Consider the following 72,089-nt stretch of genomic DNA (forward strand, 5'->3'; position numbering starts at 1 on the left):
GCCCATTTTGCAATAGAAACACTTCTAAAATAAAGCATCTGCTCAGAAGCAGTAACAAAATGTCTTAAGAAAACATAGGAATTAAGTACACATAAGTAGAAACTAGAAATCATTCAGATAGATGTACAAAGAAAAAGTGCAACAAATAAAAAGGATTTATTAGATGTTTATTACTTCTACATAAAAATAATTATTCTTTAAATTCACCAATAAAAAACCCTTTGAGAAAATTTTGTTTTATTTTCTCTTTGATCAGGCCATCGTGTCTGAGAAGTCAAGGTCTGTAGGAGCTGCATTCGTGACCTGGTGCAAAGGTTACACATTTCAAAAACAATCAGCTTCATACTTAGTATGTCCTCTGCCCTAGACAAGAAAGATTCTGCAGAAAATAATAATTAGACCTCTCAGCATCTCTGTGAAATAAATATTACTGTTTCTGGTTTTTAGGCAGTAATCAGACAGTCTTCATGGTCACACCAAATGCTCATTGACATTCAGAGAATAGACCTTACATGCTTTATCTGCAAAACTGTCCTTCCACCGCCTAAAACATTTCTATAGCTTACGAAATTGTTTAGAATTTAGTTAAACATTCACATGCGACATCATACCAGGATTTTCTCCTTGTCACAGTACTCAGTTCAGGAGAAACTTGTTCTGAGTTTTATTGTGAAATACCACACCAATAATTCACTCTCTTTGTGTCTTATTTCCATCCAAAGACATCTGACATCGAAAGACGACTGAAAAGGAGGGAAAATTGATTTTAACTGCAAAACGTTCAGTGATTCATTTGTAGGCTAGTCCCACGAACATGTATTTGTGCATCTGAGCAGACAGAGCACTTTGTGGAGGTGGTGGAAGGGAATCTCAAGAAGGGCAGGTTTCCCAAGCACAACTTATCCCATCATCTCTATGACCACGTCTAGCTTAGCATTCCAGCTTTGGGGTCTACTTTATCCCAGAAGCTTGACATGTGACAGAAGGGTTTCAGCTCACTGTGTGCTAAGCTAAGTTTCCACTCACTAATAGAAAGTTAAGCTACTGGCAATGTCTTAATGTCTCTAATAATTTATATTGCATAAACATTAGAACTTGAAGCTAGTTCAAACTCTCACAATGATTAGAAACATATTTTCACTAGTCATGAGTTCTCTACATCAGCTACAAATTGGTTATCTACTATGGAGGCATCAGTGAAAGCTAATGTTTCAAATGAACACGCACTTCCTTAGATTAAATGTTAAACTGATGTTGGTTTACCATATATTCAAATTCTGTTTGCAAAGCAAACAAACAAACAACAACAAACAAGCAGCAGATTCACTTTAAAAAAGGTCATAACTATGTAAGAGAACCATGAAGTAAATGACCATATCCCACCGATGGTTTTGAGGCATTAGAGTGAACTACAGCATTGTGGATGGAAAATTCTATCATACATTAACATTGTGTAGTGCTCCCTGACTGCAAGAAATCATAAAATATTCTATCCCATAAAATTTGTTGCTGCCATTAAAAATGCTATAAACTGTGCTTTAAGAATAAAATGCATGATTTCAGCTTCAGTGCCCTGCAACATTGATGCTCATTCTAAACCTTTTATCTAGGAAAGAAACATTCCCTGGAGAAAGGAAATGGCACTCAAGATGGGACATGTGAAGGGTTTGGAGTAATCTCAGAGTAAAGAGACCAGCCCAAATTTTCCAACCCAGAGTAAACTGAGAGTCCTAAAATATGATCACAGGGAAGCAAAAACCGTACAAACCCCTCTTTGAGCAGGCCATACTCAAGCCAGTGTAAATGATACACTCTGCCTTCACTAACATACTTTGACTCTCTGCAGAGCTTACAAGTCTCCTAAACCAAGAGAACCAAGTGGCCTTTGGACTGATTTCTGTTTTTTTCTCTGCTTGTTTGTGTAGACCTGGTGCCATTCCTGTCTCAGTTGTGCACACGTGTTCTTTGATTTTCAAATCACAACAACTCGAAAGGGACCCAGTTAACTTGTGTCACACAGCATTTCACTGCAGACTAAACACTCACTGTTCCCTCTCCTATGAACGTAGGAGGAAGAACTGTATACATTCTTGCAGAGAGGTGCTAAGATGCATGACATGGAAAAGTCCCAACCCCGTCCCCATTCTCCCTCACCTATGCAGATGCTCACAAACAGAAGACAAATAAATAAGTAAATAAATAAATGTATCAAAGCAATATCTACACAGAGAGACTGATTCGCACGAGATTTTCTGTGAAATTCGTTTGATGAAGCTTGTAATACCCTTTACAGGACTAGGAGCAGATTTATTTATCTGTTGTATTCTCACAGCTTACAGAGTATTAATAGAACTGCCATTGCTAGGAATGGGGAGAAAACAAGCAGGAGAACGTATGCCAGGTTAAACCAAAAGTCTCGCTAGCCCAGTGTCCTTTCTCCAAAGCATCTTTACATTGATGTGAATATAGGATTATTTTTTCTCCACTCTGTGCATCACTATTTCCACCCACATCAAAGTTAATCTGCCATTTTAACTGACCAGTCACTTAGTCTTGCCTGATCTGTCTGCAATTCTGCCAACAGCCTTTCACTGAAAACTGGATATTTTTAGCACTGTTATCAGACTATCACCTCCCTGCTTGCCCCCTTTTTTCAGATTAGTTCATGTTACCCTGTCAACCTGTCCATGCAAGGAAACTTTCATCAAAAATCGCCAAAGCATGAGGAGCAAACCACCCAAATCATTGCACAGACCTAACCTAACTTGTGGCAGTAGCAACAGAGTATCAAAAAGTTCAAAATAAAACACTGAAGCCTTTATCCAGCAGTCTGGCCATCCAATTGTATTGCTACGGCACTCAGTGAGCCATACTTCCCCCCTTACAAGCAGTAAGTCAAACAAATGGCTTTAAATAAAGGAAAGTGTACTGGAAGAGAAGAAAAACATTTTGGAAACGGATTAGGAAAACCTAAACAATCCCATAGGCAATACTATCTTTTCCCCAGAGCCTGCCAGCAACAGCCTCTGTCCTAAAATTGCTGAAATAGCTCCTTGTCCAGCTGCAGCTCGCACTGTTTCACATCCAAGACTTCAACGAATGGACAGATTCATCTGCTGCCCCTAACAGCACATCCTCTTTTCCCAGGTGCAATGCCCTATCATGCATTTACAGAGAGTTCTTTGCTCCTAATGCTCTTCCAGGGTAATCTGTCAGAGAAGCCTTCCACAGCTGTGAATTTTTGCCACACTCTCTGTCGAACAGTCCCAAGAGTCCCTCCCCATTAGCACCCACTAGCCAGGCTGACCATTAGCTTGCTGCCAGTAACAGTGCTGGCCCCTGGTCATCCCTACTATCTGGACACATTAATTGCTCCACCTAATTGCTGCCTGCCTCTGCCACTTACTGTGCTTCTCGGCCCTCTAGGTCTACAAGTTTGCAGGCTGCAAGTTTACACTTCCCCACCTACAGTGTTGTCAGCCCTTTCTGAGAGGCTGTAAAGACATGCACCTTCTGTATACTGATCTGGCAACAGCAGAGATTTCCTAAACACAGCTTTTCTCTCTTCCAGAAATCTCTCCCAACTACCTTTCCTTGCCAAAGAATCCTCTGCCCCAGGCTGGGTGCCATCATGAATAGCTTGACTGACCCCAGTCCATTAGGGACAGGTGGGCTGCCCACACGTTGTGCCAGAAGAGCAAAATTATATATGTGACAAATAAAACTTGACTGACACTGTAGAAACACTTCAAAAATTAACGTGCATAGGAATGATGTTCCTTTAGAGCTGGTCAACTCTCGCTGACTCTCTAGAAAATTCTGATAGCGAACTCCTGCTACAAGGGTCTATAGGAGCCCACAAGCCAATACCATATAATGCTGTAAGGGAGACCTCAAGTAAGTCTCTCCTGTTCTCAGGCTTCATGCTTGTAGCTATAAGAAGGTTTTCTGGCATAGAAAAGACACTTAGGTATCTAACAGTGAATTCCGGAGAAGGATCCCTTTTCATTTCTTCATTAGAGAAATAATCTCTCAGGATCCAAGACAATTTAGATAATAATCATTAAATGCATGTAGCATTCATCTTTATTACAAATGACCCTAGATCCTTATTTGATACATGAAGGTGCTGTAATGCAGCAGTTTCATTCAGGTTTGCTTGGTTATAGAAAGCACCAGCCTAAAAATAAAAGAAATCAGCGTCATTGGTGGGAATTACAAGAGTTCTAAAGACAGAGATGTTGCCTAGACACATCAAAAAAATGTATACAATGGCATACATATTAGTGGAGGGAAATGCATTGCAAAAAGCACTGACTGTATGTATAAACACAGCCTGATACAACTCTTGTGCATGGAATCACAAGATGGAGATCTGCAATAAGGTGATTCCCTTTGGTCTGCAAGAACATCTTGTCATGGCACACAGAAGCACAGAATTACAGAATCATTTGAGATGGAAAGGACCCTTAAAGGTCACCTAATCCAACTCCCCTGCAATGACCAGCATTCATCTGCAGTGAATAGCTGTGTTGATGTCGATGTGTGGAACAGTTGAAAACTTTCTAAATGACTATTCACTACATCTGTATACCTTTTAACCTTAATTAATTACATAGCCATACAATATAAATAGCATAAGACAATATTATAAATAAATTAAGATCACAGTATAGGTAGTATAGCAGGACTAGATATAGCAAGCTGCTTTCACCAACCTTAATTAGTCTAACGTCCACTAACCTGGGCACTGTTGGAAAGGGCACTATAAAGACCAGCACTGAAATTGAGTTACCACTAAGGAGAGAAGGCATGTCAGTGACAGCTGACAAGACCAAATCACTCAACATTTATAAGCTGATCTTGCAGTTTTAACACAAAGCTGTGAAAATTACCAGTGGCTTGTACTATCCCAAGTCATGCCTCCTATCTGCTCTGTTGTAGCAGATGGTGGGGAAGCTTTATGTGAATGCTCAGAGGTTGGATACTCTCAAAAGAAGGCCCTGACCAGAAGAGTCCACTCCATCTGGGAATCAGGCAGACACAGCTTCTAAACATGACAGAAGTTACTTGTCCTTAGGCAGGCCCTCCTGCTCCTAATAAATGAATGATTCTTTAGCTAGGTTGTCCCAAAAGCCCAGTGGGGATTTTATCCTTCTTAGGGAAACAGCTGCCACATGAGAAAGGAAGAAAATATTTATCCTTTTTAATTAAGAAAGATAACTATTTCCATTATGTTATGTGGACCTCCCACATAACACAGTGATGGGTGCACTTTTAATAATCTTGGTTAGATAATAGCCAAAAACCAGCAGCAATGTATACTAAAAGATCAAAACATAAAGAGTAAACTATCTTCTTTTGCAACATTAGCCTTTGAATATGAGAAAGAACAAATCTTAGCAATTAATGACTCAGTATTTAAAATTAAAAGGAAAGAAAAGGAGCCATTGCCCAATTTGTTGGCAAACAGCAAAGACTAAGTGAATACCATTTGCTACTGTTTACCGCAATAGGTGGAGTTACTGTGTTGTCTGATTATTTCCTCCTTTTTTTCAGTTTAATTCTGTAAAATCTTTATAATTTCTTTGTTTAATTCTTATTTGAGTTAGTCACTTGAGCAAAGGTTGGAGATTGTTGCAGTATGTCGAATGGTTCCAATTAAAGAACATACTATGGAGGTTTCAAAATCAGAGGCAAATGTCAACTGGAAAATTCTTTTTTCCTCCCTGAAATTTAGAATTTAATATTATTTCAAGATCTGGGAAATCTCTTTTCTGGTTTTCCATTAGAAAAATAGTCCAAAGGGCAATGAATGGAATCAGAAATAAGAAGGGTAAAGAAAAAGAGAATTATATTTGCCGGGATCACTAGAAGTCTGTTTTAAAGCTAAGTTGCAACAGGAAGGAAGCTTTGATTTCAAACAGCGCTTTAAAGTGAAGGATCCTTTCCAAATGCTATTACCAAGCAGATCCTATTGTGATGGTAATGACATGTTGCGTGGGAAGTAGTGGTTTTACTTGGACGCAAAGGGAAAGAACATTGCCATGATTGATGTACCATATGAGGGTCAAACCACATAATCACAAACTCTCACACTGCCCAATTCAGTGCAATTGGGTTACTTAAGAATCTAAGATTTCTAGAGTTTATTATTATTGTTATTATCTATGTTTCACAAATTAAGTGTATTGCCTATTAAGAGGATATCACTAATATTTGATTTGCTTTTCACTGGTGTGCAACAGGCTCACCTAACTTCTCATTTCAGCTACCATTCTCAGAGGTACTCTGGGTAAATAAGACCACCCACAAGCTATTTAGTAGTTCAAAACGTTCTCAAAATGTTGGACAAAAATAACTGTAAAACACCTGATGGTGAAACTTAAATTTATCAGCCATTAATGCTCATGTTTCAGAGTTTGTATGTTGACGGTTAACCAGTGCTTTAAGCTCATGTATAAAAAATACCAACAGCTGCTTGGAAAAACACTTTGCAGGAGTAGCGCGAAGAAAAAAACCACACAAACAAAACTGCTTTCCTATTGTTGGTTTTTTGTTTTTTGTTGGTTTTTTTTTTTGTTGTTTTGTTTTTTTCTCCTTAAATAAAGACTATAAATGAAGTCAGGTCCTCGTTAATACGTGTTTCAGAAGTAGTTCCTGCATTAATGAATTCAGGACAACTGGTGATGATTTCAGTGAATCAGCTCCTTCAGTTCTTCTTCAGTCTGCATCTACTTGGCAAAAAATAAACCAATTGCTAACATAAAGTTAATGACAACTGAATACAAGATAAGAATGCTTTTCTGAATAGACAGGTCTAGAATTGTCATCAAACATTAAATTGTAAAACTGGGAGCATTGTGCATAAGAGATTGACTCTGCTATTTAAGTCTGCATCACTTTTCAACTTCAAACAAACAGCATCAAGAAGTAGTTGAAACTCTATCATGAATACACACTGAAGCCAGGGACAGCACAGACGCTTAAAATGCCAGAAAACCTTCCACTCTTCTCATTTGTTAAAGAGATCATAAAAAATTTGCATGGCTATAGTTGCAGTTCTGAATTTAATAATGCAAAATCACCTGATTTTTCGGTCATCTACCATTTTACTTGGATTTGACAGCCTGAAAAATGACTAGATGTGTTTCTGTTGGTTTGTTTCACTTCTTCCATGCCACTTCCTATTTGAAATGAAACATGCGGTAATAATCAATGGCAGGCTTATTACTGTTAACATGTTCAATGTTATTTTTTCCTAATGTAATTCCATTCACATTCGGTAGAAAAATTCTCCCACAGCTAGATCATATGGTGCCTAAAATCCATTCAACTTTTACAGCTAGTGTTTTCCACAATCAATATATTGTATATGTATTGGTCCCATGAAGAGATCTTCTTTACCTTGAAAGAACTTACATGGGTCTGTAAAAGTGAGCAAACCAGATTTTAAATCCTGTATATGAAACTAATTACCCTTTACATTTCACTTTATGAGACTCAATTGACAACAACTTCTGTAGTTTGCCAACACCACTGATTGAATGAATCCAGACCAAACTCATGCCAGACTCTTTACTACACAGCACAAAATCAGGCCTTAGCCCTCCTCAAATAATACCACACAAGGGTATTTTTTCAGTAGGAATAATGGTTCGTTGGTCTCCACACTTGGTTCTCTGCCATTGTGGAATTGAATTAAATCAGTCCCAGGTCACAAATAATTGAGTTAGACAGTGTCTGCTCTCATAGGCTGTTAAAGGACAGCAGGCCAAAGAAGGAAACTTTGGCTCTACTCACTCCCAGCAGCCTTCACTCATGGGAAGCCTAGTTTTGGCCAAGCCAGGACAAGATGGATCAGAGCAACTGGGATGTGGCGCTGTCTTGGAAGATGTCTGAATTCAGCACTTTCAGCTTCTCTGTTATTAATCATGATTAACAGAGCTTTCCAGTGAGCATCGGAACAGTTCCTACTCTACAGGGGCTGTTATTTCAATGCCTATCCTAAAAAATCAGTTACAGTTTATTTCATCTGTACTCTACGGCTTTGAATGTACTGCAGAAAGTGCTTGGAGTCCAGTTGCGTGTACAGTATCAAGTTGAAATAACATTTTTACCCACATTTTCAAAGCACTGGAAGGTCTCACACTAATAATACCCTGTTCTTTTCTCTGAAAATTAATTCCCAGGGTTATTTAATTTAGATCAATGAAAACTTTCTTTCTGAATCAAACAGAACTTAAACCACTAAAGCCAAGAAATCCAGATTTAATGCTGAATTGATTTTCTTAATCGTAACCTTATGTTGTTGATAATATTGCTGAAATTTCCAGTAAAAAGAGACATTACATCCCAGCTCTACTACAAATGATGAAATTTAAAGAAATAGATGTTAAATTCAGGTAAGCACCAAAATATTTGAATGAGAATAGGAATATGATTCAAATTTTTTAAATCTTCTAAACCTCAAATGAGGAGAGAAGAAACAGTTTTCTCTGACACTTCTAAAGTAGTATCATTTGGAATAAAGCTAGCAATCTTTGAGCTAGTCTTCACTTTCAGATCTATAAATCTGAATCCTGGCATGGAGAGCAGTTACTAGAAAGTTGAGAACTGAATTTAGTCCTGGTACTTTTGATTAGTATTTTATAACAGAACAAGCTCATATATGGAGCTACTTACAGAGTAAGTACTTATGAAAAGATTCTTCTCACATTTCTGCTATTTCTGGCCTGCCGTTAAAGTGCCAGGAAAACAGACCACATAAGATGACTTTCATTACTTCTGGTTCAGAAGAGAGTTGGAAAAAGTTAAAAGAAAACAGATTTTATTCTAATTTGTAAGCAAGGTTCAGACAGCCTTATGACAATTAAGAAGTTGTATTGGAGTGTTTCAGAAAAGAAGGAAGTGGCATTTCTAAATGAAAGTGAGTTGTCAGGCTAAGCAAACAAGAAAAATATAACAGCTAAATCCCCACCTTTAAGGTACTAGCTGTATTTCTTTTGACATCAGGCTTGACAATACCTGTATAAGTGGTTAGTTATACCACAATTTTACTGCTCACTTCCTCATTTGCCTTTCTTCTCCTTACCTTTACCCTGCTTACACAGGTCTTCTATACAGCTAGTTAATTCACTGGGTCATGGATCTGTTCCAGCCAATGTCCCTATGTGAACCCATGCCCTTATGTGACCTGAGCAGAATTACAAGAGAGAGCAGAAGAAATTTCACACTTGATCAGACCTTTCATTTCAGAGTAGAAGGGTGGAACAGAGTGAAGGAAATTCCCTGTTTCAAGGCAGGCTGAGTGACCTGGGGTTGTTCGGGCTGGAGAAGACTGAGAGGGGATCTTATCAACACTTATAAATATCTAAAGAGTGGATGCAAAGAGGATGGGGCAAGGGTCTTTCCAGTGGTATCCAGCAACAGGACAAGGGGCAACAAGTACAACCTGGAATAAATTGAACATGAGAAAAAGCTTCTTTGCTTAAAGGGTGACAGAGCACTGGAACAAGCTGCCCTTAGAGCTTGTGGAGTCTCCTTCTCTGGAGATATTCAAAACCCATCTAGACACTTCCCTGTGCAAACTTCTGTGCAACCTTCTGTAAGGAATCTGGAGGACAGGAGTAACAAAAAGAGGACTAGGGTCTGCTGCTGAACAGGGAAGGGCCCCTGGTTGCACAGGTCTTGGAAAATGTTGAGTTACTGGATTATTTCTTTGCCTAAATCTTCAGTAAAGACTTTACAGTCAGGAATACCAGGTCCCAGAGAAAAATTCTGGAACAAGGAAGACATACCAATGATGTAAGAGGACCAGGTCAAAGAATACTCAAGCAAGTTGTATGTACTTAAGCTCATGAGCCATGATAGATTGCACACAAGAGTGCTGAAGGAGCTGGCAGATGTCATTCTAAGGAAAATCTCAGTTATCATTGAACAGTGATTGACACTGAGACAAATACAGGGAGAAGGCAAGTATCACTCCTGTCTAAGAAAGGGCATGATGGACTCAAGGAACTACGGCCTCACCTTGGTGCATGAGATGGTAATGGAATAATAATTGCTGGAAACTAGTTTCAGGAACTTGAAGAACTTGAAGTGAAGATAATCAGGAGTAGTTGGCATAGATACACCAAGCTGAAGTTGTAGACCAACATAATTTTCTACAGTGAAATGACTAGATTTGTAGTTGAAGGGATATTGTCTATCTCAGCTTCAGGAAGGTTCTTGACACTCTCTCCCATGTGATTCTTATAGAAAACCTAAAGAAGTATGGGCTGGATGAGCAGACAGATTGACTGGGAGAGTGTTGAGTGGTACAAATTGTAGCTGGAGGTCAGTCATTAGCGGTGTGCTCTAGATGAAAGAACCAAGCTTCTTCAGTAGTGCCCAGTGCTAAAGGCAGTAGGGACAAACTGAAACACAGGAGGCTCCTTTCGATATGAGGAAATACTTTTCTATTGTGCAAGCAACTAACCTTTGATGTAGGTTGCCCAGAGAAGCTATGGAGTCTCCCCCCTTGATGATCTTCAAAAGCTGACTGAACACAGGTCTGTCCAGCCTGCTCTGGGTGTGCCTGCTTGGGCAGGTGCTGGACCAGATGGCCTCCAGAGGTCCCTTCCAATCTCACTCATGGTGTGAACAGATTATGTCAAGTGTAGGTCTGCTATGGGTAAAGTAGCCTCTGGGAAGCCTTTTGCCATAGAGAATCATGTCCAAAATGTGTCCATTAGGTACAGGTTTGACAATCATTTTGGGTATGATCTACTTCATTTCACATGTTTTGTAGCTAGATAGCTACTGAGAATTGAAATATTAGTTTGATATCAAAATAAAACAAAAGAAAAACGTTAAGGGCTACTAGAAGCATGGCTCACCTAAATCCTCTATTTAGGTGAAGAATAACAGTGTCTCTGAAATGGTAGGCTAATATGAATAAAACTTGATCTGAACCTAAATTTTTGCTGGCTATACTACTCCAAGCCCTAAAAAATGCAAGAACTGGAAGTTGGCCATGGTACCGAACTGGAAGTTGGCCATGGTATCCTAGGACCAATGTATCTCAAGAAGGTTGAGGAAGTGGGAACTATCATCAAATCTGTCTATAACCACTGCTTGGTAAGAAAGGATTACCATCATAAACGTAAAACAGCCGTATCAGAAAACACACCAAGCAAGATATTCTAATAATCACACTACTTCATTTTCCTATCACTATTACCAATGATATAATTCAGATTTTAAAATTAAGCACAAATGCTTGGGTCAGCAAAAATTTCCTCCAATAAATCCCAGAAAAATGTTAAGAATCTTCTTTCCTGTATGCAGTCTTTACTTCCTTGCTCAGCTGATCTTTACGCAGTACGAAATAGGAACTTTGTCTACCTTGTCAGTCATTTCTACACTCCCCAGAACAATTCAAGGGATATTCTGCAGTAGCTTTTCCCACTGTAACAACAATATCACAACATATTACTTGTTACTGCCAAGTTACATACAGATAGACTGCCATAATGGCATTATCTGCCCATCAGTTTACTTTTCCTCGTACTCACACACAATAGACAAAAAACAAAACAAAACAAAAAAGCAACCAAAAAACCACAACTATTTGCACTGCCTGTGTTACAATGACAAATCTAAGTGGTCTATCTTTGTGCTTGTATCTAGAAACAGTGGCACAAGCTGAACATCAAAACTGAAACATCACAATGTCTGTAGCAAACACTATGCCCAGTAAAACGCACGATATCCAATACCTCCTTACCCCCTTTATTTTTTATTTTTTTTTACTTTTACAGCAGTTGCAAATGCTAATGACAACCGTGGTAAGAAAGGGAGGATATTAATTGTTTGGACTCTGCAAGAAAGATATCTTCTTTCTACATTCTGTTGTACGATATGGGTTTCCAAAGAAGAAAAAGTGACATGCATGAGAAAAAGCAGCGAGATGGCAGAGCAATGAAGACTCTGTACTCATCATTGCCATAGCATCCATGAAAGAAGGGAGAGCTAAGGAGAACAGTCACTGAGCTAGGGATAAACTGAATATGAAATAAGAAGTAAGGAAAAGTTTTCATTATAATTTAAGAGAAGACAACAACTTTTTTCCATCATAGTTCAAAAGAAATCAACAATCATAAATCCTAAGTCAAGTCTTTTTTTTTTTTTTTTTTTTTTTTAAATACAAGCAAAAGCAAACAGAGGCATACAATACATTGAGTCATTGATCACAATCCCAGTAAGAAAAGAGGTAACCTGAATTGTAAGTTAAACCCTCTGTACAATTTGGGGTACTTAAGGGAGTATCAAAACTGCATAAAGTAAGCAAGGACTGTGAGCAAGAGCTCCTTATGCATTCCACTAAGAAAATACTTTCCATAATAAAGTATTTACTAAAGATGTAAATAAAGATGTAGTACCTAAATCTGGGAGATAGAACAGAGACGGGTAGCAGGGATAGTATCTCAATTCTGTGCTGTGGCATCAGTCCATCAACACAGTGCTCAGGAAATGAAGCTTTTCTTCACTCACCAGAGGACAACAGCAGTTCAGTAGAGAGGACAGTGGACTGTGTAGAGTCTCGATGTGACAGACAGGACATTGGAACAAATAAGGAGGAGAGAAAGACCACAGAGGAAAAAAATGTGACTTCAAAAACTGAACAACACAGAGGGAACAGAAGAGGGATCCAGAAGTCAGCTAGAAAAAGCCAGATGGGGTAAAGAGATAGGAATGCAAGACAAAGGGTCACTGCAAAGAGGGTGTTCATGCATCCCAGGAAGTTTGGATTACTGTAGTTGCCTCCAGCTGAGTTGGGGAACTGACTAAATTGTTTGTGCTCTGCCAACCCCTGCACCTCGCTGCCAGAATGGGCTATTTTTCTTTTCCTCTACAAATGCAGGAATTCAGTTATGTCTCCTTTCAATCTGAAGAGTGCTATCTTCCAGCTCCACAAAATTGTCTGATGAGCAAAAGACAAGGGGTAGAACAATACAACTGAAGTTCCAGGAGAAAGAACACAGCTGGAAGGGGCTTACAACAAACCCAAAAATTGAACTTTCTTTTTTGGAAATGCTTACTGTTAAGTCACAGTAAATCCTTTGCTCTGTCGCTGTACAGAAGACCAATGAGTATCAACTGAGTTCAGCTGGTGACAGCTCCCTCAACTCCCTGCTGTAAGCATGAGAGTAACAGGCAGGGCCTTATCAATATACAGAATATAGACAGCAGGGTTCTCCCTTTGGCTGTTGTCCAGTCTGTATCAGCAAGTCTGTGAAAGCAGAGGGAAAAGACACAACCTCCTTACAGAGCAAAAACAAAAATATGTCTTTGATGGGAACAAAAGGCCATGAACTATATGTCACCAACTCTGGTGGTAGATGATATGGACGTTCATGGCTGGATAACATCAGATGAACATAAGTATATTTCTTGCTTCAGACTGCAGTCGAATGGAAGTGAAATCTGCAAGAAATCAGGAACAGTTGTGCTCAAATTTCCATTTCTTCATGAAATAACTGCGCACAAATCCTTACATGTTCATACCTTATCTGTCCAATTTCCTTTCAGCAACTTTCAGAAAAGAACCTTCCTGATCCTTAAGATCATCTAGGGTGATGATTCAGAAAAGTAGGAGAAAGTCCAAAAAGTCTATCTTTGGGCAGGCAAGATGAGCAAGAAAGGCCTATTTGTATATAGACAGTATATTTTGTTCCTGAAACAATAACTACATATCTATTAACAAGCTCCAAGCCCTCAAAGGCCAGAAATAATTTTGAAGTCATCCGACAAGGCATGCTAGAAGGTGAAAGAATTTTTTCAAGAAAGACTGGGAAGAAACAGTTGCTTTCTTAGTGTTGAGATAGGGCACATAGGATATGGAATCACAATAATCAAAATACCTCTCTGATTTCCAAAAGAACAATAAACTAGTATCCAGAATCAATAAGATATTTTTGCTTCCAGAACTGCTTTATGATTTGCTGCACTTTAAAGAGCATGACCCATATTGAGAAAGGGACCAAGCTGGCAGCATAAACTTGCTGAGACATATGAAGAGAAGGCAGAATGAGCTGGCAACACTAATCATTTTTCAGGAGCAGGCATAAGCCACACTGTGAATGAGGGCATACCCCAAAGTAGGAGGAGTTGTTTCCCAGTGCTAGTGGAGCTGGAGTAAAATAAACCACAGTATCAAACAGCAGGGAGGATGACACTACTTGCCAATGACATAGCAGGCAGGGGGGATGCAGAGGAAACAGTTCTGAGTTTCTTCTGGTAAATCCATGCTTGCCTTTCACATAAAGGTCAAGAAAACCCAGTCTCTGTACTGTCAGAGAGCTATGAAGCTAACCTAAAGGAATGCTGGAAAGGAGGTGAGTGACTATTTTTAACTTTGGTTTCATAGAGAAACTCCCTGGGGCCTTACTCATCATGACAGTGCTAGCTGCAATGCTGTAATTAAAATGGAGTTCCTTCTTCTGTTTAAAAGAAGGATCCTTGTTGTTTGCTTGGAAGTTAGAGAAGACACAGCACAATTCATTTTGTGATCAAAGAATATCAGTGAAAACATAGCTTTAAGAAAACTGATGACTTAACCTTATATCATTTAATACCAAAATAATGCAAACATTTGACACTTCAGTGTACATCAGTGTAAATATCACCAGATGAGAGGATTAATCATGGCATCAGCAGCATGATACAGGGCATGTGATAACTGATGCTGTGAGATACAGATTCTGCTTACTGGTTTCATTTTGGTATTAAAAAGAAACAGCCTTCCTCATTTTTTCAAGAGAAAAAAAAAGGGGCCCCACAAAATCTTACTTAATAATAAAAGATGTTTTCTCCAGCTACAAAAAATACATTTATTAATTTAATTGAGACCTCTATCCAAAAGCTTAGCTTCTCTTAGGCTTTTCTAGATTTCTCCTAAGTATTCTTTTATTCCTATTACCATCTTACATACAAAGAAAATTTAAAACAAACTAACAAAACAAAACAACAAACAAAAAGAAACAGATACACTCACCTTGCTTATCTGTTCATTTAAAAAAAAAATAAATAAAAATCTTAATATCTTCCTAGAGCATGCTTCCAAACAGTGGCACAAATAAGGAAAACTTTTTATGAGCAGTAGAGCTTCTCTGACCAGTCCGTTCATTTCTATACAGACTAATTTCTTATTATCATCACCCTTATCATCACAAAGATATTCCCATACCACTGCAGGGACTTGGGGGCCCCACCTTATACAATCCACAGCTTGAAATAACACGACATAGCAGGAATATAGTTATAATAAGCTTATGATGAGAATCATCACCTGCATGACTACGGCCAGACAGTTCTAAACTACACCTGTGTTTGTGTCAGAGGGGAGTTCTGCCATGATGGGTGCAGCCATTTGCAACTGCTTTCCTGCCCCTTTCTTTCTCCAGGTGCAACAGAAGGCCCAGATCTGCTCTGGGACTTCAGCCTGGTGGGTGAGATTTCTAAATGACCACTGTACATTCTTCAGATCAGGAACAACCTGCTCCCATACTTCTGAGCTTTATCCAAGCTCCCTTTATTTAAATTCTCTCCAAGGGAACAACTTCTTTCATTGTCTTAGTCTGATTTCATCACTGGGGGAGTCATTTAATTTTTGCGTAGGTTGATTTTTGACTCTTACTGAACATTTTGTTCATTTTACTGATCATAAAATTATAGAATTGCTCAGAATTGGAAAAGACCTTAAAGACCATCAAGTCCAACCACAACCCAACCATGCTACCCTAACTCTAACAACCCTCTGCTAAATCATGTCCCTGAGCACCACATCCAAGCGGTTTTTAAACACATCCAGGGATGGTGACTCAAACACCGCCCTGGGGAGCCTATTCCAGTGCTTAACAGCCCTTTCTGTAAAGAAGTTTTTCCTGAGATCCAACCTAAACCTCCCCTGGTGCAACTTGAGGCCATTTCCCCTCATCCTGTCACCAGTGAGAAGAGACCAGCCCCACGCTGCTGCAATCACCTTCCAGGTATTTGAAGAGAGCAATAAGGTCTCCCCTCAGCCTTCTCTTCTCCAGACTGAACAGCCCCAGTTCCTTCAGTCTCTCCTCACAGGCCATATTCTCCAAGCCCTTCCCCAGCCTTGCTGCCCTTCTTTGCACCTACTCCAGCACTTCCATGTCCTTTTTGTACTGAGGTGCCCAAAACTGAACATAGCACTCAAGGTAGGCCTCACCAGTGCTGAGTACAGGGGTAGGAAAATATGCCTGTAGCTTAAGACTCAGAAAGTCTTAAGCCAATTAATAACCCAAGTTAAAAAACAAATAACAACAACAACAAAAAACAACAAACAAACAAAAGCACAGCAGCGCCTCACAACAGCCTGAACTGGTTGGACAAGACAGAACAGAAAGCAGAACAAATGGCCTTTGACACCTTACGTGCAAAGGCATTTCCACTTGTTTCAGGGCAGGGGAAGAAAAACTCTGTGGACAGGATAGAAGAAGGGCTGGACTCAAGTAGCATCTCTGCTGTCCTACCTGGACATCTGCTGGGTGCTCCATAGAAACCCAGTGACCTCCCCTAGTCAGTCTCCCTGTGGCTCCCAGGTTAGCTCTCACACTTCTGGTGTTTTCCTGTGTGGTTCTGCAAACAGTGATTTTTTTGCTTTGGCGTATGACCAGCATGTTGCATAACTGAGAAGAAATCTAGCATGCATCTCTGCACTGTGATGATCATTTTCAAGCAGTGTGGGCTGTCTTCCAGAACAGTAACGTCAATCAAGCGGCAAAAGGATGCTTCCTTTCCATAAGGAGGGAAGAAAGAGGAAAGAAAGAGGAAAACAGAAAAAGAAAAAAAAGGAGAAGGTGCTTTAATAAAGCTTATTATTATTATTATTATTATTATTATTATTATTATGGCTATGGCTATGGCTATGGCTATGGCTATGGCTATAGATACAGAGCCAGAAATTTCACTGATATTTTAAACAAAACAACAATAAGGACAGCAAAAAGAGTGTTACCATTGTGATCACCAGGACAGGTATTAAGGACTTGGCACAAGAGACATTCTTGCTAAAGCATAGAGAGAAAGAAATATTTCCAGAAGTTTGAATGGCCTCAGATTGAGCTTAATGAAAGTGCTGTGACATCCTTCTGATGGACCTGCCCCCGATTTCTTGATTTAGTGTTATGGAGCAGAACATCCACAGCTCAGAAATCCCACAGATTTCAGTATTTTAAAAGGATACCATCAAGGGAAGCTCAGGTCCAAAATCCTGCAATGTACCAACAGTATGGGTGGAACAAGTATCCCATGTTAACTGCTACGTAGAGCAGAGCAGTTACAGGTATATCTCCTCTACACAGAAAACCACCCACGATCACCTTTGACAATCCATCTTCAGTTTCTCTATTTCAGAGCATGGCAGAGTTCTTCAGATTTTCAGAGGTAGATGAGCCAAAGTCTGAACAGTACTCCATTGATCACAGCTAGATTCTTCTGTTTTGGAACATTGATTTTTACATTTCCCAGACTCAGATGATCAGGTGTCCAAGACTGCGGTTAGCTTGCTTGAATTGTACTCAACTTCTCTTTGTGGAGCAAGTCACTGTGGTTTGCTGACAAAGCTGTTCACTGTTTTTAATCTGCTTTTGTAAAGGAAAGTTCAGCTCCATAGCTGATTGCCATGGATGTCAATGGCACAGAAGGAAAAGTCTTCTGCTAACAATCCTTCCTGGAAGCCAAGTAAACAGACAACCTGTAGCCTTGTCACTATAAGAAACCACAATTATAAACAGAATTGGGTTTGAAAGGCCACATCTTCACACATCACTCTCATATAGCCTCTCCTCTCCCCCTTGATGTATATGTAAGTATTAAAAAATACTTATATATACATCAGTACTTATATATACTTATATATACAGTACTTATATATACGGGTCCAGTACTTAGCTAACAAAGGCAGAAAGAGGCTGGAGGCAGCTGCCTTCTGCATAACCCATGTGCTGGCTCACTGCTGCCCTGTTGCTCTGCAAGGAGACACAGCACCTCATGTCTGGAAAGGGACCGTGGTACTCACCCACAACAGTTACAAGAAGGGCCAGGTTGATAATGCCAGTTTTATTCTAGAGTGCATTGTTCTTGGGGTAAAAAATGTGGCATTATGTCTCAAGAGAAGTAACTCTGCTGCACAGAGGCAGAGCTTTCCGAATAGGCAGTGCTTTACAGTATTTTTCAGCTTAATTTCAAAACTCTGATTTTAAATTGTGGAGTACCTACAATTGTTACTACAGGAAAATACAGGCTCCTGCATCAAGGTCCCACCTTTCAATTTTCAGCAAAAACCTAGCTCCTTGACAGGGACTTATGAAGTAACATCAGGGACTTGAAACTGAACTTCTTGACCCAGACACTCGAACAAGATTGTAAGTCCTCAAAAATCATTTCCAGTTGTGAAATCATCCAGTAGTGATAACAGCCCCCAGACTAGAAGATCCCTTGCACCTTGTCCCATCATGATAATGGTTAGCTTAGATTGCTGATGTAGGGTAAACATGGCATAAGTCACCGTAAGGACCAATTCCTCCTTTCATGACTTGGATTTACTACTCATTCTTCTACTTGTGGAAGAATACATAGCTGAAACCACACAAATGCCCACCTACTTATCTCATTTAGCTTTTAATTCACAAATCTACAGAAAAAAAGCTAGTGAAGCATGCCTTCTTTGTGACATCTTTCTTAATCATACGCTCTGTCTGTTCCTTTCTTGTCCTTCTCAGAGATGTACTAAGGACTTGGTTTAGTCCTTTGCTCCAGCTATGAGTCTTTTGTCACATTAGAAATGAGAAACAATAAAGGAGTGGAACATTACTATTATTATGGTTCTAAGCTTGCATAAAGGGATATGTTCAATCTGCTCTGGAAAACTGGCAGCCATTTATAAATAAAGTGTATCTCAGTTCAATTTTGGTTATATACCTTTACTTAGGGCATGCATATTAGCTTAATTTTTGCTGGAGAAAGTTTTCGTTTGTTTGTTTGTTTTTGTTTTTTTTTTAGTGTTTTTGCTGTTGTTTGTTTGTTTGTTTTTAAAGCTAGGCAATCTATTTCTCTGAGAAACTCAAGTTTTAATTTCCTTGAACATCACTTCCTTGGAGCACAAAAGTAATTATCCTTAAATAAATATACCCAGACAAGCTTTTAGAAATATATTAACTGCCTTGAGTTAATTTGGTACTCAGGTAATTGTAGGCAATTAGTGAATAAAACAAAAATAGACCAGTGTAGACAAACCATTGTTGCCCAGACAAGTGAAAAATGTAATCACTTGGCATGGTTTGGGCTGCTAAGAATTGTTACTACTACAACTTACACAGCCTTTCACTCATCATTCATTTTGCTTACTTCAATGTAGAGGGCAAGTCAACCTCTTAACTACTTCCTCTGTAGAGGCCCCCTGTAGAGGAGTAGGTAAGCCCCTTAGAAGAAGAAATTGATTTGGAATGTAGGACACTCCAACATTTGAATGTTGGAAACTTGGCTTGCAATTTAATTTGGAAAAATATGCACAAAACAGAAGTGAAAGGAATGAGAAGGACTAATCGAAGATCTTAAGGTAGAGCTCAAGTTGTAAACTGCTAGGTGAATCGTGACATGAAGAATAAAGCTTACCTGAAGCTAGGACTTATGTCAAAGACAAACTGAAGAGGCCTTCACCTATCACTACAGTTCTCATAACACAAATGGTGCAAAGCCTGGAAATACAGATCGTACTTGGTAGATCAGGGAATCAGTACTGCCTGCAGTGAAACTCACTCATTCTTAGTAAAAAATACTGGCTAACAAGTGTCAAACCTCCGTCAGAGTTTCTGTTAAGTGTGGTGAAATGTTCCAGCTAAACCCTTGAGCAAAACTACTGAAATGGTGCCAATGATGTCTGTGTTAGCAAGAAGTAGGTAGATCATTCAGAGCAAGCTGTGGCTAGTTTCAATGATTCATAGAATGAAAATCTGAAGGAGAAACTTGTATCCCAGCAGGAATACATGTTCAACCTAAGAAAAGTTTTACTCGTGAAATATCGAGATGGCGTGTTCACAATACAACCTCAATATTATAATCAAGTTATTCAAGAGTCGCAGTGCAAAATGCAAATACTCCCTGAAATGTTAACAATGACCCATTCAGCAACACTGGAAAAATCTTGCTACTGCGTCAGTGGAGCATTACGTAAGATTTAGCAATCTGCACTTGACCAGAAGAATTATTTTTAAAAACATTGAACTATGAGTTATGATAGAATATGAACGGAAACTAAATAATATCTTACAGAGTCTAAAAGTGTGGATGGTGAAACACTAGGAAAGAGTTTAAAAATCCACGCACTGTTTCATGTAAACAGTGGTCTAAGAGTGTCTGAATATAGGGCCTTAGGAGAAGCAGGAAATTCTTTTTTCCTTATCCCTATTGTGAAGATTTTTTTTCCCTAGGTCTTGATACAGCCCTTCACTAAGACAGCAATCTTTCACTTATGACTTTAATTAGAAAGTTTGAGATATTTTTGCCATTATTAACCAGGTCCATCCTGAAATAGCAGGGAACAAGCTGAAGCACCTTTGCAAATTTGGGGGGTTTGGAAATAGATGATCCCTACAGTCCCTTCCAACCTCAACCATTCTGTGTAATGTGCCCTTACACCAGTGGCAGGCTCTGAAGTCTCCATTGAAGTCATCTTTTTCACACAGAGTCACACGTTAGTCAGTCACACAATACAAGGAACTACAGTTTGAAGAGTACTCTATAAGAGTAAGCACATTTTTTATCTAATATACCCAGCAACATCCCATTCCAAAAGCAAAATCATTTCAAAGAGAAAACAACTTCTTCATTTTTCCTCTTCTATGTAACTACTTTATCTGAGGCAGTTCAGCTCAGGTTCAGCATTTGAATATTGTGCAGGAGATGACATGATTTCCAGAAAGTCACACAGCCCATTGACTACCACGGGAGATGGACCTACTGGCTCTTCTTTTCTTCTCTAACCCCAAATGACCCCCTGGTCTGGGGTGACCATTGTAGGATTGTGAGTCATGCTCCAATCTCCCACCACAGAGCGAATCACAACACAGTCCCGCTTTACAAGCAATCTTGTTCAGAGATGGGGTTAGGGCTGAAAGGGGCAATTCTGCCCTTAGCAAAGGCATGAGAGCATGGACTGACTGACGAGCAGCTGATGTGCTGCTGTCAGTGCCCCCCAGATACTGGATTTGCAAGAAGAGCAAAGGTACCAAGCTGAATACTAATGCAAATCAGTGTCCTATCATCCTCAACAGCTTTGCTTACACCATTAAATAAGAACACTGAATACAGTACATTAGCAGGAGAAGGTCTGTATGGATAAGATTCTGATGTTTGTTATAGTGTGTATTAAAAAATTCTACAGCTGAATATAGCTAATGAAAATTATCATATGCAAGCATGCATTTGGAAGCATCCAGAGTTAAGGTCGACTATGCATTTTAAATCTAAACCTTTGTGATGAAGCTTTCAGTTAAAGTGTATATTCTGTGGGTTTTTCCTCTACATTTGACTTCTTATGTCGTGTGCCACAGTTTACAACAGCTTTATAAAGTCCACAGAAGATAGCCATCCATGAGGGTGTTAGCTGCAATTGACATTGCACCCACTTGCCCTTCTTCATTTTTATTTTTAAAGTTTTAATCACCTTTATCATGACCATAGGAAACCCAACACCTGTCAGAAATCTACTGAAAACATGTACAGTCAGGCATTTCGAGTTCTAGATGTTATAGACTGAGTAGAATAAAGTGGGTTTTATTTGTTTATTGCTCATGCATTCCTTAATGATTATACTTAATGGTTAGAATTTTGGAATTATATTAATTCTTGTGAAAAGCTTCTCGTTAAATTGCTGTATTTGTGCCATATGAAGGAAATATACACTTAATTAAAAAAAAAAAAAAAAAAAAAAAAAAAAAAGTTGTCTTAGGTTCTGTTCCAAATTGAGACATTCCAAAGTGAGAGTCTTGTTCAGTGTATGTTGTGCATCTTTCCTAAGTGGGTGAACTTCAAACGTGCCCAAGGTGCAGGAGGCTGAACACACTTGAGCTCAGGAAAAACTTAAAAGTCTCTATTGAAACCAAGACCTAAACTGCTTTGAAAGAGATAACAATAATACTGGTCTGCTTTGAGATGGAGTATGATAGCTGCTGTTGAGAAGCTCCAGGTAGACAACACAGCTTCAGGTACTCATAAGCCTAGAAATATCCAGAGATTTAAACAGCGTCTGCATTTGCTGAAGGGCACTAGCAAGATGACATCTAGCACCACAGTGCCAAAATGCATATGGTAACACTAAGAAAAAAACACCTCAGTAGCTATTTGCTGTAGAAAATACATCTTCCAGCAGATCCTGTAGTAAAACAACTTTCAGCTGCACTGTTTGATTGCCACTGTATAACAATATGGTGCTACTTAATGAGCTACCTGTAGGAAAGAGGCTTACTGCGCTGCCTTTCTTCAATTCTTTGAGTAGGACAATACTGTTACAATAAATACTTTTTTTTTTCTTTTTTTTTTTCTTTTTTTAAATAGGGAGCTAAAGACTTCAAGGAATTCCAAGAATGATGGCATTTCTTGAGCTTTCACAAAAGCTGAAGTCCTTTCATACTTCCTAAGCAACAGTAAAATCATGCTAGCCTCAGATTTCATGCTGATTTAAAACTGAATAAACAGAAGAGTAAGCGATACACACACCCACACATTTTAAACAGGACTCACTTTCTTTTGTGTTCTTTTATCCTAATGAGCTTATCTTAATTTGTAAGATGTAATTAAAACCTTTACACTACGTGTTGACATCCTTCATAATTTTAAATGTTTTCAGGCTTTGGACCTCAGATGACAAGAACAATCTAGCTTCAAGCTAATTGCTTTCAGTGAAAACTTTTATGATTTTAAGATCTCTCCCCAGCAAGCAAAGACTCAGTATTTTTTTTTTAAATGACTGTTTTTTAATTATTTCACTAGAAGCTTATGCTTGATTAGAAGCATTTTTGATGCTGCTGTTCTCAAATCCCAGACTTCTAGAATTCTAAAAAAGCATTTTCCACTAAAATAAAAAACAACAAATCTTTTTTCTAAAACTGACTTTCCTTTAGAAATTCACTGTTCCGTGTTAAACCACTGTTGACAGTGAGCTTTCAGCTAAATTGTAACTGAACGTACCAAGAGACATGGAGAACATTGCTGAAGCAGGCAGGGTTCTGTTCTTGCTCGGTTGTGTGGCTGCCAGGGATTATGTTTGTGTGTGTGGGGAGAGAAACCAGCAAATTTAATCAGCTGATGTCCCTATTGGAACATCAGGAGACAGGAATGATGACACGAACCCCTCCATTTTGCTACCACACTCAATGAAATTATTTAAAACCAAGAATGAGATTGACACCTTCCTCATCAGGTTCCCTTCACCGATGAGCTTCAGGTCTGCAGATGATAAATAAGCCTGAGTTCACACTGCTTTTGCCTCTAGGAAATTCCAAGCAGGAAAAAGAGGACGTACTGGAAGTGAGCCCTCCTGCTCACAGCTGGATTTGCTTGCTACACCACTTCCATTTGTGCAACCCCTTGAGCATAGGACCTGTGCATGTGCTGGTGCTGGGACCCCTTAGCCTACCAAGTGCAACAGGAAAAGAATCCAGTTCTATTGTGGGGCTGGTATTTTTTTTCCTTATTTGCCAACCCTAACAGCTCAATGCAAAAAAATCCAGCGTAGTTGTATCTGGGAGTGTGGACTATGTGGAGTAAAATTAACAGAGAGCAATAAATGAGGTATTTTCCCACGTCATTTTTCTCCTAGGAAACTTCCCAGGCCCGAAGAAAACATTCTTCTTTGGTAGCACTCAAAAATCATCTTGCTGACCTCCCATATCAAAAGGCCCTGTGCATAATGCTATAATCCCTGTGAGCAGATCAATTATCAGCTGGCAGAGAATTGTTCTGCAGGCCCACGTAAAATCACAGGAACTGGCTCAGTTGTTGGTTGACTCCATCTTGTCTGAACACAGGGAAGATCCTGTTTGCAGGCAGCAGCAACCTCTCTTCTCACTCACAGTACAATCTGCTGATCTTAATATTTGCTCAGTGCAACCTTCTATGTATGTCTATTATCCTTTATTTCTGGCCTTGACAAGTTGCAGACGTTTGAACTGTTTAATACATTCTTTTGTGAGCTGAATTATATACTATTTTTTTATTTGAGTACAAAGAGTTTGGCTATCTCAAAGAGTGCAATTTTTGGGGAGGAGCAGAAAAAATTGTTTAGGTCACATTTGACAAGATAGGAGTTTAGTAAGCCTTCTTTATATGATCCCACTAAAAACTGTAGCCCTTTGGAATATCAGGTAAGCCAATTCTACGTAGCTTGTTAGGGATACTTACAACTTCTGTTTAACTCATTTTCTGGATGCCTGACTTGAATGCTGATTTTTGAATTATGTAACTTCTGGTCACATATGATTGCAACTATCCCACATCACATAGATCAAGGTAAATCACAGTGCTTGGAAAAGAAATCAGGACCTGTATGTCTCAGGTTTCCCTAAAATGAATGGATACATTTAGCTTCAACTCTCTGCACATCAGTTTCCAGGATGTAAACCTGAGATAACACTTCCTTCTTTTCACTTCTGGGAGAGAAAAGAGGCCCTGAAACACTCAGAAAACACACTGATAAGATTAAACAACAACAGCAAAGAAACACACTTTTGAGGAAATTAGCAATTCAATATTGGAAGTAGAGTATGAATGCAGTAAAAGAGCTTTGATTCACGTTGAACAATAAAAATGGATTGGTGACTCCAAGAATGTTATCCATTCTCTTGCTTGCAAGTATTCTGAAGAAACAGAGAAGCATGTGATTGTGTGATGAAATAAGTCTTTAGCAAAATAGATTCATAAGGGACAGACCTAAGATTCATGCAAACACCCTCACGTAACGGCACTTCCTACCGTCTGACTACTTGACCATAAAAACTGATTGGTTACCTTTGGAAGCAAAGGAAAGCTTTCTGTACAAACTTGACATTGTTGAAATTGGAAGAGTCCAATTTTGGATATAATAACCAAAATCTCTGTGCTAATACGACAGCATATGGCTAAGCGTTGTTACAAGCAAAATGATGTTAAGATCACAAACTAATACAGATTTCTGCACATTTCTTCATCCCTTTTGATTTTATTTATTTTTTTTAACATTAAGTTTTAAGAAATGAGAAAAATTCTCACCACTATGGGGAAGAGCAGACCCTCAATCAACTCTTTCCAGCGTCTGAAGTTAAAGATAGTTTGGAGTGTTTTCGTTAAGCATTCAAACACGCCATCTCAACATCTTCATAAAAAAATGATGCAGGAGAAAGCATCTACTACATAATACACACATGTTTATGTAAAGTGAAAATTTTCCTCAGTATTCAAGTTGTCACCATTGTGTTGCTGAATGAAAGCCACATCAGCCCATTTTTACTTCTGTAACACTACTGCTGCGTTGTGCTAACAACCAGGCTTAGGCAGGCTGTCTTTCTGTTTCCTATGGACAAGCCTGAAAAAGTGTTTCTCTACTGCTTTTTGTATCCAGAGCAATCATGTAAAAGATAAGCCAATATATCATCTGGAAATCCTATTGTCTTCATCACAGTAACCTTTGTCTTCACAATGCTTAATGTCCTACTAAAAACTGGGGGAGAAATAAGATTAGCATTTTTCTAACCTTCAAACTGATGTGATTTATGGCTTTCACATGTAATAAAGCTATGATTTAATGAACTATGCTTAGTTACAAACACATATTTTACATAGGTACAGTGGCAAAACACTAAGAATGGTTGAAATCCCATTTGCCAAGGATTCTGCATCAGACTGTTTTCATATCGTCCATATCATCATCAGAGCTACAAAATTCGAGGGAAATAGACAAAGACAACTCCATCTGGATATTCTGAAAACTTAAAAAAAGAAAAAAGAAAGAAAGAAGAGAAACAAGAAAAACCCTCATGCTTCTTGGTAACACAGAGCGTGGTGTTCTTACTGTTCGTGGTAGTGAGCAGATAGCACAGAGGAGTGTACAGGCAATGCTTATTCCTTGGAGTAGCAACTGTCGGAAAAAAAGAAAAATCAAATTATGAGAGAAAAGAGTAACAAAAGGAAAAGATGACAAAACAAAGAACATTTCAGAATAATAGGACTCCCTAGTAAAACCTTGACTGACAGATCTAAGCAGACAAGAAGGCAAACACAGTCAGAATACAATCAGGAAATAAAAGTAGGAGGGAAAGGGGATTTGGAAGTCTTGGTGAATGTTAGAGAAGAACTGCAACCAAAACACTTGATCCAAATATCTGTAAATTTCGAGAGCATTTGATAGCTTGAACTGGATTTGAGTTTTATGATTTTATTATTATTATTATTTTAAAATTGACTTGTAGCCAAACTCCACTTCCAAACTCTTGGACGGTTTGAGAAGGTCTTTGGATTCACATCATGAATCTTCCATCTACATCAGCTAAAAAAATCTGACACTAGTGCAATTGTTTAGAATTAGACTGCTAGCCAGGTCCCTATTTGCTGCAGCTCAACCCCCATAGTTGTCCTGGGCCACTTTCTTCTACTGTAAGTAGCGTGTCAAGCAGGAGCTGGGCAGCTCAAATGCCTTTATGCACTGCACAGAGGGAGGTTTTATTGTAAGCCTCCATTTCCAGCACTTCAGTGCCTCCTCCACAGCTCAGTAAGTAGATAATTTATATACCCTGCCAGCAGAACTCTCTCCAGCTTCCTAGCACAGTATCTTGAAGAAAACACATCTAGAAGCTGATATATACAGCATCCCTGCTCCTGTAAGGTCCTGCTGGAAAATTCTTCCTTGGAAAACAGTTTGCTTGCAAAGAGGTTTAAAAAAGGAGGCTAAGGGAGAGGGGGAAAAAAAAGGGAAAAACTGAAGCAGTTTGTGAGCACTAGCGCTAGTGAAACCTCATCTCCTACACATTTATTTCTTGCGGAGAAGTTTGAATAGCTGCTCCAGAAGATGTAAATGCCAATTAATTTCTCCCTCCTCCAGTTGTACTATGTTTGATGGTCTCTGTGCCCTGCGAATTTTATGATGTGTACTATGGAAAGCTCATACTGTTGTCCTTTTCCTTTTGAGGATACTGGCAGGGACCCAACAGCTCAGCTCCTCTGTCAAATTAGTCTGAAGAAAGCAGGGGGATCCAAAAGTTCTGCTTCGAGGAACACAGTAGGAGATACGTTCACAGAGAGCGCAAGAAAAATCAAAAAGCTGAGAAGCAATACATTGATTGTTCACCTCTCTTCAAAAGCAAAACAAATCTAAAGGACCTCTGAGCACTGTCAGGAACTGTATAATGTCCTCCATATAGAGCACCCCTATAGAAAGGTGAACCATGGGGACTGCCATATAAGTTGGCTAACCAAAATGTTTACTAAAAGGACAGTAGCTTTTGATTAGGTCCTGGCTCTCAGATCCTTGCTAAACAGTAACTACTCTGCCTAGTTTCAGATACTTATTTGTACCTAACGGGTAAAACAATACCATATTGGTTCAGTGCCCAGTTCCAATAAATAATGTCTTGTAAGGCCACAGGTTTGTGCTCTGCATGCAGGAGTGGAAAACAGATTTCCTGTGTTTCTACAATGTTTATGATCTCAATAAGTTGTACTGAAAAACTGTACAATCAGAGCTTTTCTAAAAGAAAAACAAACAAACAAAAAACATCCAAGTGTATTCCAGTAGTCACTATTGACGTGTGACAAATAAATAAATCAATGCTTTGCTGTTGGTTTTCTTTTAATACATGATTTGTCCAAAGCTGCCTAACGGAGAGTTGCTTTAAATTTACCAGAATGTTTTTACAGACAAGTTGAATATTTCAAACTTTTTTTTACCCCTTATATTCAGCTGGAAGGTCTGTCAAAACATAAGCTAAGATCCTAGCGTAATTCCAAATGCCACAAAGAACTGAGGTCGACATTTCTCTCACTTCAAAATAACCACCCAGCTCATAATAGCCACAAACTTTCTAATCTCTATTTTTATGTTGCACCATCTCTGTAGCAGCAATTATTTCATATTTTGCAGTCAGGTTACTTCGAAACTGATGTATCTTTCCTCATGTTGGAAGGATGAAGAAGAGGAAAAATATATTTCTTTTTCTCAGAAAAATGTCCAAGTTCCTTTTTGGCACAGCTCAGGTTTAGCAAGAATCCCGTCTTGGACATGCACAGGCTCTTCTGAACTATTTTCCTGTCAGCACAGGGGAGACTCATTAATCCTGTGACTCTTTTGCCATCCTGGTGAGAGTGATCTAGGGTTTCCCACAGTAGAAAGTAGAAAGGCAAAACAGGTTTGTTTCCAGGGACCGTGGTAAGACTAGTCCATGTCACGGGAAAAGTAAATACATTTTCTCCCCTCCTCCTCCCCTCCCCCCTTTTTTTAAAAGTATATTTTCCTTGCAACAGAATTGAAATTAACATAATGCAAAAGCCAGTTGCAACTACAGGGTTTAGTTGCCTTTTGGTTTCTATTATTATTATCATTATTTTATCATTACCTTCTGATTAATTCATTTTCAGATAAAAAAATGTTTTATGAAAACACTGTGGCGGGAATGCCAGAATGTTTCTTAGATCACTAATGAGATTTTGTCTCATGATTCATCCTGCATAATCCAATTCCAAACTATTGCTTTTTATGTTCAAATATTTTCTTATGTAAGCAGGAATTCATATACTCATGGCATGGGAAAAAATGAGGTTCCAATTCCAATGCAATTCTTTTTATGTACAACCTGTTATGTTTAGCTCCAAAGGACTTTAAAACAGCCCAGAGAAAAAAAAAAACAACAACAAATAAAATAAAATAGAAATAAAGCAAATTCTAAAAGAGAAGAGGAAAATACAATCATCTGCCACATATCAAATTAAGGTTTATTCAGTACTTAATACTTAGGTACAGGCATTCATTTTAGTGATAATTATGGTTGATAATTCATTTTAAAACTCCAAAGTTAATTCATCAATCTTCAAAATCCTTCTCCTGCAAGCAAATAAATATTATTTTAGAAAGAAAATAAAAAGAAGCAGGCAAGAATTTCCCACAGCTGAACTTTGAATCAACAAGAATGAGGTCCAAAACTAAATATTAGAGTGTTATTTGGCTCAAAATAGTGAGCTATTTAAATTGGATACCATCCCACCGTAAGGCATGCTTGTACCACAAGGCCCTACCAAAGGCCAATCAGTAGTGTTCAGCCAAGAAGAGATACACTGGGTGATGAGCTATTCTATAAATGGGCTCATCTTCCCACTATCCATTTCTACCTGTTTGTTTCATCCACATGTCATTGCTTGTCATTCATTTAGATTTTAAAGTTCTGGAGGCACAATCAGCTCTTTACTGCATCTTGGTTTATTCTCTGGAGTCCAAACTCCAGAAACGCTCAAGTGTGATCCTGCAAAACTCTTTAATTTTTCTCTGCCCAAACTATTTGCTTTTTATATTGTAATGCAAGGTCTGATGCTATTACAACTAAATCTCAGTCTCTTATTTTTGGATCCTTTAACTGTGCATCTTTCTGGACTGCCTATCTCATCGATTTTTTTGTTTTGTTTTGTTTCTGAGAAAGAAGTAGTTTTTCTCCCCAAAATCTTAATGTTGGGAGGGACACCAAGAGCTCATGGATCCAGTCCACACTAGACCCATGAATACAGAATAGCTAAAGTAGAATAGAATAGAATAGAATAGAATAGAATAGAATAGAATAGAATAGAATAGAATAGAATAGAATAGAATAGAATAGAATAGAATAGAATAGAATAGAATAGAATAGAATAGAATAGAATAGAATAGAATAGAATGACTGCAGTAGATTTCAAATATTTGAAGACTCATCACATTGTTCCTTAGCCTTCTGCACTTTAGGTTAAGAAAGCTCCAAATGAACATAAATGGAAGGCACTCATAATGATGGGCTTTTATCTGTTACATGCTGACTCTTCTCCAGTTCAGTCATTCTGGGAAAGTAGACTCCAAATCTCAGTCCTGCAACTTGGTTCTTGCCATGGCATGTGTATCACAATACAAGATTTCTTCAAACCTCTTCCAAGATACATTTCCTCCAAAGTACCCCCCTGCTCACAGAAATGCCGTCTTGGCTTATCTTCAGTTTGTAAGCTATAACAACTATAGCAATCTTTTATAAAATTGCTACCTAGACAGTTCTTCTCCATCATGTTTCTGTAGATGATCAGACGGTTCCTCCCTTTGGGGATGAGAGCTGGAGTTGTCTTCACTGACCTAACTTCTGATTTTTTGAGAAGGTACTACCAGCCCATCAATGCAATGTTGAAATCTCATCAAGTACTCCAACATATGCTCTCTGCTCTTCCCAGATTAGTGCCACCTGCAAACTGATGAGGTACATGCTCTTTTCTCCTCCCGATCACTGACAAAAATGCCAAGTTTGACAGAGAACCTTGGTGATTTCTTTCAATATAGGGCTTTCCAGTCAGTCTTTCCTTTAGAGTGTGAACCCAATCACATTACTTTCATCTCTTACCCTGTCCCTTCACGCTTAAAGCCTCACTGAATGAGGTTGGCCTGATTTTCACAGCACAGGGAAATGCTGTTGTCACTGTCTCTTCTTTGTTGCTGCAGTTATTACGGTGCATGACTCACATTCTTCAAAAGCAACTATTGTTTTTCAGTGCTCATTTAAGCAAACAGAGTTTAATGGAGAGGAATTCTCAGCCACTGAAAAACTTCTTTTCTTTGTGTTTTATTGTCAGTGTTTTCTCTTCCCTGTTGTTTAGATATTCTTTCAGGTAGGACTAATTTTGGGAAAATTTGCTCAAAAATAAATAATAAAAAAACAAAACCAGGCAAACCACCTTTTTTCTACTGTGCCCTTTAAACTGAAGGCAAAAATGAGAAAGACTGAGATTAATCAAAAAATATATTCAAGCTCTTGAAATGCAATTGTTGCAAGCATTGTGAGAGTGTTTGGATAATAGGAGATTAATTGCAGAAGGTTCCAATATCCACACACCTTCTAGAAATGCAGGAGGTAAACCACTGAGGATTTAAGGCAAAGAGATATGTACATACCTGTTGTTACTTTTCAAAGATTTTTTGTGAAGTAACAAGTTACCTCTACAATGTAATGAATGATATTCTTCCGAGTGTGTAAAACAAAAAACCAAACAACCACCTTACAGCTTGGAAGCTGAAACTTCAGTTTGTTTTCTAGGCATTTACACATTTGACTTCACACTAGCGCAGTTTGATGGAGGAGTAATCACATTTTGCAAAAAATCAGGGTTAAACTGGAAAGGTCTTATAATCTGTACACAAATATGTCTGAATAAGCTCAACACTCCCATAATGTTTTTAAGGAGTCTTAAAATGAGAATTGGAAGATCATATAACTTTGCCCCTTCTCAGTGGCAATGAGGAGGTAAAATTCCCCAAACATTGAATATTTAGGTAGAGATTTTAAAGTGAAAACAAGTGGGAGAACAAGGTATGGCCATTTGGCTCATCATTTCCTTAACGAGAAACTGGACTCCTCACTTCAGCATAAGAATAGCAAATAAATTAGCAGAATTACATTTTGGTTAATAGAAATTAAATACATATTTTAGAATCTCTAGAAAACTTAGTGAAAATGAGAGCCCACTTCTAATGCTCCAGAATCAGACTTTGTTTGTTCTTTTTTAATCTTTTTTCCCTATCTTTCCTGAAAATAAGAAACTGTGGAAATACAGGTATTGTATCTTTGTAGAACACAAGATGACAGAATTGTCTGTGAACTCCCTGGAAATTGTTATCTTTACTCGGTGGAATCCTTTTCCACTCCTAAATCTGAGCACTGTAACGTCTCTCCTATCGCCCTGGGGCCAACGATATTCATTCCAATTTCAGCCTGACTTTGCCTGCAGGTTAAATGGCAACAATTGTTATTGCTGGCTGTAATGTCACTGCACCTCTAAGTCATCATCCCATTTATTACATGAACAAGATAGGTGAAGACAGATGAGAAATACACACATGGCTACCCTTCATTTCAGTCTTCAGGAATGAAATCACTCTCTCTCATGGCTATTTTTAGTGATGGTTCTTTCCACTCAAAGGCAAGAAGTATTATCAAGAAAACAGCTTATTCCAGTATCATGTTACTAGTCATTTCTAGACAAACTTCTGTGGGTTCACAAACTAACAGTATCAGATAGTCAGCAGTCCCAAGGTCTTGTCATTTGCTTGCTGGCCTTTTCCCTCTCTGGGAGAGAAGACAAGGATCTTTCAGAGAGGTATTTTCTTCTAAACTTGTCTTCTTGAATTTAGGCAGTTTAGGGAAACAATGACTGCTGACAAGTTCCTTATTACCAGCAATTAATGGCTAGTTTGTTAATTAGTGTCCTGAGGCAAAGTTAATGTAGCATTTCCAGCAAAACCAAAAACAAATACGTAGCCCATATCCAAAAATATTCTAATAGCTCTGTGTTATTCAGTGTTTTTCTTAACAAGGACAGATTTTCCTGTCCAAATCAGTGGACTGCAAAGTACATACTCTGGGAAAAGAGATCAGCTTCATTAAAATGAAAAAAGAAATAAAAATAAAATTGTTTATGGTCTTTTTCCTGACCCAAAACACAGAAAGTTCCCAGCGCATTCAGGGGAGGGAGGGGAAGAAAAAAAAGTTGATGCTTTCTCTGCATTTTAAAAAAACTCCAATCACTTCTAGAGGCTTTTCTCATTCCAATTAATCATCAACTACAGTCTAAGCCTTAGATGAGCTCACACCTCAACAAAGAGAGTAATACTTGGTTCTAAAAAATGCTGCGTGCCTTAAGGCCATCTCTACTTACTCTTTATGAAATGATGAGCTCCCTTAATCTTTATGAAGGCAAACTGCAAAGCTGGAAAATACCCTTTGTGCCATCACCTCACTGTCTCTGCCACTCAGAGATGTAGTGAAATTTCCTATTTTCTTCAGCTAGCTAGAAAGAAAGAAGATACCTTCTCTCACAAATAACAGCATTCCTGGAGTGGCTGGGCACTACACTGCATATAGGTACCATTTTTTAGGATTCCCTATTGCTGTGCCAACAGAGCGGTGCTCTTGGAGATCTCCAGAGCAGGAAAAGAAACAAATCAAACTGACCTTAAAATCACTGCCAGTTGCAAAGGCAACAAAACCCCTCCAGTGAACACATTTGGATCACAAAGCTTTTCAGAAGTGACATCCATTGCCACAATTTCTACATCCTCTAGACTGCTCCTAGCATGTCACCACAGTTAAATCAAGGGAAACTAATGCTAGACTCTGCTGTTCACAAGAGACACATTAAAGACGATGGATTTTCTCTTAACTTTCCTTAGGGTTAATAGCCCAAACTGAAAGCCTGCCCATCTGGTTCCTCCACAATCCACACAGATGAGAGAATAGTGCCAAGGCAGTCATGCCAGCAAGAGCGACTGAGCAGCTCATGGGAGGCTTCTTCAGCAGTAGGGCTGAACTCTCATGCTGCAATAACTCATTTCATGACTCTCCAGGAAGAGATGGGCTACAGCTGGCAGCGCTAGTTGAGGCACTGCCGGAACACATTCCCTATCACAGTGTGATAAAGCCTTATACAAAAACTCAGAGTGCTGTAAGCATGAAATTTTCTTCACTAATAAGGCACAACCAGGCTGGTTTATTTCCAGATCTCACATCAGCCATACACAAAAAGCTGCAAAACATTTATGAATGTCTGCATTTAATAAAACTGTAAAATTTCTTAAAATAATTTTCTCAAATATGTTAAACCACATAAAAATGCAGTCAAAGCTGCACCACGTTTTAGAAATTTTACAAGGTTTTTATTGTATAAACAATGTTAAATTTTAATACCGGCAATGATGTACTTAGAACAAAAACAAAACAAAGCACACACACACACACACACACACACACACACAAAGAAATTAAAAGCTGTTTTAGCAATATCTCCTTACATAAAAAAACCTTGCCACTGGCTAGGGGTTGAACAACCACTTCCCCCACAAAGGAATTCATGAAGTATGCTGTCAAAATACTTCAGAGAGTAATCAAGGATTCGTTTGTTTGGTTAATATGTTAATTACTGCTTGCAACAGCACTGTATGTAAAAAGAGAATAATCAAAAATCCATCAGTTGCATGCTTTTCTCTCTGCTCCCATCTCTTAGCGAATTGCAAATAATTTTGAAGTTATAAATAATGACATCATTATTAATGCAAAATAGTTTATATAAGGGCTGTGAAGATGAGAAAGGGTCCAGAGGGCAAAGTGAATGAGGAGCAGCTGAAATCCCTTGGTTTGCTCAGCCCAGAGCTCAGCTGAGGGGAGGCCTCATGGCGGCTGCAGCTCCTCACAGGGCCTGAGGGAACAGCATGGAGCTGTGTTAGGGTTGGGGTCAGGGAAAGGTTCTTCACTGATAGGGTGATCGGGCACTGAACAGGCTCTTATGGCAGCAATCATGGCACCAATCTTCTCAGACATAGGATTTACGTTTTGGTTGGTCCCCTGTGAAACCAGGCGTTGGACTAGATGATCCCTGTGGGTTTCTTTTCACCTCAGGATATTCTATGATTCTTTGAAGGGCTTTCAAGAATTAACAAAATCAGGATTACAGGACAGCTTTGCTATTTTGCCTTTTGGGATAGTCATCTATATTAATTTGGTAAGAAAGCAGTATCTTCCATTAATATGTCAGGATCTGGTATGGGCGTCACTTCCAATGCAATAATTCAACACACTGCTGATACTGGAGTCCAGTTATATAGACTCATCAACATTTATAAAGGTAAACAGGAATAACATGACAGCTTCCATGGGATATTTTCACTCAGAGGGTGGTGAGGCACTGGAACAGGTTGCCCAAGGAGGCTGTGGATTCCCCATCCCTGCAGGTGTTCAAGGCCAGGTTGGATGTGGCTCTGGGCAGCCTGGGCTGCTGGTTGGCGACCTGCACACAGCAGGGGGTTGGAACTGGATGAGCATTGTGCTCCTTTGCAACCCAGGCCATTCTAGGATTGTGATATGGTTCTATGTTATACTTAAAATTTACTCACCATGACTATAACCTTAAGAAATCAGGGTCCTCACTGTCACCCCATTCATTAACTGAAGAATTTTATGAACTTCAGCCAGACTATGTCTATAAATCATAACTGCCTGGATTAAGTTGTTATATGTAAACTGATGCAAGTACAGCAGGTCAGGCTTACTGCTAGTGTCATATATGCAAGGTTAGGTCTCAACTGAAGCCTGAAGCTCAAAAAGTAATGTTGGCTGTAGGTTGTAATATGGTTTGGCCAGATCGTCTGAATAGTTTGGAGCAAAAAAAATAATGAAGTGATCTACGCATCCATTGTAACAAGCAGCCGCCAAGGAGCTCTTCAGTACTTCTTTGCCAGAAGTAATAAGTAGTACTTATATTAAATGCTGCACATCTTGCTTAAAAGCACATGAACACTCTTTAAAAAAATAAATTAATTGGAAGAGGAAAATATTTGCTACAGTAGAAATTAGGGACGAGCCAGTGCAGAGGTGACACTAACATAACCAAACTGTACAAGAAAACCTAGGCACATGCACACTATATAGTAAGCAACCTTCTTCCCCACTCTGCCACCACTTCAGGTGTGTAGATGAGACTGATCAAGCCAACTTTATAGTCCTGACATCTAGAAGGATGTCTGAAGCCAGAGCACGAACACAAGTTTTTGATGTTTTTAAAAGGCTGAACAAATTCCTTTTATTTCAGCCTAACCAAGCTGAACATGCTGAATTCTCCCTAAACATAGCTACTAAAGCAAGAGTTTAAAGGAATTCTCTCTTCACCAAACGTTCCAGCATTACAATAGAGCAATATAGCTCAAAGCCACACAAAACAGAAGTGGCAGGGAAATGATGAAAAGGATTTAAGCAGAGAAGAGAATTTGATTAAAAAAGCCTACACCAAAGAATTGAGTTTGTTGAAAATAACTTTTGCTTAAAGTTAAAGGAAGAGACAGACAATATGAAAAGGGATTGGTGGCAGGCCAGGGCTTTAAGAGAGCTGTATTGAAAGCAAACAGTGACTTTGCTGTCTGGGTTCCTTGTGCAGATATTATATATTTCCTACTTTGACACTTCACAGCTCTGAGCTACAGCACATTTTTACTGTTGTTTGCTAAAACAAGCATGGCTGTGCTTTGGCTTTTGGACTGAAGAGAAACACCTTTTCACTTTCTGGTGCTCTTATCCTATTATGTGGGAGGTGAGCAATGCACAGTCACGCAGGCCTGTGCCCAGACGAGTCATCCATCCAAAAGGCATATTGCTCTATGAGAAACAAGCTTTCTGCTCTGATTGGAATTATATTTTGAGTCATGTGTTGGATGCCTGTGTAACGATTCCACCCCAGGCCACATGTGCTTCATCTGTTCAGGGGTTAGAAGGAAAACTCTAGTCAGCTAGGAGGAAAGACTGAAAAATACAGCCATGCCTACACTCTATCCAACCTCACCTGTCCACCCACGCAGCTAAGTGTGTCAGGAAAGGAGATGAGTAATATTTGCTCCCTCCTGCAGATTTGTTTAACTTATTGCGTGATTCATAGAAAGAGAAACATGGAATAAATTTTAAGGTCAAATGAAAAACAAAAAAAAATTCAATTGCTATACAGTCTTAGGTATAAAATAGACCTGAGATGTTGGCCACATTCTTCCCTTTTCTTTAAAGATTGTTTCACTCCCAGAACCCTTCACATAATTTCACAGGCCTGCTTGGCACTGCTGCAGCACCATTTTTAAAACTATAACCATTCAAGAGAAGCATAAATTCTGCATTTGCAATTAAGAGTTTTCCGTAAACACAACTTAAATGCTACAAGAAAACTCTTTTTCTCTTGTAATGCTGCAATGGGAAAGAATCATGTACACATCTTTGAAAAAATAGCGCCAGGCCAAAATCTTTTGGCTCTGCTGTTCCTCACATGTACCCCTCAAAGGGAAAAATAAAAACAAATATTGTTCCTCCAAAAATTTGAACGTGAAGAAATCAGTACTGAAGAACACCTTTCCCATTCTTTATGTGGAACACAGAGTGGTGACAGAGTTATACTCCTGGACACTACAAGTTACAAGAGGAGGGCTTGATATTCGACATCTAATGGAAATTTTAAGATAGTTTAAATAAGCATCACGTGAAGGAAGTGGTTAATACAGGGTTAATATTTATTTAAAAACAAACAAACAACACAATAAACCTCAACAGTAAAAAAAAAAAGTAAACAACCATGGCAATTGTGAAACTACTTTACCATAAGCTCTTAGATATTGATGTATTCTCTATCAGGTCAGTGTCATATTAATTAATGTCATATTCCTTAGTTTCCATGAAAAAAAAAAAAAAAAGGATCATTTTCTTGCAATGTGCTGCTATACTGAAACAGAAGAATCTGGATATAAGATTAAAATAAGTAGAATTTTTCTCATGTTTTATTTACCTAAGCTATTTTTGCAGGCCTGAGTCCAGGACAGGATACCTACCCAGGAGAGGTGCCCGTATAAATATTTGCTTATGATGGTCATGTACTACAGCACTTACCTGAATTAAGGTGTTGTTAAGATTGAGGTGCTATGTTATATTCTTCACTTCCGTGAAGATGATGAACTCGCCAGAACAAACACTGTATATATAAATGAAGTTTTTAAAAAGTTCCTACTATTTTGTGGCTAAGCATTCAGTTTTCGTGTCTGGCAGACCTATATCTAATCTCAAGAACTTGAAAAAGGACCTTCTGTAGTAAAATAAGAGCATGTAACCTCCAGTAACACCAGCGGTCAAGTCACTGGATGGTTCAGACTGTTTGTTTGATTTTTTGTTTTTTTTTTTTTAATTAAAAAAAGATTTAACATCTCTAAACTTAGATGTAGAAGCCGAAATTTAGTCATTAAAATTAGAAAACTTACCTATGTGCTGTAAAAGAACAGGAATCTGACATCATGCTCTAAATCACTTCCTCTTAAATAATACTGTACGTTAATGTTGACTTTCCTTAGACATGAAATTAGGTGACATTAAATCAACAAGCAGCCTTTTCACCAAAAATTACTTTGCACAACTGGAAAAGCCAGCTATTACTAAACAACCTAAAAAATGAGCATACTTCTTCCTTTCCACTCCTCTTTATTTTTAAGCACTTTAATACTTTCAAAAAGATAGTGAAAGGGCAAGGTACACAGTTACCCTTATCTTTTGTATGAAAGAATGTCATTCACTATGCCTAAACGAACACAGCTGTTGCATCAAGTAAGTTTGTGGGCATGCTCCAGCGTGTTCAACGTCTGACAAGTTGTAATGCCCATTTTAAACATAGCAAACACTAAATAGAAACTGTGGAGTCCAAGTCCTTCAGGAATGTAAAATTACATAAGAGAGAAGTGCATTCTTGTATCTCTTTCTGAAATACAGCACATCCTTCTGTTTCACTCGACTTCAGAAAGACCTAAGTAGATGTGAGTCATAATTTCCTCAGTTGAACATTACTTTCTGTTTAATTGCCTAATTACCTCCATAATTAAAAGACATTTTTAATTGTCCTCCCTATCAGCTTGAGCCTGTACAGAATTGAGACCATTATAGTACTCAAAGAAACCATTATTGGTTCAACAGTTTTGATTTGTAAGAATAATTGTGCTGCTCTGCACAGTTCTCATGAGACTTCAAATGTAGCATTGAGTCAAGTTTTCAGCACCATACTGTAAGAGCAATCAAGACAAATTTGTGAGACCAGAAGAAGCACTAGCATGAGAATAGGATGAGGGAACTGATCTTGTTTATTCTGGAGGAGACTACAGAGAGGAAAGAGGAGCAGAGACATGATGACAGCATTTAAATATATAAGCAGCAGCTAGAGAGACGATGGTGATCAATGTTTTCCATATGCACATAGAGCAGCTCAGGGAGAATTTTGCTTAATTTGCAGGAAAATTTTCTGTAAATATCTATTCATAATAGTTGTGGAGCACTGGAAGAGTTACCTAGAGAGGCTGCAGAATATTCCTTATGGGGAATTTTTATGAACTGTCAGACAAAATTCCCTGGGTCATGATCTAGATATGTTGGTACTGATTTCAAGCAACAGACAGCTTTCTGTTGTTATTGTTTGTATTGTAAAATGTGAGACACGTTCTGTGCCACGTCACAAGAACTGCAGAGATCACCCCAGGTCTAATTGCCATACTCCCAGTTCAAAGAGTAAAAGGGAAAAAAGTTCTAAGGTTTCAGACAGGTACCGTCTTAGATCCCACTGTTCCAGTGAGTTTCACTTTGGAGAGAGAAAAATCATCTGGGGTGGGATTAGAAAAGGCCTCGCCATGCAAACTCACTAACCAAAGATATTACACTAGAAAAAGAAAACAAAACTGTTAAGGTTACTTCCCCAAGAGCAGCATCTCCTAACATCTTACAAGGGAGATCACCAGGGGAAAAACAGAGCATTCGAACAGGGGGTCCCGAACTCCTGAAGTCATTGGTCTACATACAATTATTATGTGATCAGCCATCAGTTGCTACATGGTATTACAAATATTACCTGAAGGATTTTAATCCACCCCAAAAGAACAAAAGGGGTTCATACTTGCATCTTTTTAGCAGAGTCATGCTCTTCCTACAGCCTTGCCTTTAAAACAATTTTAATTTCACCTACTAATATCAGTGGCATAACATTCACAAGGGTCCCAAGATAACATAGTCACTCTGAATTGGAAAAACAGACCACAACAACTCCTAGAACAAGTCAGAAATGTCAATTGAATTCTCTGCTGGTACTTTGGTGGAGAAGTGAGACCTAGTTGCTGGGGGAAAACTGCAGTACCAAAGCATTTCCAAGTCCTTGATAGTGGGGGTCCTCTCTCAGCAAGTATCTTTGCCTAAGTTCTTCAGAAGAAGAAATAAAACTCTAGTAGTATATCAAGCTGTGATAGACTTTGCCACTGTGACAAAGATTTTCCTGTAGCTTATGGTCATCTTACGTCTTTGGACCCAAATACTGATTATTATATTCTTGTATGGGCCATATCCTTCCCTTACTTTACCTTTGGTAGCTATTTAACATCTCTGTTATAAATATCAGAGTTACTATAATTCAAAAGCAGAAGGAAGTAGATCTGTAAAGCCATCTTTCAATGAAATTCAAAACATGGGAATATTTCTTCATACAAACCTTTATATTTTTTAAGGAAATAAACTACTTCTATGTAAACATCCAGGAACTGCTCCACAGACCAACAGGCACCACTTCACAAAAAGTCATGTTTCACCCCTAAATAAATTTATAACATAAGTACTATTCACTGAAGGAGAAATGAAATTGCCATCAGAAAAGCCAGTAATACAATAGTTGGCAAAAATATCTCATGGAACAGTAAAAGCTGACTGGATTTGGCCCCAAAGCTTTTGCATCGCTATCTGTGGAACTTGTTGCCTAATCACACTAATTACACGTGCAGTGAAAAAGACATTATTTTTATTTGAATGAGTTCTTCTTGTGACATTGTGAGAAATGAAATACAGGACCACCTATTTATGTTTCTTCTTTGGCTACTGTAATGTCAGGTTGCAACTTGGGGAAATATGCATAAAAACTGAAGTGGATCCCACCCACCCTCTGATAAAAGTAGATGTTCCAGGTCCTGAACACAACTGTAGTATGGGAAAAGAAGAACAGCTATTAATTTCATAGCAACTTTTATGAAAGCGTCAAAGCAATTAGCAAGCATTGTTAGTTTCACAGCAGCTCTATGAGACAGTTCATTTACAACACCATTTGAATGGAAAGACTTCTATGTTACAGCAACTAGGCCAACATGCAGATTTTGTATTGCATAAAAGAAAATATTTTTTACAGGTAACCTGCTTTCAATTGTCTCTTTTCCACTGCTGCCCCTTCTTCCCCACTCCTGTCTTTTTTTTTTTAATTTAAATAAACAATCACCTATAGAAAGTTCATGTACTTCAGCATGAAGTTCTTAGAGTTAACACAAAGCTATACAAGTGGTTAGGCATTTGGATCAAAGTAGATGGACTACACTGAAACAAATTCTGCATGAAGTAGCAGCCTTTCCAACTTCCCTGGAGCACAGCAGGTGCTAAATGCCACACTGCAGCAGAATTAGCACTTCTCCCCTTCCCACCTGACCTCACCACAGGGGCAACAGAGTGGAGGAGAAAGTCATCTGAGGTTACAGGAGAGGAATGCAGTCAGGAATCCCAGCACCAGCAGAGGATTCCTCTGGTTCTGGAATACAAAGAGGAAGTATGTCAGACAGAGAAGGCCTGTCTAGCTCAACTTGATAACATCAGCATGGGCCATCTCACAGCTGGCTAAATCCTACTCTACACAGCTAGTGAATGGATTAAACTTAGCCTTAGAATATCTGGAAAAAGCTGTAAAGAAGGCACCTTGTCATGCACTAGACAAAACTTCATCAAACCTTGCATAAGAGGATGTACACATATAAGCAAGTCTGAAGTAAAGTTACAGAGGCACATTTTAGGAACTACGTATTTGCAACTTGTCCTCAGCCAAACACATTAAGTGTGGGGAATACATTCAAGTTTTCACAACCACTGAGCTTACTACCACAAAACAAACAAACAAACAACCAAACCTTCATATAAAAGGAGCAATAAATCTTATTTGCTCTTAGTTTGTTTTCAAATGATATCATTTTCTTTATTTTGATGGAGAGATAAAAAGTGTCATTGTTTATATAGATTATCTTACAGTAAAATGCTACAAGCTGTCCTCACATGTCAGATATTCATTCTATAAATACCACACAGGCAAGTTTGCAGTCATAGTAGTTCAAGTACTTCATACATTGACAGTTCCAAGCCACAATGCTTTTGTTATAATGGGCCTTTCTGATCAGTTCTGCAAGAACTTTGACTTCCTACTGAAAAAGAGGAGCTGGAAGACAAGCAGGCAAAAGCATCATCCTGAAGATTAGGCCAAAGGTCTGGTGGGCCATTTCTGGTTTCATTGGTTGTCAGCATCTCTTATTCTTGCAGGGAATATGAACCTGCTGCTGACCACGTTGCTCTTGCTCAGCCACAAAGGCACAGTACCTCCTAGAACTGCACCACAGTGCGCAGCAAAGTCCTTGTAAATCTATTCTTTCCCACGGCAGCTCTCACTGAGTCTACAGATTCACAGCCCAGATCCTCTCAGCTCAATTTCATTACCGAGTTTCCACCTCACTTTAAGTATTAAGCAACAGGCACAGCCACAGCACTGCACTGCCTATACATACGCTATCAGGAGCTCTCAGTTTCAAATGCTGGTTTGGATGGGTGCCACACACCCCCTGGAAGCATCTGCATTTGAATTTAAAGGGGTGGGTGAGTGACAGCAAAACTAGCTTCTTCTTCTGACAAGGTTTTGGCAGATCATTGGCTGTCATCAAACCTATTGCATTCTTGCTCCCTGCCAAAAATTCCACCTACATTCCTGATGGCAATTATTCCTTTGTAGGTGCTAATAAATAAAAGCAGCATGAACGTTTTACAGATTTAAAAAGAATATCCCAATCAGTATATTAATTCCATATATCAACTCACATGCACACACAATCTCTCCTTCCCTTTTCCACATGCCATTGTGCACCCACACCCAAACTCGTGCTTAAAAAAATAGCAAACAGCAGTAAGATGATCATCCAACTGCATGCAAGTTAGATTTTTTCATGAATCATTATCAGTTTTTCCATAAGTCATCCAGTGCAAAAAATATTGCTTTATGAATGCAGAAGGCAGCCTACGTTCTGGATAACGAGGCACATTCATTGCATGCCTGAACCTTTCAGAGGCACAGACATTTCACACACTCCCTCTAACCATGATTTTTCTGGGACATCCAAAATAATCCAGGACACGACAGTGTGACATAGCCACACTTTGGGCAAATACACGAACAGTTTCCATAGAAGGCAAAATGGATAAAATAGGGCCACCACAAGACTTCTACAGTACTTTGAATCAACAAATTGAACGTTGCTTTCATGTTTGCATAATTACGGGTTTTCTGTTTTACATCAATTATAGAAGACAAGGCAGTAAAACGGTACAAAGAAACATGCTAAATAAAGCTGTTTGAGTCCTTATTAACATCTACTACGAGGGAAATTTAGTTATGTCAAGATCAAGCCTGCTTATGGATTTACATTAATTTCAAAACCAAAAATTTAAGGTCCTTAACAAAGTCCCACCAAACCAGCCATCTTATCTGTGGGGTCATCTTACTTTTCATACAACTTCTGTATAGGTAGAAAAGTCAAGCAAAACTCTGAAGTATTCCCAACACAGATGAGTACAGCAATCACAACGTGGCATTTCAATTATTTCTTTATTGCTACATACACAAACAAAACTGGATTTAGAGTCAAAACACAGCGAGTTGAATGACACAAAAGCATTTAACTCAATCTTACAAGCGGTAGTGTATGTTTTCCTGCATCACAGGCTGATATTCTAAGAGGAAGTTTTAGTCCACCATTCAATAAAACATTCTTTTTTTAAAATATGGGAGTTTTCCAACCATTGTCATGGTACTCATGAATTACTCTGATAGAGAGTACTCTGTATCTTCCCATAAAAATTCCAGAGCGAGTTTCACAGACTATAAAATGCTCCAAAAGCTTAGCTTTGAATTAGCACATTGTAGAAGGTACTTGTCTTCAGCCTAACTGGATCACAGTAGGTTTTACTCTTCTCCTCAGGCTGATATGCAGTCAAACAGCAGTAGGAAAGAGCAGCCAGCAGCTCCAGAGTTTAGGTAAAGCAGGCCTGAACCAAACAGCACTATTAATTACCAGCCAAACAGGCAGCATATGTTACTGCGTTGGCTTTGTCAGCATTTAAAATGCCTGAACACGGAAGGACCTTCCCTCTTTCTACTTGGTGCTCCCTCTGTTGCATACAGTAGCATCAGCATCGTACTTACACTAGCCTTTTTAATAGAGTTCCATTACACCAGTCACTAAAACCAACTTTTCTGTAGGAGTCATTTTATCTGTCATACCACTTCTGTAGTGGTAGGCAGAAGGGTCAGACAAAAAGCCTTGAGTATTCCCAACACAGGTGACTACAGCAATCAGAAACAGCTGCAGCACAAAGGACTCCCCTGCATTGCCTCTGTGTCACTGCAGCACCTGAACACATGAGCACAACTCTTGCTTTATAATTTATTTTTTTATTTTTGGTCATTGCAAGCGCAGGGATGGAGAGCACAAATGTCATTTTTGTGTAAGGTCTTAGTTGTGGCATTATATTATGTTAGTTTCCAGAATAGGTCTTCAAGTTTTAAGCCAAAAAAGTAGTTTTTAGAATTCATCTGAACTGGACAAGGTTCGTTTGCATTTTATTTTCTTTCAGCCTGGGAAAAGATTGCTGCCCCAGCCCATTCTGAACCATAGCATGTCCACAAGTGGAGCAGGGATCAACAACCGACCCTTTCCTTATTCCATTTTTTCCCCTGTTTACAAGCTTCTCCACTGACTTTCACTTGCAGCTGAGTAGTTCAGGTCAAAAATCTGGCATCTTCTGCATACTCTATCATATCAACATTCATCCCACCAACAAATTTACAAAACACAGGTGTACACATGCTTAACAGCATCAGCACAATGTCAATGCTAAATATCTGAATGCTCTGAGATATCCTAGCACTAGTACCTCATACAGCTCACATTTCACTGGCAAGACTTTGCTACCAGAGAAAGCAATCGGATAATTTCTGGGGACAAAACCATTCTTCAAAGGATTTTTTCTATCATGGATGTTGAAATAAAGTTTATCTGAAGAAAATGTAACTAATTCCCATTGTTGAAAACTCTAAGCTCGTAGAGCGGTTGTGTCTGGATCCCACCTCCAGGATATCTCTAGGAGGGGCTTGACCTAAGTGCCTGCCTACTTGCAGCCTAAAAGGGCTGAAGCATCTGCTTGTCTTTGCTCCAGTCTTCAAACCATAGTGGGCAGACTCTGAGAAGATCTTTTCCCACTGGCATACTCACACTCATGGTCAGAAGGTGGACCATAGTGAGAACAAGGAGGCAATACTACCCTAGCAGCAGTGGGATGAAGGTTTTGCAGCCTGATGGGCAGAACACACCTGTAGGAGGAAGAAAACTGCTTCCTGAAATTATCCTAGGATAATTTTCTTTCTGCTCTGTTCAATGTAAAATGCATTAAAAACCTGGGAGCAAAAGTGTGAAAACATATGGACTGAAGATGTTCAGGCAAATTGACAAATACAGCCCTACCTCCTTGGAAAGCTTAACAAATGTCTTAGAAACTACTTGGACTTAAATATCCCCACAGCTTCCATTGTCCCCTCTTTTCTGCTAGTCAGCTTTTGGGAATATCACTATTTGGAATACTCTGTTTTATAAGGTTTTGAATATTCCCTGAGTTCTACTTATTTTAAGAATTGTCAAATTATCATGGTCATAGATATAATCCTGGTGTTTACAGAAAACCTAAGCTTTTTACTGGCATATCTTACCACTCTGAAGGGAGTTGAGTTATGGCTGCTGTTTCATCTGTACTCTCCATTCAGAATCCCCCAACAACATGACTATGTTTTTAAACTCTTGATAGTTCTGAGTTGTAAAAGTTTTCTATTTTCTCCCTTGCTGGTTAAGTGAAAAGATAAAAATACAACAAAGGCAAAAAAAAACACTGCTGTAATATTTCAGGAAAGTGATTTCTTTCAAAGTATTTTTAATTTTTACATGACTCAAAATAACTTCACATACAGTAACCACTCAAACCAACTGACTCATCTTCATGTCCACATCCTTTCTTTAAAAACAGAATACTCTTCTCTCTTTTTAAATGTTCAAAACACAGTATTTTGCTGGAACAGATGCCTTATTTGAGCAAAGTGCCACATTTCTGTAATATTTAAAATAATGTTTCGATTTAACCAAGATGTGACTAATAATCAGAGTGGAGGAAAAGGTACCATGCCTGTGTTTTTGTCCAGCACTAGTGACGTTACTGTGAAACATTCTGATAAGTGGTAACAACGCGCATCTGAACAGCGTTTCTGCTTTCTTAGTTATTATCTTTGGTCAAAGGAGCTGACCTTTTTTCCTGTTCTATTTTTTCCAGCAGTAGCACATCTGTCTCTGAAAGGTTTTAAGTGTCTATGTAACTAACACAAGAACTTTGAAGAGTGTTATTTGCTTTGGCTCAGCTAAAGATTTTGGTTTCTAGCTGCTTGTTTAATCATCCTGAAATTGCAAAAATTGAATTGGAATCTCAGGATGTTCCACTGTGTTTCTGTCACCTCCCTGTATCCAGTCTGAAATTCACAAGAGCCTTCTTTAGAGTAAACTAACATTTCTGTTAATGGAGCTACATTTTAGCTGTAGGCTTACACTGGCCAATTTCAGTGCAAGAACCTTAATATTGATACAGGCTACAAGTGAAATCAAATCTTTCTCCAAAATGCCTGTGGCCTCTGATAGCAGTATGTTATTTTATAACAGTAAACAGATGAAGTTCTTGAAAGAGGTCAACACACAAATCATATACATCCAACCACATAATTTTCTTATCAGATGTTTATTTTTGTCATTGACAGAAGTATCCACAAAAAGTCTTAAATCACCAGGTGAGTCACCGGCAGGGAGCCATGACAGCGTAGGAAAAGCGGGGTTTCTCCTTGTTTGGATAAATTACCTAATCGTCTGTGCTAGGAGGGTCAGAAAAAGATCTTCCTAGAGGGCAGGAAAGCCCCAGGATGATGAAGAAAGGAAAGTACGTCTTGTGTCATCAGAGCAGGCAGCCACTAAAGTGTGTTCTGTGAAATGACACAAAGGGGTTTCTCTGTACTGAAGCACGCTGTCATTGCAAGCGGTGATTAACGCTGTCTCACAGACAGGAAGCAAGAATCACTCCGCCCTTTAAAGCACGCAGATTATTTTAAGTGTATTGGGTCCTCCTTCCTGTTTACCTCCAGAGCAGCAGGAGTAGTCACAGCAGACAGCTACTACCCTTATTATGCTGAATTTTTCCCTTAATTCAAGTAGTAAGAAATTTCCTAGATTTTGCTAACAGCTTTTTGTTAGTGTTACAAATGGCACTTTCGGATACACGAAAAAGGAATGATTTCCGTGCCGGGTTTACCATATTTGGGCACTGCTTTGAAATCTCTGGGATTTAATTTCAATTGAGAAATTGCAAAGACTGTTGCTTAGGGACACACACATGTGCCAGCCCTGGTTCTACTGAAGTCAGCATGACTCCTCTGAGCAGACCTCATTTCAGGACTTAAAAGCATAATTCAAGACCTGGGCTCCGATTTCCATTTGGCACTGTCAGAATGAAATGCTTTCTGATCTTATTTCTCTTGTTACCCTAAAATCAGGGAAAGGATTCATCCTCAAAGAAATCTCTTCATCATAGTTTGCATAGCAGCAGACTTCATTGTAGAAATTTCCATTTCTAAAGGAAGGAGGAGAAGGTGTCCCATCCAAAAGTGGAAGATGAAGTTAGACAAATTTAGACTGGAAATATGAACAAAAATGTACCAAGAAGGGCAAGCGAACACCTGAGCAACTGATCCTTCACCATTTTCTGTCTTTAAATGTGGATCAGACATCTTTCTATCATAGTTGTTTCCAAGCTCCTAAGCTGACAGGTGTCACTCGAAAGCAAGAAACTGCTATTACTGGTAGTGGTATTCATCAGCACAGTCATATGTACATCTGTGTACATTTCTACATCTATGGGATGTAGAAATTAAACAACAACGCCAACGACAAAAACATACAAGAACAACAATGTAACACACAAGTAGTGGAAAAGTTAGCTGAATGTCCCCAGGAGACACTGTTACTGTCTGGAATGGGGCACTCAAGGTAAGCCATGCATCTCAAATTTTTTTTTCAAGGATCAAGTCTAACACGTGAGCTCCAAAATTCCTTGAGAAAGTCTATCAGCAGAGTATTGAGCAAGTCTTACTCAGTACAAAGTCAGAATTAACTCCCATTGAGGTGGATGCTAAATTTGCTCCATAAGAAATGACTCAGATGCAGAATAAGCTCTCAGGTCTCTCTCCAGCAGCACCCACTACAATTTATGGCAAATTAACTGTATACCGTGGAATTCAATTTCCTCTTCTTTCCATGGGTGATGGTGACTCTCTGGAGTGGAAGCTGAGACGTCATCCCTAGCTACAGAGTCTGGCAACGAGGCTTCTGAAATCTATTAATTGGCTTGTACTTTCTCTAGGCCTTAAAAATTTGTCAGGGAATGGGCAATAGGATTGTGCCAGAACTTCTACTATCTCCAGCTGACACCAGTAAAAAGCTAATTTTGGTATTTCTAACATTTGTCTTGTCCAGAAGTCACGGTAGAAAAAGGCTAAAACCTTCATTAACCATTCTAATTTTAAAAATCTGACCCTATATCAAGATCTATCTTTCAGTGTCAGGCCAAAACCTTTTCACTGACTGTCATGACCTTGATATTATCAGGATCAAAGGCCACTACATGGCTCAATCTCAGCATATTCCAGAAATAAATTGAAGGTCTGTATTTCAGAAGGAAACAAGCCCTCAGAATAGCAAGTTAAAAAAAAAAAAAAAAAAAAAAAAAAAAAAAAAGGAAAAAAAAGTGGGAAATTGCCCCTTTTTGTTATCTCTTTGTATGTTTAACATAAATATTAATTTGATGTTACATCAGCAATGTGTTTAGGCCTCCCACATAATTATTTGAGCAAGATTTCATTTTGGTTTTCACAGGAGGCAGTGTTCTGAAACCAAGAACTCAGAGATAGCCTAAAGTTGTATTTCCCCTATCTAAGTGAATTTATCTATGTATTAGCTTCCAAACGTGGCAAATAGAACTCTGAATTTCCCACTTTTCATGTGATTTTATATACGGATACTTATTAATGCTTTTAATTCCTTGCTTTCTAATATCCTCAATAAAAGAATAAATAAATAAAATTGCCTTATATTTTCCTCAAACAAAAAAGAAAGGAAGCTTTGGTCTGGGAAGAATAACGTTTTTTGTTCAAAGTTCAACATCTTAAATATAGTGTTACATGATGATTTAAGTTGCAGAACAAAGAGTACTGTAACTTTTCATTCCAGAGATGTATTGTTAAAAAAAATTGTACTTCTCCCTCTAGCAAGGAAGTAATCACAAAATATCTTCTTTTTTTTTTTTTCACCAGAATGCAGTGTTTTCTTTTTTTTTTTATGATAGACAAAGTGCTGTCATACTGAGAACAGAAAGAAAATTTAACATTCAGAAACTAAAAACATAAAAGTGTAAATATTACAACGCTGAAAGATTTATTTTCCTTATCTCCCTTTATAGTTGTGTAGCTGGAAAAAGATCACACCTTGTCTAGAACACAGACCTCAGCTCCTTTCAGCTAATAGAAAACTTCTCCAAAACAATTGTTCTAGGCTCCAAAAGAACACAGACTGAATGCTTCCCACTCAGTGAGCACCCCCCAGAACTCTCACCTACTGATATGGATAGAATGCAAAAATGCTATTTGCTAACTAGGTTCCAGTTGCTAACACAAATACTTCCATGGAAGGGGGAATTTTATTCTGCAAACTGCTGGAAAGAAAAAAAAAAAAAGAGGTGCCCTAATGAAACAGCATAGTTCTACCAGGGCACTGAGTGCCCAAAGATCCACATGTGAACGACAGTGCGCGGCCACTGCGGGAAGCCATCGCAGAGGAGGGCTGGGGGGACACGCAGCCTTCAGCCCTGGCCTTTTGTAGAAGAAACGCTCTCACACGTGTTTGAATACTGCTTCGTTTCAGCAGAGGAGGAAAGGCTTCCAAGCTGCACAATTATGCCATTGTAGTCACACGACACAGGCCAAATTAGACAGAGTAGCACTGTTTTCCTGAATCCGGTTTTATAAGCTACATTCTAGCAGAGCTCCGTTATGCTGCTACGCAGAAGTGTCTGGCATTGTTTCCATCACAAACAAATCTTTATGTCCTAAATTCATATTGGACGGAAACTTGGCTTCCAAGGCCTGAACCTAAGAATTACATTTGTTTGTTTAAACAAATTTGAGGGAAAACATACTTGGCCATCTTTGAGTTATATGATGACAAGATGATTTAGATTTCCCATAAAAGATATAATTCTTTTTCCCTCCTCATGCCAAACAACGATGCTTTCTTATAGCTGGACAGTTGCTGGCTAAAAGAACAAACCTATCAAGAAAAGCCAACTCATGGCTACACTGATTAGGGCAGCAGATGCTGAGCACCTCACAGGATGTGGTTCTTTATTGAACACAAAAGATTATCTCCTACATTTACAAGGCTTACATTTCTCTCATGCTGCTCCGTGTAAAGCTAAATTGAAAGTGATGTATTTTGACTCTATTGTGTACTACTGGAATGATTTTATCTTCTCTAGACAGAGCATATTTACAAACGTCTACTATAATAAGCCATCCTTGAGAGGAAGCATCCTAAGAAAGATGCAATTGAAATATACAAGAAATACAACCAAAACTCCATTTTCTACTTCCTCACAACAAATTAACCTTTACCCTTATCCGAGTACTATCACAAGAAAATGATACATTTTGCAGCCAACAAACACACACATAAAAATCAGATATTTGAGTTAATTCCTTAAAATGATATGTCTGATTTCATTATTCTAATGTTTTTGTAGAATAATTGAAAGTGATATGTATATTACTCCAGGAGGAAACTTATCCTGGAGAGAAAATATTGTAGTCTTAATATATGCAAAATTTTCCCTTTATATTGTAGAAATAGTGTCATTTTGGGGCCATCTACATGACTGCATATATTAATCTAATCCACTAATCCCACTGTAATCTGGCACTGAAGTAGCACAAAGGAAAAGACTAGTAAAGCTTTCTCTAAAAGAAGATTTTAAAGGATCTCTAGCAAATAGTATATTATCAATCTGTCTGTTCTCCACGCTTTATTTTCCTATCACATTTCATTCAGTGGTGATCTAGGCTCTATGAAGCTGTATCAAAGAGGAGAATAAACAGTTACCTCATAGAAAAACTAAATGCACACTGAATAATGTTAAGTATGGCTCCCTTTGCAGATGTTTTTGACATTTCTGAATATCTAAAACCCATTCATACATTTGAAATCTGCTGTGTTAAAAGACAATAGAAGTATGTGCGAATGTTTAAAATTTACAAAATTTTAATTAATTCTGTAAAGAGCTTCACATCAAAAGCCAGAGCTCTTCTGATTTACTGGAATCCAGCATATAGTGTATAAACACAAGACTCCGGACTTCTTTGTAGGCCTTGGCCTTGACTGAGTATTTTCTTGCTTGGGAAGATACTCATAACTCACTCTTTACAACCTGGCCAGACATACCAGCTAATTGCCTTTTCCAAATTCTCTCCTAAGATTTTATTTCCAGGACAGAATATGCGTTCTTGGCGGTCTCAGAGCAACCCAGAAATGCAGAATAAACAAACCATTACATGCTTAGACACCTGCTACTCTATGGTATACAATTAACAGAGAGTCAAGTCTCAACAAATGAATTTGTTTGTTCATTGTTATGTTTAAGCAAGTGCTTGCCATTTAAAATAAAGCAGTTCCGAGCAGTTTCCATTATGGAATTATCTGTTCTTAATGTCATCATTCATTACAGCAGTGGTCAGAAGTGGATTTTCCATCTTAACTAGATCATAGTTTACTTTGACATAGCAATTATCTATTATTCCCATGTATACTGTTTGTTTATAGGTTGAGTACTGCATTCTTCTTTCTAAACAGTGCTTCTGAAGTGGTGGCATTTGCTTCAGGCAAACACAGTAATGAGTTAGCATGAAGAAATTGACTGGTAGTCACTGAAATCATCACAATTTAAAGATCTTCAAGCCAGGCATGAAATTGCTTTTGGACACAGGAGGGAAATTAAGAAGCTGCATGGTGAGCTAAGAAGCTGATTCTAGCCAAGTAGGAATGTCACAAGATGGTTTACCCAACTTTTCCAAACCACCAAAGCACTAAGGGTCACCTGGACCTCCAACCATGATCACTCGTATCTCTCCCAGTCCGCTGAGCCCTCCATAGGTCTCTTAGACTTTAGGATACACATCCACTCTCTCCCCCTTACAAAGGAAGTTCCTATGCATTTCACCAGATAACTGCACAAAAGCAATCCTGGACTCAGTTTTGATTGCTTCCCAGCATTATAACCTTGTAAAGAGCCAGGGAATACTCATCAACTCAAAACACCAAGTCTCTTCCTTGGGACTTTTTCATATTCCACTAATTTATCTGGCTGGCTTCCACTAAGAAATGCCACGGTACTTCTGATCAGAACCAGTCTTCAGTTGTTTTCTCTGATCCTCCACCAATAACAACATCCACTTTCAGAAACTGTCCTCTTTCCCACTACTGCCCACACTTCGTTTTTTCTCAAAACATTTTGTAGAGTGAGTAATTGATCATTATCTTCTTCCAAAACTCTATTCATCACAATATCTGATGCCTTACTTTATTCACTAGTTATTGCTTCTTCCTAAGAAGAGAAGTTAAAATTGATACAGCTGGCATCCAGCTCTCTTAAAAAGCCTTTGCAGGCTCAAGTAAATATGTACATTAAGTCTTTCAGCACTAGCTAAAGTAATTAATTGCAATTTCCTTTAGAAAAGAAATAAGGATGGTGATATCTATATCTAAGCATGACAAAGTAAAAAACTAGAGATGTGACATGACCAGCCCCCTGTATCTGCAAGGAAACCAGGGGCAGAAGACAGGGCTCATCCCATTCAGAACAGATGCACACTGAAACAAGCTCATAAGTAGCTCACATTGATCTCTCCTTGTGATTGTGTCAATACAAGCTTGATCTAGCTCTAAAATCAGAAACAAGTTTTTAAGCCAAAGCTGAACCAGTAACAGGGCATCTTAATAGGAAATACATGCATGAACACAGATGTGCATACACACATACACATTTTCTTGACTGCAACTGGCTCCCAGAGCTTGGTTCCAGTATTCAGCATCTCAGTTCTCTGCAAACATTTAGAACGAAATAGAATGTGTGAAGTCCCAGGCTCCAGTAAAATCCATGACAAAATTCCAACTGACTTCAACTACCCTCATTCTTCCACTCAACTTCAAGTCAACGCACCTTTTTTGTTTATTTTCTTGTTCAAATACTTCCCTCAAACAATATTAACACTGGAAAAATAACTGCTTGTCAACAGAGCTCTATAGAGATTGGCAATTTCTGTTTGAAGGTGTTTATGCAAGCTTCCTCTTGGTTTGATTAAAGTAGATTCTAGCCACAGCATTTGGACACAGATCAAGATAGACATTTAAATTCTGCCCACAGAACACTCATGTACAGCATTTGAATTGGGCTGAGGTCATCCTGCCTTCATTTTCATGCCTTGAGGTTTTTTAATAGCTTTAGAACAGAAACAGCAGAGTCCAGCTGAAGCCACCTCCTTTCACCCATTTTCAGGACCAAATTATCTAATGTCAGGAGCTACTTCTATCAGTGAATGCATACCAACACTTATCATGCCGTGGCATCTGGGATGAAGCATTTATTTTCTATCTTAACCCTAAGGAAAAATTATGGCAACAAAGTGTCATTACCTCTTGAAAATGTTGTCATCTACATGATGACCGCAGAGTCCATTTCCGGACCAGCTCATCTGAAATTCATTATACAAACTGAAGGTTGGTGGGTAGGGTTTTTCATTCTTCGCCTCTTTTCCCTTTCTCTCTTTCTTTTTCCTTTCTCTCTTTCTTTCCCCTTTCTTTCTTTCTTCCTTTCTTTCTTTCCTTCTTTCTTTCTTTCTTTTTGGTTATGTTCTAAGTGATTACAGAGTCATAAAAGTTTTGTGCCATATGAAATTGCAGAACAGAAGCTCTGCATAGTTCCTCTTTACTGTACAGCTGCAGCCAGAATCAAAAGAGAATAGTATTTACAGCAATGTTGATTTGTGGATCTCTGAAAAATCAATGGTCATTTAATTTTGCTTCAGAAGCGTTTGCTGGAGAAGAGACAACGAGTCGTTGAAGGAAACGTTTCCAGTTGCAGCCAGGGAAACTAAACCTTCCTGTGAGAGCACAGAACTCAAGCTGGCATGACCAGAACGAATCTGCTCTTCATATATTCATAGTACATATATGTATTCTGAAGGATGATCTCAATGGTCTCCCTGATGTACCAAAAAACTGTCAATACCATTTTTGCTGATTTCTTGTTATTCTTATATTCTTTCCACTTTCAGTGTGTACTTATTTCTCTTGTCCTTGTTTCTCTCTGATCCCTCTTCATCTCTGTTCTAATCAAATACATGCTGTCCTCCCAGTGATATTGTCAGTCAGTTAATACAGTCCAGAAATGATGGTAAAATGGTGATATACTGCAATATTGTCTTTGGTATTTCAAATGAGAGCACCTACAGTGGAACTAGATAGTGAGCATAGAAAGGTCACCCCCTTCCATTTCAGTGGCAAATCCATAACATTAGTTTATTTGTGCATTCATGTATTTTCGAAGGCCAGATTGGTCTGGCAACCTGGTGAAGACTGTTGCTTGCTTGCACGCTCAGTATCTGGCTAGAGAGTGTTTCCGTAGAACTGTGACTCCATACATAACGACATTCTGTTTGACGCTCCCCCCCACCTAGGTTCTATTTTCCAAATCAAATTTTAAAGGGCTGGATCTGACCTTCTCACCCTGAGAAACAGAGAAAGTGCTCAAACAGGAATACCTGGCCAGTCACACTATTAAAACAAAAACAATTACTGCCTTATTTAACAAAACAAGCCACAATTTCAAAATGGTAGAGGCCGCCTATTTTGTTAGGGCCTTAATAGCATATTTTGTGGTTCCCTGAGGAATAATTCTCCTTATTCAGAGAAACACTTATTAACCTTCATAATTTATTTGTGGCTTCACTAAACACGCACATACTGTACTGCATGGCCATTAATCCTGGGAATGAACTTATTAATGATGGGTTAACCTTAAAAGGTTCAGTTTAGCTTAGATAACCACCCAGATTTCTGGATGCCTTTTTGAAATGCACCAGCTAATTGAGACTCACTACTGCAGTTTTTCCAAAGTCCTTGTTACATGGCTCATTGTTTCTAGTCAACCCTTGCAGAAGGTCCGCAGTTCCCTCCCACCATGTGAGGTTGCCTTAGATGTTTGTGAGATGACACCATGGCTAGCTTATTTGACATTCTGGGATAAAACCTTTGCTGTTAGATAGAAGATCGTAGGGTAAAACAGCGTGTATTGTATTCCTAGTCTCTGCCAATATCTGCATCAAACACACATGCTGCCTCTCCCCCGTAACACTTGTTTCAGTGATCTTCCTCTGACTGAGCAAACTAAGAGCAGAGGAATTACAAAAATTACCCCATCTGACTCCTGTAATTTGTGCACATGACTAATCTATACTAAAACCTCATATAGCTTTTGTTTCTTCGTCTTCTTATTTTCAGTACCCTGCTTGATCATTTAATTTTCTTGCCTTTTTCAGTGCCTTGCATTTTGATGTAGGGTCTCATGTTGGTTTCTGCTGTCCTTATCACAATAGGATTCTAAACCTGCTCAAGTTTGTTGCTTTGTTTATTTTTTTTAATATCCCAGAAATATATTCTTGCTACAGACGAGAACAAACAACCAAGCCAGTCTCTTTACTAATGTCCACTGTAGTCTGGCTTTTGAGTAATCCTCATGCTGTTGACTTTTGCTACTGCTTTCAGCTTGTTATTACAACTGGATATGAAGGAGAACTCCCTGACGTATTCCATCGTTTTCAGAAAGTGAAGGAATCCTGTGCTAATCGTGCTTATTTACAGGAAGTTAATATATACTGGCACAGGGATATGTGTGTAGAGCCAGTGCAAGGAACTGCCTTACTGCGGTTATGTGAGCAATTAATGCTTGAACCAGAACTAACTTAACAGAAAGCTATATTTATTTCTAGCCAAATTGCGACTGCAATGGAAGAGGCTAAAATAATTGCTCAGGAGGCTGTAGACCATGTCCAAGCAATTCATTCATTAACAGAGTGATCTGTAAACTGGCATAAAACAGGATGACAGAATAGTGGTAAATGGAGCACGTTTGATACATCTAGCAAGCATTATACCATCTCAACACCCTTTAGTACTTCAAAGTCAGTCTTTGTGAATCTGTACTGTGTGTTGCAAACTCAACTACAAAATGAAAACATGGGCTGCAGGCAATTACTGTGTGGCATCATGCATAAAATAAGGGTGAGACTGAAAAATCCCATGTCTGTGCCTTCAGCTACCACACTCAAAGCCATATGAAGATATCAGTTATAAAAAAAAAGGAAAACAAAGAAGTGAGCAAACACACAACAAAATCAGGTGATTTTCAAGCCTTTGCTAATTAAAGACAAAACCTTGAAAACATGACCATCTGTAATCAATGTAACAAGCCTGACCAAATCTGCAGACAGGCTAAAAAAGAGGTGCTGAAGCTTATGATTCCCTGGTGCATATCAACAGGGAATTACCTACCACGACTATTCTACGTGACCTTATTAGCACCACTGTGATGAAACATATCCTCTGCTAGCACAACTAATGGTAGGAACAGGGGAAGAAGAAAAAGAAGACCTTGTTGGTGCCATCTTTGTTTGGTAGGCCAACAGTGAGAGCTGAGCATGGAGGTATTACTGACTGTGCTGGGGAAAACAAGGTGCTACTCAGGATGAAAAGGCTGTTTTTACTCCTGAAATGTTGGGCACAGCACTCACCTAGTCAGACAAGCCCAAAGACCCACAATGGACCACGCACAAAACATTCTGCTTTTGGAAGTGTAGGGCCAATTCTGTTCAAAGCCTGAAGGATGGTGTTTGCATTTCCTTGGAGGTGACACCAGCCAGTGACAATTCAGTGTGAATGAGAAAGGCAGGATAAACACACACTGCGTAGCATCCATATCCCCAAGTTAGCTTTCATGTGCATCACTATATATGAGTCCTGAAGGGAAAACACTTACATAACTCACTCACTGAAGCAGTAAGACAGACAACTGCTGTCTATAGTGGGGAGGGTATTACACTCTTTGCTTGCTAATGAATTTACCTGTCTTGCAAAGCAGCTCAAAGTACATTATGGAATAGAGTCATAAAATATGAGGCTACCTGACTTGCAGAAAATGCAGGAGGATTCCCTCATGTGGGCACAGTGAGTCTCGTCTCACTGACAGAGTTGCAGGGGACCCTCCTCTGTGTCACACTAAACTCCAAAGCCAGGTGCCTTCAACTCGCGCTGAAGCCTCTGAGAAAGTTGGCTGGGAGTGCGATGGCTCTGAACCAGATTCGAGTCCTAGAAAATCCTGTTACTTGCCAGAGGCACGAGAAAGGAGTTGTAATACAGTTGGCCCAATTGTATCCATTGTTCCTACCACGGTGTATTAGGACCTTTTGGAACAGCATCAGAGAGCTTACAGTATGCTACTGCTTGTAACAGACTACACCAGCCAATGCCTAGAAATAAGCTTTCTTTCTCCATTATTTCTATAACAGTGCATCTATAAAATAGTCTGATGATGCCTTAATTATGCACCTATTTGGAATATAAGCCTTGCTGCTAGGTAAAAGCTCTAAGATTAAAAAAAAAAAAAAAAAAAAAAAAAAAGAGAGGCTGGCTTGTTCTTTTTCCTCTATTTTCATTATCACAGCCAGTCACAAAAGCAAAAGTAGGAAAACACAAACATTTTCCTAGAAAAGTTTATATTTATACGCAGAGATATATTTTAATTATACTTTTAGATACCTCTTCATCCTTTAAAAAAAAAAAAATTGTCTTTGTTCTTTTATGCCTGGACGTGGAGGAGCACCATTCTCACTAACAATTACCATTAATTTCCATTGAAAATGTAGATAAAGTTATTCCAACAAGCTGTACTAAATAATGTGTAAAGCCCGCGAATACTCATTTATTTATATCATGTCACCACCACCTCATTTCTAGAACACTTAACTATAGATTATAATTTAGGAACCCTAAATTATAATTCCACAAGCTCCTGTCTGTAATTATGTATGCTAATCACTAAAAAGTGTGTTCTGACTGTAAACACTATGCACCCCTGCAATGTGAACATTAAACCCAACAGAATAATAATGGGCAAATGTTATAGCTTACAGAGCTAAATATTCATGCAGTTTCTGCAAAGAACATGTAACAGGAGAGGGTCAAACAGTTTTTAATGGGCTTCCACATGGAGTCGACTACAACTCAAAGTTTCATTAATATTTACATTAAAATGTCTCATCAGTGTGCATCCAATGGCAGATGAGAGGACATAAATGGACTTCCACTGGCCTGCCCCACCAGCTGCTGGTAGAGCAGTGTCATGAGCAAGGCAGCATAAGCAAACTAGGAAGACTGGTGTTTCTATTTATTTACAAAGGATATCTTCCTTCCTCTGGTCTGCCTTCCTCCCTTCTTCACCCCCGCAGTCTAACCCTGCCCTGTCTGGTACGTGGGCATGGTATTTGTCTTCAGAACATAACAAATAGAAGTTAACATTCACCAACTGTGACTTATCTGACAGCTCAGCACTCTATTTCGAGTTGTTCACCATTGCAACTTGATTTCCACAAAGCCCTGCGTCATGCTGTGGCACGCTGCCAGGTCATAGGCTGCTCCCTTGAAAAAGGGAATTTGTTAAGTTCACCAAGCTTTTCCTCCTTCTCGAAATACACTCCATATCTTAAGCAGGAGAACATGCCAAATGGCATTATTGCAGGCAACAAGCTTAATAGTTCAGCAAAACTGTCTCTCCATTTTCACCACAAAATTTTACTGGTCTGTTGCACAAAGGGTTTCACTGAGTTCCTCTCCTATGATGATTTTGTCTTCCTAATATTCTTCTCTGGAGCAGAACAAAAATCCTCCTATATGGTTCAGGTGTCAATTACTCCAGTCCAGAGGTAACATCCTCCCTCTTTTTCTCTAACCAGATTTATTTCAGGTTCCTTCTATGATCAGCTACTTCCTGATCTCGGTGGCACCGTAGGAGCTTATTATAAGCATTTTAATTTAAAGAGCCAATGTGTTTTGTAGGATTTTTCTTTCACTCTTGTAAAACTTGAAATAGATCAAGGACTACTTGAAAGTAGCCATGTAGCAATCCATAAAAAAGACAACACCAAAAAATAATGAAGAAGCATACTACGTTCCAAAATATGGATTTTCCATTATGGCAAAACTTGTCTGCAAGCGTTCATTAAGAGAGCAAGTAACAGTTTATTTTGTCAAATGTCCATTCATATTTGTAACTATTTCAGGAAGAATAGAAACTTTTGAATCTCTTGGTATAAAGGCTGAGTCATCATGAGCCAAATTCCACACTCTGGGGGCCTTTATGTTCTGCATGGTAATTTCCTTTCTCTGTTTCTTTCTCCACATCCAATCTTCCTGCCCCATTACTTCACACTGCAGCAAGGCTTCAACCTGCAACATGCAGGAGCACCCCTGGATGCCTCTGTCTGAAAACAAGTGTATGACATTGAATCTGTGAGGCTGGTTTAGTGGGCTAGAGCTTTTCCTTCTTACAGTGACTTTACACTACTTCAAAAATTCAAATTAATCTGAAAAACCCTGAACTTTTCACACATCTCTTTTATGCCACTACCAGTACTATTGCTATGCTGGGGGCACACGGAGCATATGCAGAGCCCTATCTATATATCACATTCCTCTCATAGTCACCAGTCAATATATGAAGGCAATGGATGGACCATCACCAGACCACTTACAGATTGATACCCTAAGAATCGTGTCATGTTAGTCTGTTAACAGAAAACTGAGTTTTACAGAAAGGTTTTGCCCAAACATTTTGAGGGTCTACAAAAAAGAAAGAAAGTTGTAGCTCTCCATCCTGGTCATCTGCAAATCAAGATCAATCATTTTCTAAATATGTTGTGCTATTTTCCGCTGAAAGATGCTATGCTCATGAATAATTGCTAGCCTGTGTAGTGGACAGTTCTTGATGGTGACTTCTATCCTGTGCTCTCCATAAGAGAAGATTTCCTCTGATGAAGTGCAGCATGTCCCAGTCTTGGCTTCACACCTCCCACCTGTGGTGTGGAGCTCTGTCCCACAGTGACGTGGTGATGAGTTTGGATTCTCCTCCCATGTAACACAAAAATCCTCTTCTTTTGCTGCCATCTCCATCTTTGGTAGTGGAAGCAAAGCTAGGAATCTGCTCCTACCTATAACTTCATTTCACTGATATCTTTCTCAGCACCTCCTCTCTCTTGCATACTGGTATTAGTCAGATACAAGCAACAGAGCATTCAATCCTGACTCACTTTCTTAGCTTAGAATCTTCCTTAAACAGAGAAGGATCAAATAAAATTTCTGTAAAATGCCACTGATGTGGCCTACGGTGATAAATTCTCTCCCACAAGTACAAGTCACTGGGGAGGTACCTTCCCATAGGTACATACCCTTCCCGAATCTCTAGGGCAGGAAATCCTCAACCAAGTTCTGAAGAAGCAGGGCACCCCCTGCTGACCCTGTGTCCAGAAGACAGGCATTTTCCACATCCCTAAAAGCAACTGGAAACAAACAAATGAAAAACAAACACATCAATGGAGATCTCATATTTTACAGTCTTAATTTCATTATTTTAAGAATACACTTATTCTTGCACTCCAGAGAAGAGTTTCTTATCATAGCTCAAGAGCTGGCTAAGGAAAGAAAAAAGATTACTCTTCTCTGTCCTGAGGTTTCCTTCTTACTCATGGCATCTTTGGGGAATTCGTCCAATAGAACAACTGTTACAGAGAGGAAAGTTGGCTTTCATACACTGCTGTTTTGCCTTTCCACTGACGTTACCATAGCTGAAGAATAAATCTAATTTCATGTATCATTTACCACTGGGGACACTATTGGGAAGAAGAATTATTGTTCTTCAGCTCCAATCCAGCCGTGTTTTTCAGTTCTAAAACCTGCATAGTTTTCTTTCATCAAGTAAGTAAGTAAAGGTAGCTTTGGAGGAAGTGTGCAGCACGGAAATTTGTACCTTGGTATATATGCAGAAAACAGGAGGGGAGAGCTTGCACCTATTTTGTATTTGCTTTGGAGCAATTTAGCTTGAGGACAGTAAATGCGGTGCTAAATTCCGAAAGGCTTCAAAAATGCCAGGTCTCCAATTAACTTTGGAAATCCAGATTCATATTTCAAACTTAACGCTTTCAGGTTTTTCAGCATGACACACTGAAGATACATGAAGAATCCTGAATTCTCTCTTCTCGCACTCAGCTTACTCCCCATTTCCATTAACAGACCTTTTAGGAAATGTCTAAATAACAAGCAGAATAGGTGAGGGATGATTCCATCTCACAGAAGAAATGTGCATATTAAAAAAAAAAGCCATAAATTTCTAGTCCAATCTGGCCAATCTTGATTATAACGTATCACATTCTTCCTTTTAATATAATGCAATGTAATTCATTTAAATTCACCACATATGCCTAAAATTGAAAGAAAACAGATTCCCCTTAGGGGACGAAATAATTCCAAATCTTCTACCTTCTCTATGTGTTTTCAGAATTGCTGTTCTATTTCACAAGATATTTCACAAGGGGAATTTCCCCCCTTCTACATTGCAAAATACGTGTGATATATTTTAATATTAAACTTTTTATAATTCCTTGCTAATTTTTTATTTATTATTTGAGAGATGAAGGTCTCAAGCTACTGGAAACTGCTGTTCTGATTGTTCATAGTTTTCAATTAAAAATAATTTCTGTTTTAAAAACTTAAGGAAAGTTGAAAGAAAGCCTTAGTGCAGAATAAAGGAATAAAACACTGCTTGAACCGTGAGTATGGCAGATGGAAAAAAAAGACAGCCTTTTTCCTGAAGATCAGACAGGCTGAGGGTTTATCTGATCTTCTCTGCAAGACAATTTCACATTCTCTGATTAAGAAAGTCTCGTATCCGGTTCTCACATTCTTTCTTCTGGGCGATGTGTTATGCTGCAGCCAGTAGAAGTGCTATTGTCATGATGGTTCATACATAAAAATTTGGATTTGATTAGCTGCTGCTGATTCACTAACCACTCTCAGTACTGAAAGTGACATCAGAAGTTCAGCAAGCACCCTGAGAGAACTCAAACTGCTGGGTCCAGGGTGGCTTACAACAGAGAAAAACAAGGTAGCAACATCTAGAGGCATTTAACACACCACTGGGCAGCTGCATTAAGCTGGTCTAATTGCCTTTTTTATGCTCAGACAAAATTCATTCAGAACAAATGAGCTCCAAGAAACCTAAGTGGAAGCTTTGTTGTGTACCCCTGTTCTCGGGTTATCGCAGCCTGGGAGGAAGGAGGGAACGTTTCCTAGCTAGCTAGCTTTGGGATCTTTAGAAAGCAGTGCTACCTGGCCATCGAAGCCAGGCATGACCCTGAGGGTTTGCACAACTTTGATAAATGGAGGCCATATGTCTTCAATGAGTGGAAGGTGGAGACAGTGCCTTGGCCGATTCTTCAAAGCATTCCCCCTTTCTGACTAGTGTTGCTTTGGTCTTGCCTGCGTTCAACTTGAGCCAGCTGCTCTTTATCCAAGAGTTTATTTCCTGAAGGCATTCCAAAATCCCATGGCCAGTGTGAATATACTGTCAGATTAGACCATCTAATAGTCCTGTCTGCCCTCAAAAACCTCAGAATCTTTTGAGCACCTACAAGGCTCAGCTGAGATTACAGTCCACTGAGATTATGCCCAGGAAGGCAGCCCTGGCCTGGAATAATTTTCATCCAAAATTAATAAAGCAAAACAAAGGCCATGGGGCAAAGGCCCTATAATGGCTGCAAGTTCTCCCCTAAAGGTGGCAAAGGCACACCAGGTGTAGGTCACCCCCAGTGCTCTAATTTCTGCTCCACTAACTCTGGCAAAAGAACTTCGTAAGGAGATTAAGAGATAGTACTTTACAAAAGGAGAATAACATGAACTTTAATGTACGATTTCTGAATCCTGAATGTATCTCAGTTTTGGAACACTTTTTGCCATGTAGAAGTTAAGAGTTTTCCCAATTAGGCCATTTTAACAACTTAAAATGCTTGCACAGAGAGTATACTGACATTTGTTTTATCCAAAGGATGCTGTTATGGAAGTACTGCAGGTATCTCTTAACACAATCAGCCAGAAACATGCCAGTCAGATTTCTTTTCTTCTCTAAGTGTGATTTTTTTCTGTGATTTCTTGAAAGTTTTTGTATTTTCAGATCAGAACTTACCAGTGTGATCAGCTGGTCTGATTTCCTATATCAAAACCTTAAAACCATCTTCAGAAATTCCTCTGTTGAAATCAGTATTCCTGCTCAAGTTGAAAGATTTCTCACAAGTCTTTGGCAAACCAAAAAGGCATTTTTGTGGTCTGCATTAAGTCACCGAGACATTACAGACAAAATAACTTAGTAGCTTCTATATTTTAATTCTTACATATTCGTTCCAATTAATATCACACGTTGAAATTTTTGCTCTGTATTTTTCTACCCATCTTATAGAATCAAGTGTCCACCAAAACCTTAATGAATTGATGTTCCCAATGTACACAAATTAATATCAATCATTATCATGTGCAATTGTCTCGTGCTTTAACTCATTAAATCTGAGAATGAGAGAAGTGCTAATGTCAACCTCATGCATCAAAATTGTGAAACTTTTCTAACATATACCTTCTTTTCAACAAGAAATTATTATTTTGACCAGTATGGAACAAGGTCATCTGTTATATCCCTCTGAAGAGAAAAACCTTCCCAACATTGGATATAGAATCATAGAACTCATTGTTTGAGTTGGAAGGGACCTCTAAAAGACACCTATTTCAACTTCCCTGCAATGAACATGTGCATCTACAGCTAGATCAGATTGCTTAGAGCCTGGTTGGACGTGACATTGAGTGTCTCCAAGGGCTTCCATCACCTCTCTGGACAGTCTGTTCCAGTGCCTCATCACCCTCATCGTAAAAATCTTCTTCCTTATATTAAATCTAAATCTCCCCACTTAGTTTGAAAACATTTCCCTTTGTCCCCCTGTCACAACAGACCCTGCTAAACAGTCCATCCCCTTCTTTCTTGTAGCCCCCCTTTGGATACTGAAAGGATGCTATCAGGTCTCTCTGAAGCCTCTTTTCCAGGCTCAACAGCCCCAGCTCTCTCAGCCTGTCCTTGTAGGGAAGATGTTCCATCCATTGGATCATCTTTGTGGCCCTCCTCTGGACTTGTTCCAATGAGTCCACATCTCTCTTGTACTGACGACTCCACATCTATTTGCAGTACTCCAGGTGAGGTCCCATAAGTGCAGAGTAGAGGAGCAGAATCACTTCCCTCCACCTGCTAACCACATTCTTTTTGATGAAGCCCAGGATGTGGTTGGCTTCTAGGCTGCAATGGCATATTGCTGGCTTGTGTCCATCTTCCCATCCACCAGTACCTCCAAGTCCTTTTTGGCAGTGCTGTACTCTATCCTTTTGTACCCCAGCTAGTGTTAGATAGTGGGCATTGCCACAGCCCAGCTGCAAACCCTTGCTCTTGGATTTGTTGAATCTGATGATGTTCACCTGGGCCCACTGCTTAAGCCTGTCTACGTCTCTCTGGCATCCCCTCCCTGGGCAAGCCAATAATTGGGGAGTGTGAAATCTTCCACACACCAGCCACCCTGTCTTTGCTTGGTGTAGCAATCTCCCTGGCTCACATCCAACCTGATCCCTCAGAACCACAGATGTATTGTCACTCGCTAGCATTCTCTTTTGTGTTTTAAGCGTTTTAAGACATGGGGGGCATGATGCAGATAAATCCTGGTGGCTCTGCACCTTAGGCTGTGGTACTGGGGAGAGAAAGCTTGCAGATAGGCTAGATGGGGAAGACACTCTGCCTCCCTGGTACCACCTCTTTGTTCCAGTCCTATTTGTTAACACATGTTCCACATCACATCAGAAATATGTACGTGAGGGCTGCTCTGGAAGTAATGTGTCCTGTTTTATTATGTTGGCCCATGACATCAGAGGCAGATGTTGGTAGTATGGCAGTACAGGCTGAACCTTAACTGCCAATACTGTATTACATTTTGTTGCCATGTGACAGATGGCAGCAGAGGAGCAAGTCTGACTATATGGCATTCTGACATGGATGTGCATATGAGCAAAGGGGTGAAATTTGGTTTATGGACACCAAACAACAGATAATTCACAGTGAGGTGGTGTGTTTCAGTAGCAGCAACAGTGACAGTGGTCAACCATGCTGGTGCAGACTTTTACGACTGTGGGTTTCAGGTTCCTGTTCATGGCTGATAAAATTATATAGCCAGTGATGGTGACTGTGTTGAAAAACAGTGTTTTGTAGCTGAGAATATGCTCTATCAAACAGTGCTATTGTATTCCCTGTGTCTTTTGTAGTCTCCATGGAAACAAATAGGAGGCATTACTTTCGGAGCAGCCCACATATGTACTGTATTACTTTTGGATTTTGTCTATCTTTGAAAACAACATGGCTGCATATGAAAAGCAATCAGTCTTGCTGGAATGTGCACGTGGGGGAAAGCCTAGCTAAGCTCTACCAAAAACTGAGCGTGACTTTTCAACTTATACGCCTTTAATGATGAAGTTTTAGGTTTTCAAGCTTTTCTTCCCTTTAACAAGTGTTATATTTTCCCTGTTTTTTTTTTTTTTCCTTTTTCTTTTTTTTCTTCTTTTTTTCCCAGGCTGTTTCTATTACCCTGTGAATCCAAAAATTATCACTTAAAAAATTGGGACAACTGAAAACCTTGCTGTTTGGTCAACCTTGCAACTAGTGTACAGCAGGAGCATGCACATGCTAGCAGTTTTCACTAGTATACTTACCATGGCAGGAGAGGTTAGGAGCAGAGTCAGTCCATCAGTCTTGTAGAATAAACAGATTTAAACAGTTTATCCAGTGGACGAGATAACACAAAATAACTACGTATCTGCTATTCCCCTACACTGGGATAGAAAAAGAAAGAAAAAATGGAAATGATGTTCTAAAAAGGTAGTTTTCCTGCATTACCCCAGCCAGTTTGAGAGCAAATATGATTTTTTGTTATGTCTAGTAATGTCTTCTGGATGGCCTTCTGATTCTTATTTATTTTCTATATATTTGGCATAGATCATGCTCAATATTTTGGATCAAAACAGAACCAGGAAAGTTATTAACTTTATAGAGCAAGATAAATAACATAATGGTGGGCTGATGGTATTAGCCCTCTCTCAGCTGGCATTGAAGTCACTGCTGGAGCAATGGATGAGACTTCTTGACCAAAGCTGAGGATGAGAGAAAAGGTTGGGATTTAACAAAACTGCAACCTCCATGAATACAGGATGATGTCCAGGGACTCCGTGAGCTTTATGTAAGAAATAATTGAGTAATAAACACAATTATTCCAGGAATGGACATAGGTCAATAAGAAGAACACAGTATCAGTGAACCCCCTGAAATACAATCCTTTGCAAAGGTTGAAACCATCAAGAATAAATGTGCTTTTTTTTTGTTTCTCTTGTACTGTCACTGCCATCCTCATTTTATCACGTTTTTGGAGAAGGGTAGGGGAATTCTTAAACCTTAGTGTACATTAAATTTATATTTAGAAAACAGTCTGAACAGAAACAGTACTTCCAGAGCACCTCACACTTTGCAGGAAAAGTGCTCTTAGCTCCTGCCTCGTGTGACCCAAATTCACATGGCAAAGTTCAGAAAGGGACAAAAATGACGGCGATTGGGAAAGGGAAAAAATTATTTATGAGCAGCAAAAGGGAGAGAAGTGCAGTGGAGGTCTGGTGTAACGTCAGGGATTCGTGCAGGGCCAAACCAAAGCTACACCACAGAAAAGCCGAGTTTGGAAGAGGAGATTAGCATCACTTACCTACATCTCAACATATTTTTTCACCAGGTGTCTCCTAGCAACAGCTATACCAGATGCTTTCCTTTCCTTTTGTTCAATAGAATTTTCAACATATAATTTTTCAGTTCTCTTTCTTTCTCCTTCCTCCCTCAACTCACAGTGCTATGATCACTGGAAATGAAATTAAAAGTTCAAGACCTGAAAACACTTAAAGCCATGATTAATTTTTAAAGCTTCAGGAAATCCAAGATGACATATACTAATTTTACTCAGTCGTGCAAGTGACACTAAGCATTGTTGAGCCAGCACAATATTCAAATAAGAACAGCAAGCTTGTATTCCCAAGAGTATGAGGTATTCAGATCCAAAGTTTTGCCAAATGATCAAAAGGGACTGCCTGAATCACAATCCCCTTTAATCCATGAATTGCTTATTTTAGGAATGTATCAGCCGCTTCTTTCATACTTTACTGTTAATCAATATGTGAATTTCTGTCCCGTGTTTCCAATGCAAATGATACTACACAACCTAGAGCAATTAAGTATTGCTGAAAGAGGACTGCTTTCACAGCCAGAGCTAGGCAATATTCTTCAAACAAAATCGTTTTCAGAGAAAGAAAACGTATTTGCCCATGCTAAAATCTCTCACTAATTAAAACACTTCCATCAGCATCTAAAAAGCATCTTAAGAACTCAGGTGCTGAAGGTTTGTCTCAAAACATTCCTGCAGTTATTTTTTCAACAGAAAATCGATTTTCTTTCAGTATATTTAAATGCAATTTTTGTAGCAATGCCAGCATACAAATTCATTGCCATTCCATTTCGTAACATTTTTTTCAGACTTGTTTCATTTGAAATATCTGAAGGCTGTTACACTGAAAAATACATTATTCACAGGGGCCTTGTTGTGCCAGTTGGAGGGTGTGCAAATATTCTTGAGTAAGGATTATGAGAGGTTCAGAAAAAGCACTGGAGTAGTCCAACATGCCTGCCTGAAACCTAGCAGAAGGATTTTCATCTCACAAGGCTGGGCTGCTCATGCAGTTGGGCTCACGCTCACCCACGTGGCCTGGGTGAATCAATGGAACAACTTCAGTAACTGTGCACCAATGTAAATGGAACTCCTCAGTGCGGCTCTGTGTTTAAAGTTTACTCTTGACCAAAGCTAATTAGGGAAACAGTAATTAGCCCCTTTCCTCTCAAATGTCAAACCACAACATTTGCTCTTCTGCTTCTGTTGCCATAAAAAAAAAAAAAAAGCATATGTATAAAAAAAAACAAAAAACAAAATGAAACAAAAAAAAGTGCCTTCCTAACAATTTGATGTATTCTAAGGAAAATGTTAAGGATAAATAAGAATAAGCTTCAAAATCACCATAGGAAGCTACAGAATGACCTCAAGGCCCTGTTCAGTTAGTTTACTCCTTCCTACCTCTTGCACACAGAGGTGACACCATTAATTCTGTGGGCCTAAAGACTCAGGTGCTCAGGAATTAGCCAGAATGAGCCATTACAAAGTACATGAAATCTGAGATTTAAGACCCTCACAAAATGCCTAGCACTTCAAAATACACGTGCTGCAGACTCTGAGGGCTGCACAGCTATCCACAGCGCCCCAGCTTGTCAGAAGGCTCCACTCACAATTGCTGCTGGCCTCCTCCTGCCTGATGCTGTTTCCATTGATGCTGGCGCTCCCATCATGATGCTGGCCATCCCATCTGCCTGGGCAAGCAGAACCCAGCATGACCATACAGAAGCAATACTAGTGGAGGAGAAATGCGTCTTCTGAAAGTGGGCCCTATCCTGCTTCTTCTCACACAGAACCAAGGGGATAGGAAAAGCCTGGATTTCTGAAAATGGAGCAGCACCTTCTCCAGGCAGCCCTGTGGGGCTGTAACACAGCAGCTTCCTCCTTGCGGTGGACAAAATGGTGACTCTGTTACCTTTTGCAGAGGTGCACCAAACTGACAGGGTTGGAGGCTGACAGATGCTGCCGATTGCTGGCAAGGGACCTCAGAATATTTGTACCAAATGCTGCCTTCCTTTAAGGAATGCACATGCAACATCCACCATCGGATTCCAATTTGTTTATTTGGGGGTGAGTCATGCAGGGGCACTGATTTGTCTCCCATGTAGAGATGATACATGCAGGCGCTGAGAAAGTACAGGTCATTTATGAGCCTACAGCTCATTTGCAGACCATTTATTTTCCCCACTCATCTCTCACTGGTGCAGCCAATTAGAAGGGACCTGCTGCTTAGTTCTACCCAGCTCCTCACTCCTAGCACATCTGAGTATCTTGGTAATATTAATGAACGTCTCCTCACGGTGCTCCCACGAGGTGCAGGGATATTATCACCATTTACAGAGGTCTTGCCTATGGCTATACGATCTGTGGCAGAGCTGGGAATGGGACCAAGAAATCCAGGGCTCCAGCCCAGTGCGTTAACCACAGTGCTCTTCCTCTGCTCCTTTTATGAGCTGGACACCTGCTTGCTGGTTGAGGACCACCAAACAGCTATCAGATGGTAATAAACTTTTACAGTCATGACAGACCTGAGCTGGATTTGAACCAGCATCTTAGAGGTGCAAAAGCTTTATATATAGCCCATTATTAGTCCCTTGAGCTAGATATTTCTCTGGTGGACTCTTTGTTACCCACTGTAAAGGCGAGCTTGGGATGCCAGCAGTTTCCAAAAGCAAGTATTGCCACACACTCAGTGTTATTTAGCTCTGACAGAGGATTCACGGGGTGAGGGTGTGTGTGCATGGGTTTTTTTCCCAAGGAAACATTAGAAATCAACCTCAAGGATGTGAGCTTAGTTTAAATGTCATCTGAAAAACAGCTGCTAAAAAGAGATATAATCCACGAGCCAAAAAAGTGGGGCTGGGAGGAAGTTGAAATGAGAGATGTTTGGTTCTCTAATGCTCCTGTGTGAGGATAAAAGGGTGAGATGTGGGGAATCTTCTCTGGCACGAGGTCTTGCAAAGTGTTCTGGAAGATTCGGGTTTGCAGAATATGATCTCCCCATATGGCAGGTTTGAAAAAGTGGTGAAAGAAGTCCAAGCATATGCAGCAGTGATGTAACAGGGCCAGAGGGGTCAGGCACCTGTGACTTTCTAGCCACATTAAGTTCTTCAGAAGCTGCTTTTTGACTTAGCAGAGCAGAGTTTTCCATCACATATGTGTAAAACATTTCATCCATTACAGGTTTCTTGGCTCTTCTGAATTGATTTTGTTCATGTGTGGGGAAATTTAAGGAAACAAAACAACAACAACAAAAAAGCTTCTGAAACACATTTCTTCTCCTGTTTCAAAATTTGTCACTCATCTCCTTGAAGTGTGAGACTCTTCTCAAGCATCTGAAATGGTAACTTTTCAGTGCTGCATTTTGTTACGTGTTTGCATGCTGCCTGGCACAATTACTGAGCTGAGCCACAGGAACCTTCACCTATCAGTAGGTATTTTAGGTAATGCTATGATACAAAAACAGCAATAAATCAACTGCCTGCTATCCATGCTAAAACTTTACAAAGATGATGTGTGAGCTTTAGCCACAGGCAGAAAATCAACTGCTTATGCCTTCCCATATAAAAAATGACTTAGAGGAGAGTTTTCCCCAGATAGCCATAATCCTCAAATAATCCTCACTTGCCACAACAAAAACAACAGGAAAAAAAATAATAATAATCCACTGTTGCAATGCAGCTGACTCCTTTACCTTCCCCTGCAGCTGAGAGGAGTGAGGAGAGGCAGCTATAAGGGGCTCAGAGCTCACCACAGAGCTCTGCTCTTATACATGTTTAAGCCATCATCCACGAAGCCTGTGGATGAGCCACAGCATATCCAGGATTACTCGAGGCTACCCAAGGATGGTGCTGCAGCCTCCAGAGAGGGCTCCAAGCAAGGGTCCCTTGTCTTCCACCAGCTCTGGTTGCTATTCAGAACAACAGCTTGGCAAGAACAAGCAGTAGTACTAGAATACCTTAAAAGTTTAGGATGTTAGCCTTTACAGCACATATACCATTCCCATAACAGGTACAGAAATCGAGGACGTGACCCTAGTGATCCTGAGACTAACCTCTTGAAATTCTGCACTATATAGAAATACAGGTAATGCTGATCCAGAGTTTTCTGCAACTGGGGATGAAATTGTCTTGTGCTGCCTGAACAGTGAGCTTGCACCTGAATTCCTGACACCCAGAATGACCAAAGGTCGGCATGGCCCTTCAGCATGCTATCTCTTTCCTTCATTGCAGTCATCAATCTGTATGCAGATAGTATACTTGTGGCCTCACTCAGGGCAGCAGATTTTGAAAATGAAAGAAATGATGAATTCATTATGCAGCAACTTTGAAAAGCCAGTTGCCAAGCTCTGGGGAGAATGAGCACCAAACAGGAGCTTCATCTCATTCAGTGGAAGCATCTCACCACCCATGAACCGGCACAGTCTCCCTGCAGCAAACACGATGGAAAACCCTCAGGACAAGGAGCTGCAATCAGCCTGGTGCCAGCAGTGGCACAGCTGGGGGTAGAGCAAACCCCTGAGCCTCCACCCAGTGCTGAACCCCGACAGCAGCCAAATGAGGGCTGCTCTCTGGCGTCTGACGTTGTTTGTGACAGCACCCGTGAAGTGAATAGTATCAAGGATTACTATTTGTGTATTAGTGAGTCACAACACGCCAGATTCATAAGAGCCAGATGTCACAGCTGACCCAGACAAGGCACTCAGACAGATCCCACGCGTTTCATGTGTCAGCCTTACATCCATTCATAAAACAGCTCCCTCCCAAAATATAAGTCTTGGGAAAATTTAAGATCATTGTGCAATTCTAAGTCAAATTTCAATCATTTTCTTAGGTTTATTTTTCCCATTGTCGTCTTTTTTTTTTTTTTTTTTTTTTTTTCTTTTGGTCAACAGTGGTTAAAAGAAAGGAGGGGCAGGAAATGATGTCCATCACAGCAAAGGATACAAAAAAAAAAAAAAAAAAAAAAAAAAAAGTATGGGTAGACAGGCTTGGAAAAAT

Source organism: Tetrao urogallus (genome assembly GCF_951394365.1).
Source record: "Tetrao urogallus genome assembly, chromosome: 7".
In the NCBI taxonomy this organism is placed as follows: domain Eukaryota; kingdom Metazoa; phylum Chordata; class Aves; order Galliformes; family Phasianidae; genus Tetrao; species Tetrao urogallus.